The sequence below is a fragment of the Phodopus roborovskii genome, unplaced genomic scaffold (assembly GCF_943737965.1).
Source record: "Phodopus roborovskii unplaced genomic scaffold, PHOROB, whole genome shotgun sequence".
Lineage (NCBI taxonomy): Eukaryota > Metazoa > Chordata > Mammalia > Rodentia > Cricetidae > Phodopus > Phodopus roborovskii.
In genome coordinates this window covers 30,856,589-30,912,737 of record NW_026126480.1, presented here as the reverse complement: position 1 = coordinate 30,912,737, position 56,149 = coordinate 30,856,589, and the positions used below count along the sequence as shown (strand labels likewise).

Sequence of the window (56,149 nt, the reverse complement as noted above, 5' to 3'; positions counted from 1 at the left end):
AGATTGAACTCAGGAGGTCATTAGGATTGATGGCAAGCACCTTTATGTGCTGAGCCATCTCACCAGTCCATACGTTTTATTCCTTTAGCGTGTTTAATCAACATAGTATAAAATTCAAAGGGTCCAAACAAATACTCAATTAAAAGTCTCTTTGGGAGGGCTGGAGAGATGGCTCAGCAATCAAGAGCATTAGCTGTTTTCCCAAAGGATCCAGATTCAATTCTCAAGACTGACATGGCAGCTCACAACTGTCTTACTCCACTTCCAGGGTACCTGACACCCACATACAAACATTCATGCAGGCAAATACATCAATACACATAAATAATAAAATAAAACCTTCCCAGCCTTCAGCCAACCATTCCTCTACTAGGATATTAGCATTGTCCTTGTATAGATTTAGCTTCTTGTGTATCTTTCCGAAGAGAAATAATAGATATGTCAGGCAGTAGAGACACATATGTATAACATATCTATTTGTCGTAGTTACTTTTCTATTGCTGTGATAAAATATGACCAAGGCAGTTTACAGAAGGGAAGGTGGATTTAGGGTATAGATCCATCATGGCAGAGAGCAGGCAAGCATGGCACTGGAGAAGTAGCTGAGAGCTCACACCTTGAACCACAACAGGAAGCAGAGTACACTAGGAATGGAAGAGGCTTTCAATACCTTGAAGCCTGCTCCTGGGACACACCTTGTCCGACAAGGCTACACGTCCTAATCCTTCCCAAATAGCCACCAACCAGGAACCAAATATTCACATGTCCAAGACTTATCAGGGATTTCTCATTCAAACCACCACAGTGTTTACGCATATCTCCCATTCTTCTGAAAACACAAGTACTCTGGGAATGTAGTTCAGGGGAAACACATCTGTACCCCATGCCAGGGCCTCATCACAATCCTTAGTACAAGAAAAGTCTGCAAAAAACACAGGTGTTCCATATTCCAGAACTGCTTCTGCCTCTTGCTTTTTTGTTTTAAAACATGGAGTCTTTTCTGTGTAGCCCAGGTTGGCCCAAAACTTAACACTCTTTGCCTCCTCCTGAATGCTGGGATTATAGAGGTACTACCACAGGAGGCTTGCTTCTTTCTTTTTTAACTTAACTCTTGCAATTTTTCCATGTTGGTTTGTAAACAGTTCTTTTTCTTTAGTAATGGAATCTGTTGTGTAGTTTAACATATTTTAATAAAAAAAGATGTGGTATGTGTGTGTACTAAGGACAGAAGAGGTCACTGGATGTCCTCTATCACTCTCCCATCTTTTATGAGGTAAGCTATCTCTGAACCTGGGGCTCCCACTTTTTCAGTAAGGCTGAAAACCAGCAAGTCCAGTGATCCTCCTGTCTCTGCCCACTCTGGAGCTGGTATAGACATGTACCAGACATGCAACTTATTAAATGGATACTGCATCTAAAATCTGGTCCTCAGGATTGTATAGGGAATGCTTTTAACTGCTGGGCTATCTCTTCTGGCCCTTAACATGGATTTTAAAGAACATTTCCTGGAGATCTTGAAGTGAATACAGCATTTTTTCATCTGACAGATACCTACAATTTATAATAATCTTAGAAATTTTAGCTGTTGAGTGTGTATATGTTGCTGGGATGAAACAGCTGGCCTCAGGCATAGTAGGCAAACATTCACTGTATAGTGCTGACTGTACTATGTAAACCAGGCTGGCCTCCAACTCAGTGTCTGTCTCCTGAGTGCTAGGATAATAGCCTACAATTAGGCTTGGGGGAGAAGAGGTTTTATTTGTAAGTAAAATAGCAAGAAAACAAATTCTCTCAGATGTCCTTTAGAATAGTGATCAGATATCCTAATAAAATATGTACCATGAAATCCTTTAAATTTATTTCTAACGTTAACCACCTTAAAATGAAATTGAACAAGCTAAAAAAAATATACTGTGACCATGCCAGCATATGTTAAATATACCATGTTATTTAAAGCCTTGATGTTTCTATATGATAATGAAGTTGTCTTGAAACACAAACACTTTCATGGATTAAATTTTATTTGGTATTTCTTTCTTGCAGCTTTCAGTAAATTCTCATTTTATGAAGGACCTGGGCTTAGACAGTTTGGACCAAGTGGAGATTATTATGGCCATGGAGGACGAATTTGGTAACATATATATCTTAGTTTTTGATCTGCGTATTATTCATTTTATTGTCTTTAAGAAAAGATCTCTCCAGCCCAGACTACATGCCAGATGACTCTTAGGTGGTTTAAACTGAAGGAAATGCTAGAGTCTGATTCAGATACTAGTAGAAACAATAACAGCCCAGTATTCTTACTGTGAGGTAGGAACATCACAGGCCTGGCAGAATGTATACTAGAATTAAGGGCTGGCTGGCCCAAAAAAGTGTGGGAGAGCATGGGCTCAAGGGCAAAGTCTCACTTGTAGAGATGCTGATGACACTTGAGGCCTTCATGAGCTATGATGAGATCAGCTAGACAGCAGTAGAAAGCTGTGCTGAGGACACACAGCAGAGGTCTGAGTCTCTTGTGATGTTTGTCAGAGCTGGACAGAATTCAGACACATGTGAGCACGATGAGCAACAGCACCTCTCAAAGTTGTTTTCTATAGTTTAAAATAGGTGCCACATAGAAAGCCTCAAGATTGGGACTGCTAAGAGATCAAAAAGAAGGTGCTCAATACAGTATTTGAGCCCAAGTAAATGCTATTATACTATCACAGCTCAACTGTGTAACAAGGAACAAAGGAATACACACTGCAGCATGAATGGCCCTGGAGGACAAAATAGAAAGTACCCCATCACGTGCCGCACACTTGCTTCACTGGCACGAAGTATCAAGAGGAAAACAGATGGAGACAAAGTAGATCTAAGTCTGCCAACTATTGGGATAGTTGGGAGTGAACTCTAATGGCATTTGTTCTGTTTTGTTTTTTAGGGGTGATAAAAATGTTCTAGGGCAGTGGTTCTCAACCTTTCTAATGTGACCCTTTAATACAGTTTCTCATGTTGTGGTGACTTCCAACCATAAAATTATTTCATTGCTAACTTCATGACTGTAGTTTTGCTACTGTTGTGGATCATAGTATAAATGTCTGATGAAGGATATCTGATATGTGACCCCAAATGGGTACCCACAGGTTTAGAGCCACTGTTCTAGGGGACTTTGATTAATTAGATTAATTCTTGGGGAATTAAATAATAGCAATAGTTGTACAACCTTGTAGGCATACTATAAACAAGTAAATTGTGTACTTAAAAGAAATTTTCTATTATTTCTTAAACATGATATACATATTTTCTAAAACCTACCCAGTTTAAAAACAAAATGGATTCAAGATTGCTGGAGATGTTTAACACAGCTGTAGGTACTTGAAATTTCAAGGCCTGCCTGAGTAACATAGTGAGGCCCTTACCAAAAATTAAAAGGGGGAAGTGGAGTCATATGCTTTCGGTTCTGAAGGGTTTGCTTTTTTCATAATCATGGTTAACTTTTTCTTTTTTTTTTTTTTTTTAGGGTTTGAAATTCCTGATATAGATGCAGAGAAGTTAATGTGTCCACAAGAAATCGTAGATTACATTGCAGATAAGAAGGACGTATATGAATAAAGTATAAGGTAAATAACCTGACATAAAACTATGCCCTCTCATAGGACTAATCTGTCTGTAGTTCAATACAGCAAGAACAAAAATTGGCAGTGCTTGACAGAAACTGTCATTAGTCAGAGAACACAGGCCATTTCAGGTTATCTGCCATCCAAACCCTAACCCTTGCAGTGGTCTTTATTTTTAAGAGAGGCTTGAAAGCATCATTCCTGAACAGGACTCAGTTCTCTTCTTAAAATTAGTTTTACATAGCCTCACCTGCTTCAAGAAGCAGAGATGGCCTAGGGTTGCTCCCAACTAAGAAGAAGGGCTCCACAGACAGAGACCCAAATTAGCTTCAATGCACCTTTATTGATGGCCATGCAGTGAGCCTCGTGGTCTTGAACAAGCTGCTGAGCTATGGATTTGATCCCAATTACAGTGGCAATGATGACTGATACTATCAGGGTTTGTGGAGGTCAAATTGGGTCCTAGATGGGCACTGGCCTGCCATTAAGCCTTAGCTGACCGTCGCTGTTGTTACAGCTCTGTTTCAGTGCTTAGAGTATTTAGTTTCAATGCACTGGGCACCTTAAAGGTGGCATTTAAGAGTCAGTGTCTACAAACCAAAAAGAAACCCAACTTATCTTGTCATTGCCAGAGCCTTCTTCCTCACCAGAAGGACTCCAGGAACACCCGATGGCATCATGGCTGACTGACAGCGGCTCTGTTGGACTTGTATTTAAATTGTCTGAGTGTTTTACCCTTTAAAAATAAATCTATTATAAAACTAATATCTTTCTCAGTCTTCAGTTTCTTTTCTGAGACAATCTCATTCTGGCCTGAACTCATTAGCACAGGCTAACCTCAAAGTGATCCTCCTGCCTCAGCCTCCTAAGTGCTAAGATTATAGGTCTGAACACACTGCTCCACCTGATTTTTAATTTTTACTGATGTCGCTTAATACTTTTAAAGATGCCATTGATAACCATGCATACCAAAATATAGTCTAGGGTACTGTGATGGGCAACTGGGGTGAATAATAATAGTGATGTGTTTCATATAAAAATATCACAATAAAACCCATTTTGTATACTGACCTAAAAATGAAAACTGTAATACCTACCCAGGCATGATGGTACATTCCCATAACCCTAGCATGTAAGAGTTAAAGCACAGCAAGACCCTGTGCTCAAAAAAAAAAGTTCTGCAGTGTACCTGAAGCAAGTTTCCCTTTCCCACTCTCCTCAGTACATGTACTCATGGTGAAAGAACACTTGCTTCACTTGTTTTTCCCTCCTTACTGATGAATTAGATGTTAGGCTGATAGCACGTGGGACTGGTTCCTCCCTAAAAATCCCTTTCCAAAACCGGAATTGAATTTTGGGGGGCAAGAGGCAGCTTGGTTTAAACAGTGCTCTCAGTCACACATCCATTATCAATTCTGCCCCCACCTCATGAGACATGCTCTCTATGCAGCTCAGGCTGGCCTCAGACCTATAATGCTACCTCCGTCTTCTGAGATTATTATATGCCTCCACAGCAGCTACCCTTTTATTCTCATCATTGGCTCTTGGGTTGACGTAGGTAACATGCACATAGCTTACCTACTGAGGTTGACAGTCATGCCAGAATTACTTTTTTTTTTTTTTTTTTTTTTTTTTTAACTGTGGTTTATTTTTGTAGAAGGGAATGGAAACAAGAGCTTGTAGAAGGCGAGGGACCTAGGTGAGCGGTCCTCAGCCAGCAGAGAAGCTTCTGGGTGGGATGAGGTGGTGAAAGGGGAGGAACCAACTCTACGCCTGAGCCTACCCTTAACACCCACTTCTTTCTCGAGTGCCCGGTCTCTTCTTTGTCTCCCTAGAGTTATTCTAGTTACGTTGCTCACACACACTCCTTTCTTTTTGGTAATAGAAACCATTTATTTATTTATTGTTAGTGTGTTTTGGGGGTTTCCTCCCTGTAGTGTTGAAGGGTTCACATCTTAAGACAAGTGCTCTGCCACTATGCTACATCCTCAGCTACCCTTCCCCCTTTATTTTTTTGAAATTACAATATAATTCTAGCATTTCTCGTTTTTTCCTCCCTTCAAACTTTCCCATATACGCCTCCCTACTATCCTTCAAACTCATGGTCTCTTCTTTGTGTGACAAATATTCCTAAATATAACCTGCTTAATTCATGTAATGGTACTTGTATTCATGTTTTCAGGGCTGACAATTCGGCATTGAACGAGTAATTAGTGTGCTTTTTTCTGGAGAAGACCACTTAAAAGTGCTTCCAGCTTTCTCAGTTGCCTATAGCTCTTCATGTAGGGCTGAGTTCTTGTGTCTTGTTCATTGGTGTCATCTTTGTTCAGCTCATGTTTGAGCAGTCATGTTGGTGAGGCTTTGTGGGTAAACATTTTAAGAAAATAGTTAAAAAGGAAAAAAAAAAACTGCCATTGCACAGCAGTAAGGAGCCTAGTTTTTACAGATGCCTTTATTCCATGGAGAACTTGAATACTTATTACACACTGACAACCAACAGTGAACCATATAGGCTGCATGTGACTACTCTGACTAGAACTTACTCTAGGATATTATGGTAATATTCTTCCAAGTTGTTCTACCTACTTTAAATCCTAGGATAGCTAAAGATTTGACAAAGAATGCATCTGCATTGTTTTTGCCAAAGATCACTAAGTTTAGCAGTACTGCCATAAGGGCAACTTCTCACCGACATCTCACCACACACTTGGCCTATTCACATCATTTTGGATTGTAACTAAAGGTCACTAGCTCACACATTTCAAGCACCTTTCTGCTCTAAGAACTCATCAGATTGGTTTCAGTAAGGACTCTGTGTTCTGATAGGTAGACAGCAAACTGACCACATCCAGCATTGCAAATTGTATACAAATCGGAGGACAGAAGCCATGCATTTATGTGTTCATGGCACACATGTAGTTTGGTGTGCATTTTCACGTCTGTTGTGTCAAGACCAAGGTTGACAATAGGTGATAGGTATCTTCCTACATTACATAATGAGGCTTGTTGTTTTGTTTCAGCTCATCTAGCTAGCAAGCTTGCTTGGGTAATTTCCTGTTTTTTGTGTCCTGGTGACTCATGAGCCCTTGTGGCTGGGGATGACACTCAGTGGTAGAACACTTGTCCAGAATGCACAAGACCCTGCTGGGTTCTATGCCCAGCACTGTAAAAACAAGACCTGGAACCTGCACTTGTCTCCAGCCATTGTCTCCTAGCCACTTCATCCTCCTCACTGTATTCCTCCAGACAGTCCCAACAGTGAACCCACCAGGAGGTGCAGGGAGACCTTTAAAGTTTATATGACAATATCCCCAATAACACAAACTAACCTGTGCTGATGTAACAACAAAATGTCACCTTGTAGGTGTTCTTGTTAATATCCTGTAAGCAGACTGATGATGAATGAGTGAGTCTAGAAGGTGGCACTGTCTGTCAAACCTGAGCTAACTGTCATGGGAAAAGGCAATGCATGACTGTTCTAATTCAAGGATCAAAGAGATGGTAACTTTGGGAAACATGGAGCTGCAAAGCACTAAGAAGACACTTGGGGATGATTGTACTATATGTGATGTTAGATTTCTTAGTTACAGCAGTTAGAATAACCACATTACCTGGAAATGCAAAATATTTGGGAATGAAGCATGTCAGCTGACTTTGAAATGATTCAGGAAAAAACAAAAGTCAAAATGCTAATTGGTGACTAGCCAGGGTGACCCTTATTTACAGTACTATTCTTTCAACTGTCGAATTGTCAAAAGTTGGGAAAATGTCTTAATATAAATATATAAATAAAATAAAAACAATATACTGAGGACTTGTAATTGGATGTCCAGACCAGCCTAAAACAGAAACTGTCTCAAAAGTTAACAAACGCTGGGTGGGGTTGGCTGAATAGAAACAAATCTGTAGAATATGGAAAAATTGTTTTTAAGTGAAAATAAACACTCATGCCTGTAATTCCAGCAATTGATAGGAGGAGGTGAAAGGACTGGGAGTTCAGGGTTACCCTTGGCTTGCTACACAGCATCCTGTCTCAAAACAACAAAGTGAAAACAAGCAGCATGATCCCACTTCTCTAAATCATACCACAATAAAAAAATAAAAGGTATCAAAGTGTTAACAGTGGTCATTACCAAGACTCTTTATAGATGTATGGGTTAACAAGTGAATTTCTAAGTGTTACTAATAAATAAAGAATGAAAGTAATATCATAAAGGGTAAGATCAAAGCTAACCAGAGCCACATGAGACCCTGTCCCAGAAATAAAATACAGTAATAACAACAGGTGAGACATTAGCCTCTGGTTTACGAAACCTGTATTGTATGGACTACTACTAGATGGTCACCTGCAGTTAAAGAACTGGCCAGGGTTAGTCCACCAAAGGGCCTTAAAAGTCTGACTATGGGACTTGTTGGCCACTATGGGATTTTCTGTAGGGTGTACTGAAGAGGATGAACCTGATGGTTCCTGTAAGAGCTCATAAGGGAAAAAGAGATTTGGAGACTGAGATAAATAGATGGAGAAGGTTCTCTGAGAAACTTGATTTCAGCTGTTCACACAGGTGAGCTGCTACTGAAACCAAAAATAAAATGAGGGTCAGATTTTAAGGGGTGTCATAATTTCCATTTGGGACATGGTGAATTTGAGGGGCATGTGGGATACCCCAGCAGGCAACAGATAAACAAGATGAGCAAAAACATAAGAAAAATGCCATGCTGGAGCCAGGTGCCTCCTCACTCTACCAAGTGAGTTAAGGCTGACTTAATGTTCCTGGATGGGTCCTCATAAGCTTATGTCTATATGAATTCTGTTCCTCCTGGGGTTGAGTAGACAGGAAAACAGACATACACCTATCACTTGAAATATCAAATGCAGCATATATGACTTTGAGTTTTTAAAATGACAATAAAGCCACATGAGCAAATTTCAGACTTTTATTAACAATAAATCCAATGAATAAAATGCCAACGTCAAAGTTTAAGCAAGCAATTCCCAACTTGTATCAGTGAAATCAGGGAGGGGACAATCAAGCAAAATAGGTTCCTTAAGTCCTGAATATTAGGTGAATGGGTGCAGACATCACATTGGGCAAATCTGGGTTCTGAATCAGCTGGTTACAGACAGACATGTGATTGTTCTCTGGGCCTAAGTCCTTTAATGGCTGAAATGAGGGTACCAGGAGAGATGTGACAGATCAATGAGAGTGCTGACATGACAGAACCTGAATGCAGTGTTTAGACTTAAGTCCTGTGAGAGAACCCCCAGAGGCTCCCCTCCCTAGCTGCCATTTTTCCCTTGAAGGCTGGAGCCCTAGAAAAAGTGTATTCAAGCAGCATTTGTCACAAAGCAAGAGGTCAAACCCCTGTGAGATGGCCGGTCAAAGTGCTGTCATCTCTATATAGAAAGAATAACTACTGAGCAGAGTCTCACAATGAATGGGACATCTTAGAAACTGAAGTGACAATGTCTGGTTGAAGGCAAGAGTAACAGAATAATGTATCAACTGGTACTCTTGTCAGAACTCTTGGGGACAAAAATACCTTCCTGCGGGATTGCTAAAGAACAGGTTCCAGCTCCACAGAGAACAGCAGAACCAACCATTACATAGTCAGATGCCTGACAACCTTATTGGAGTATTTACATTGGACTGGGTCTGACACTCTGGGTTTCTGTTATTAGTAAAAGAGCCCAGCACCTTTGCCTAACTCATATGAGCAGAGTTTGATATCAAAAGCTACATCAGGCTGGGCAGTGGTGGCACACATCTTTAATCCCAGCACTAGGGAGGCAGAGGCAGGCAAATCTCTGAGTTTGAGGCTAGCCTGGTCTACAAAGAAGAGTTAGTTCCAGGACAGGCTCCAAAAACTACAGAGAAACCCTGTCTGCATCGGTCTGTTTTGGGATATTTGTTCACTGACATTCTGAGACTTCCAATAAAGTTTAACCTTGAATCTGGAGGAGGAGTTAGCGACTAGCTGACCAGAATTAGCCATAGAGGCTTTGAAGGACCCAGGATACATATAGAAACAGGAAGTGGTTTTGACCTTTTTGGATCGGGAATCATGGAGACAGAGTGGGCTATTGTTACTCCATCACTGTTTGAATCATCTACCATGTTTTACCCCAATATCTGACTTTTGGGTTTTAGTTAATAGAACAATAAGTAAAGGCTTCACCAGTCCTCAGTAATGGACCAGTGGAATCTAAAGTCTTAGACTTAGATGTGAAAGTACAGCCATACTGGCCAGTAGACAGGAGGACTTGGCCCTGAGGTGGTAGGAATCCCTTGCTAAGGCTACCCAGGATCAGAGGATCCCTAGCCATGGACACCCATAACATGAAGTAGAACAGGACTCATAACCAAGCAGGACAGAGCATGGTGGCACACATCTACAGTCTTAGCACTTGGAAGATAAAAGTAGAAGTAGAATTAAGAAGCAAGGCTACCCTCAATTTCATAGTGAGTCCAAGGCCAGCCTGAGCTTAAGAATGAGGCCTTGTCTTGGGGGAGAGGGGCACACGAATATTAATGGGAAAAAATTTTTAGAAATTAAGTATTCTTGATATATTTTTAGATGAGCTAGTAGCATGTGTGCTCTTTATTCTTAGATACGCTTATATAACCATACGCAAGTGTCTTGATTTGCATGTCTGTCATCAGCACAGGAAAGTGGTCTGATTAGAGACCACTTGTGGACAATACCATAGCTACTGGCTAACAAAGTGAAAGGTATGAGGATGCTGAACAGATGAGAATATTTCATTTTCTGTAAATTGACAACTTTCCAAACAAAAAAGGGAGGGGCTGAAAGATGGCTCAACAGGTAAAGGCTTTTCCTGAACACACCTGGTAACCTGAGTTGAATTCTAGAATCCAGTCAATGTGGAAGGAGAAAACCAGGTCCACTAACTTGTCCTCTGACCTTCTCACATGAGCAATTTGGCAAATGTGTGCATATATGTGCAATTTTAAAAAAGTTTTAAGGGCAGAAAAACAGCAAAGGAGTTAGATAAGAGCAGAAGGCATAAAAGTGAGGAATTTAAAAATTAGTTGAAAGATGGGGTGAACAAGGAAAAGTTATAGAAAAAGCAAAATTAACAACTGTTTCCACGGTAGAGACCTTATAAGCAGACAGTCCTTAGAGATAGAGACATGGTCTCTCCCACTCTTATTTGAGCCAAAGCCAGCTGAGAAGTAGGCATGCTTCCTGCCATGAGATCTCTGCCACACAACTGCCAAGGCTGCTTTTCTAACCCTGATTACCCTAGCCATGTCTCCTTGATGTAGTTGACCAGGACCCCTTTTACTTTCAAGCTGTTAGTTTTTGCTTTTAGATCTTTAAGAATCTAGTGGTGGGCTGGCAAGATGGCTCTGTGGCTTTCCCTGTTGCCAAGCCTTTCCATCCCAGAACCTGTATGGTAGTAAGAAAGAACCGACTTCCAAAAGCAGTCCTCTGATGTCCACATACATCATGACATTAGTGTGCACACACGATATCTGTACAGTTTTATTACAAAATTATAATAAAATTTTTCATAAAAATCTAAGCCTGTGAAGCTGGACATCACAGCACATGTCTGTAGTCCTTCACAAGGGTAAAGTGGGAGGATCCTGAGTTCCAGGCTGGCCTAAACTAGCTAGTAAGACTCTATCTAAAAGAAAGAAAAATACTTTTCAGTGTTGCTTCAGAAGTATGAGGTATTAGCAAAATAGAAAAATGGGAGATCAGAACCTTCAGAAATACTTCACAGTGAAGGGATAGGGAAAATGTCTTAACATGTGATTGACTGGGTAGACTATGCCACATTGTGACCAACTGTTACCCTTGATGCCAAGAATTCCAGTCTTGTCCTATTACAAGAAAATTCTGGTAGTAATTTTCTTCCTCCTCCTTTCCTTCTTGGGTCTTTATAAATAGCATGTGGTCCCAGCTGTGACTGTTTCCACTGTTTCTTAAAGCATGTCTTTGAAGGCTATATGGCTGGCAAGGGTACAGGATTTCCAGTTAGAACAGAGACAACTTCCTCTAACTAGAGGCATGCAAGAGGGTAGCTGACTGGCATGTTCATTAGTCTGATATTTCAGACTCAATCACATCTCAGGTATTTCAGAAAATAAACTTGTATATATTGCTCAAAGCCATACAAGTCAGACCACAGCTGACAAAGATGGCTCTGGGCCCTGTTCTAAGTGTTGTTAAGTCCCAAGAATAGATTAGGCGCATGAAGAACTGGAAGGAAAGAGAGACGCAATTAATTATCAAACTTTAATTGATAGACTAATCTTACAGGATAAACAATAAGACAGCTAGTCAAGATTACACATTAAAAAAAAATCCAGCAGCGCAAATCTAATAGACTAAATACGTTCATCTCCTCCCAAACAGGCATTTTGATTAAAAAACAAACAAGAACAGATTATACACCACAAGGAAACAGTACTTACATAATGTCAAATACCTCTGCAGAACTCTGTAGGGAAGGTAAAGAAGGTTCTCAGACACCAAGAAAGCAGAACCACCCAGCCTGGCAGCTAAATCCACCAGCTGTCCTGTACACTAGAGGGCTCCTAGCCACTGTGACTTCAAGAAGGCTTCTAGGCCTATGATGAAGGAAATGGGCCTAATCCTGACTGGAGGTGACTTTATTACAAAACTTCAAAATAAAGGGACCATCCTTTTCCAAGGGAATGGGGCTGAACAGTAAGGAGCAAGAAAGTTGGCTCCCTCAGCAGATGGGTGGAAAGCCTGACCTTGGCATTTATATATCTATCCCTTCCCTTCTTAGCTGCTGACAACGAAAAGGGCAGGCCAACTCCAAGAACTCACAATGCTCCTCCAGGCACATTAAAGAGGAAAAAAATCCCTTCTGGGTGAGATATGGCAACTTTTCTGAGACATGGCAACGTAGCAAAGTTAATCTCTTTGGCCCTCATAAGGGTAAGCAGCAATTAAGGAGCTACTTAGGACTTTACCAGGCCCCAACTGTGTCCACAAGATGCTATGAAAGTGCATCCTTGCCCAATCAAATCTAATTGAAGGGCCAAAGCTATCTGCAAAGCCCACATGAATTAAAATTCTTCTCACCAAAGTCCTACAACTCTTGAGTCTGAGTGCTCTGAGCTGAGGGACCCAGGCTCAGCAGCAGTTTTGTGATCACATTTTTCTGCCCAGTCGCCTAAGGGAGGAAAAGGAAGGCATGATGTCTGTGAGGGCAGCCCTACAGAAGGGCCACCAGTACCACCTGTAGATGGGAGAACAGCCCTTTCAGTGGCTACATGATGACAAGCCCAGGAGATGACTAGTCATGAGTAGGACTCCTCCACCTAGCTTCATGTAATGCCACCAGAGCCTTCTCAAGAAGAGCTAGCTAGCTACCTGCATGCCCTCTGATCTGACAGTGAAGGAATTGTACAGACATAATCCTGAGGAAAAACACTGTGATGCTACCTAATGGGAAGAGAATTTCAATTTGCTCACACAGATTTAGTCAGTATACTCCACATGGTAAGAAATATATAAAGACTGCTCAAGGGACTGAGTGACAAAATAGCAAATACTGCTGTGACCCAGACAGATCTGAACACTTATTCCCAGGGCTTCTGGCACTGCCTGCCCCTGCCCTTCTGAGAGCTTCTGGCAAGGCCTTCTGTGCTGACAGGGTCAGGAGCCAGAGCTCAAGCAGATTCAGCAAGCTCTGGAAAGCAATACTCAAAACAGCTCCATATGAAAAGGTGTCATTTACATTATTTATAGAGAATATCTCCAAGTAAGGAAAAAGCACCATTTTACTGAAAATAAAAAGGCTCACAGAGGCTTTGGTCCTCTTGAAATGACACCAGCCTACGTGAGAAGCAGTTTGGCCCTTGGGCAGCAGGGGGGATAATGGCAGGGCACGTGTACTAGGAAGGGGGAAGGCAGAGAGCACTGGACCTTCACAGAAAAAGGGGGGGGTAGCAGAAGGGGCCTCAGCTAAGATGGGAACACAGAGGCCTGGGTGTTTGGCACTGTCAGACAAGTCTCAAGGACAGGGACATTTGCAAACAAATGACAGTATTCAAGCCAAGAAGATGCTCTACCTGCCACTTGGTTACTTCCTTGGAAGACCTGCCAAGTGCAGGAGGAGGCTTGGACAAGGAGCATAATGTACTTTCTCCAGGAACTGCAGGCCAACAAGAACAGAAAATCCACAATTACCACTGAGGTGCTAAAACACAGGCAGTTTCTTGGACGCTGAATTTTGCATACATTACTTACACGCCCAAAAAGCAGAGTAAGTTTGCCTGTCCAGATGCATAACTTGGCACTGAGTACACCACAAAAAGCAAGAGTCTGTCTATGTGGGTTGGATTCCCAAACTACAGTTTAGAAGGGAAGGGCATAAATATCGTCATTAACTGGCTCACAAGGAATAGTCATCTTAGGTGAAAACATGCGAATACATTTCACAGGATGAGGGCGGGTAACAGCTTAGATTCCAAAGTGTGACGCTGGGAAGATTTCTCACCAAGCCTTACTATGAGAGCCTGCAATCAGTGAGAGGAGAATTGCAAAGACGGCAGCAGAGAAACAGCAAACAGCACAAAGGGGATCCACCAAGAGACTGTCCCTCATTTCAGTCAATCAAGGCTTACGGAGAAGACAGCAGTTCACGTGTACAAAGAACATCAGGGCTAACACCAGGAGACCAAGCTGGTCCTAAAAGCAACTTATCCCATCTCTGTTGTTGGAATACCACTGGCCAACCCACTGGGTCAGAGGTCTTCCATGAGAAAGGCAGCATCTCTGAACCTGGGATAAAGGACACTTCAACTGAACACATGAGAAGGATCAAATGGAGAAGCATAATTCAAACAACCACTGGACTGCTTAAGGAGTTCTGGGAAGCTTCCCAAGAAAAGAAAGCATGTGATCTGAGGCCATATGGCAATCCGGCTCCTCAGAGCAGGGGGCCTTGGAGCAGCAAGTCCCAAGTTGTGGTGATAGGCAGAGCTTCAAAGCCCAGCTCAAAGAAGGCTGTCAACAACCAAATCAGCAGTGGAACTCCCCCCAGAACAGGAATCCAAAGGGTAAGACATGTACACAGGAGTCAAGCGAGATATACTCTGCTGCTCAGCGGACACCCCAGCAAGGTGGGGGCCCCTACACCAAGACCACCAGCTGTGCTTTTCCCATGTGTATTCCCAAGCAGCAGCAGCAGCACATGGGAAAGAGCCTGGCAAGGAGGTGAAGATGAGGTACCAAAAGAGAAACTGCATCTTTGGGTTTAAAACAAAATCATACGAAAGTGAGAAAACATTAAAAAAATCTGAATCAATGAGCACACACACAAAAAAAAATATGGCTTACTAACCACCCCCATTTTGCATACAATTTTAATACCAAGGGAAAAAACAAAACAACAACAAAAAACCCAACTCATCACAATGCAGTCCAAATGTTTGCAACCAAAGACATCTGAAGATTTCACTTGAAATCACTTCTAAAAACAAACAAACAAACAAACAAAAAGGAAAAAAGAAAAAAGAAAAAGAAAAGGAAGACACAGAAAAGAAAGAGAAAAGGAAATAACCAGAGTGCTTTTGATTATTCCTTCTCAGCATTGCTGGCAGATCTACTCTCAAACAGACTTAAGAGTATTCCACACATGTTCAAAACTTGGATTTATTAATTTCCACCATACTGACTTTAAAAATGGTAAGCTGACTGCAAGAAAGGGAACCGGTGATTTTAAGTTCAAATTAAGCTAATGGTGAAAGTACATCACCTCTGGCTTCAGTCACCACATCACCTCAGATTGAATAGAGATTTTTTGTGTGTGTGAACAAAGTCCCAGAACTCTGCAATCCAGGGATGCTGCAGACCTCTCCCGGCAATGTCCTTCACTTTGGGTCAGTCTCCTGGGCCAGAGGTGAAAGTGCTTTCAAAAATACTGCCACTTGCCCAGCACAGTGTCTTTGATTGCATCCACATATTGAGTTGGAACCCAGTACACCCAGTAGTAAGAGGCTTCCGTGGGGCCCAACTGAAACGCCTGCAAGGGAAAAGGAAAAACCAAGCGATGCTTCAGAGGAGGGTGACCAAGCAGGCAGAACAACAGACGCAGGAGGGAGGGGAGCAAACTGATTAACAAGGGAAGAAAAACAAAACCAAACTGTGTAAATGTTTCTCCTACACTTAAAAGGGGGGTGGGGGTGAAAGGGCAAGTGGGGAGGGGAAAGTTCAGTTCAGCATTGCCAACTCTAAGGCAGTGGTTTGCAAAATCCAGTGCACATCAGAACCATCTGAAAGACTCACAAAAATAGATTGCAGGCTCCAGCCCCTGGATTTTAGTCTGGGAGGCCTGAGGCAAAGCCCAAGAAACATTTAGCAACCTCCCAGGTAATTTCAAAATTACTGGTCCAGAAGCCACAGTTTGAAGACCACTGCCCTAGAAAACTGCCACTCATACACAGGAAGCAGGTATGAATGTCTAAATCACACCGTGTGAAATGTTGAAATCCTGACAAATAACCTACATACCCTCCAGTAAGGAATAATGACAACAGTTCACAGTGGTGTGGCCTATTCATACAAACACTGTAGTCTTTTATTAAGATATGAACAGATTCTTTAGATCTAGAGTTATGACAGATTACAACCTCAAACCCAAACCATCAAGTTGCAGAAGGGTAGATACCATGAAAGCTATTTATGAAAACTGAAAAAAACACGACACAGTATGCCATCTTGTTCATGGACATATGTACAAACAAAAGCAATGATAGATGAAGAGCATACATTACAATAATGGGGAACGAGGGACGGGAAGACAATGGGTACAACATCACTGTTGGTAAAAAAATTTTTTATTTAAAAGATTTAAAACAAGTTACAAAATATTTACAACTATCATATTTGGCAATGGATATATGGCTTATGATGGTATAAAATGTAAGGTATAGTCCTTTCCTGTATCTTTGAAACATAACCCTAAAGATCAAAGAGCACTTATGAACTGTGACACACTACTCTAGAAGATAAATGGCATCTGGAAGAAGAGGGAAGTAAATCTTTCATTAGGACAAGCGTAATGGTGCTATTTAATGGCAAATTCAAAAAAAGACAGAAGGGAACTGCTGAATCCACTTTTTGCCAAAAAAAAATGACTTCAGGACATTTTAATGGAATTTAAACTAAATTCTAAACCATTATTCATGGACACAAATTCGTTAGGAAATGTCTAATGTGGTCCATTCACCCTATCTACTTTCCCATCACCAGGCTGCCTGAAAAACCAGATCTGTAAGCCCCACAGGGTTAAACTCTTCAAACAAATGTTTCAAAAAGAGTTAAAGGGCCAGGCTAAAAATATCATTATCAACTGTTAAAGCAGAAAAATAACTGAGCAGGCAAAACCAATCTGTTTGCTATCTTGTTTTATACATTACAGGTATACATTAAGGGTGTAGATGCTGCCTAATGGCCCCGAAGGAAACCCCAGTATGTTCTTGTCACTGCCAGGAAAAAATTCCAAAAGTCTGTGTTCAGTGACTGCAGTCCCATAGTCTTGGCTTTGATACCACCCAGCTGATCCTGAGCAGGCAGGAAAGGACACACCAGCTCTGCAGCCTACTGTATCCTAAGTTCCTTTCACTTATTGCCCTAGATCAAGTAGGTTGTCCAACATATCTCTGTGCCATGGACTTGGCAATCCCACCTACAGTTCAAACAACTAGCTAGCTGTTTATGGAGATGGAGGGAAATATGACAGTATCACTATAGCTAGATTCTAAAAGAATTGCCCCCTGGAAGACAACAGCAGGCAAACCCAACCTCAAACTGTCACTAACCCAGGTTAAATGCCTCTTGTAGCAACTTTGGAGTCTACACGGGTGCTTGTTTTATCAGATCACTAAACTGCCTGCTTTGTTCTGCACAAACTGATGAGCTCCATGCAGAAAAAGCATGCCCTGGGCCCCATCTTCCCAAAGGGCTCCTGGTCATGTGGACACATGCTGAGAATGGTAGACCACTATAGGAGAAAGAATTCTTGGTATCTTCATAGCCCCATGGCTAAGGTGATGTTTTATTTTATAAGTAAAACCAAACTTAAAAATGAAAGTTCACAAGCCATTCCAAATTCATTGTCCTGGACTAAAAACAAAGTATTACAAATAAGAGGGAGACAGAAGAGCTTTCTAAATAGGAGAAAACATACCCTCCTTTGGACTGCTTGGAGATTGGGGGAAAACAAAACAAAACAAAACAAACAAACAAAAAACCAAACCCCAAAACCACAACTGAGAATAAGGTCACGAATACAACTCTAAGTAAACAAGAAAACATCAGGAACTCCACAGTCTTCTGAAGACTGCTTTCGTTTCAGTTAGCAATGCCCCATTAAAAATCCACTTCCTTCAAAATGAAGCAGAAGCAGGTGGCCAGGCAGGCTGAGTCTACTCACCATCATGTGGTAATCTTCATGTCCTTCTATAGGTTCACTGACCACGTTTTTAATAGAGCCCATGGGCAGTTTCTCAGTCCGCTCTAGAGTGAAAGAATGACAGCAGTTACTCAAAGACCCAACTCCTCCTTGACCACAGCAATTCCTCCCACACCAGGTCTGGTTGGATGTATAATAACTCAAGTGGCAGGTACCATGCCCTCTGGGGACGAAGGACAGCATCTTCTGACCAACGTACCTACAGCCTGGTAGGGAGCTAAGAAATCTGGAGCACCAAGTGAAGAACAGGTTTTGGTGATGGTAGAGTAAAAGTCTCAGGGCACATTTACCCATCATATTATTAGTTTTAAAGTCTGATGATTAAAAGACACCACGAAACTCCTCTGTGTTTTCATAATCCAAACCCAGAATAGGCTAAGGTTTTGAACCCCTAAAAAAGGAAAAGTCAAGAGGCCCACAACAAAGAAACAACAGGAGAGAGTATGCCAAGCTTCCAAGGCTACTTACTGCCTGTGCCAAAACTTACCAAACCTTCTATAAACATAACTGTTTGTGATGGTCACTCAAAACATTTATGCCCTCACCTGATTAACAATGGAGACACCAATAATCACACAGGGCAGAGAATATTTTACAAGTATAAGTATGGCAGGAACAAGGAGGCAGTCATGAAGCAGGCCCTCAGTGAGATAAGCCACCTGAAGCAGACAAGTGTAATGGTGGGGAGGCATGGGGATCTGTGCCACAGGAAATAACCCAGGAAGCACCAGGCAAAGACACCTTATAACCTTTGCAGAACGAAAGATCTAGAAAGGCAGATAAGTAAAAAACTAAGTTACCAAATGGAACTAGAAATTTAAGAGTCCTGGGCTCGCCAGGCATTGGTAGTGCACACCTTTAATCCCAGCACTCAGGAGGCAGAGGCAGGTGGATCTCTGTGAGTTCGAGGCCAGCCTGGTCTACAGAGCTAGTTGCAGGACAGGCTCCAAAAGCTATACAGAGAAACCCTATCTCGAAAAACAAAAAAGAAAGAAGAAAAGAGTCCTGGGTTCTGATCTTATCAGTGACACAAAGTATTGTACTTTTAAAGGCCTTGACTTCAGAAAACTGTGAAAGGAGGGCCTGAATATGTCTACTTTATGGCTCTAAAACAGCAGCCACAAACAGACAAAATCAGCAGCATCCTTTAGATTGAGAGTTTTAAAATACTTTTCACCTTGAAATGTCTGGAGATTTCATACAATCATATTTCTGACTTTTCCTCAAATTTGAAGGACTAGACAATCCAAACACCACACCACACAATAGATAATGTCAATCAATTAAGCTTTGAATGTCCTACAAGCAGGGTAAGGCAGCTGACTACAAGCATAGCATAGTCTCCTGGGCAGCTCCATGGTCTCAAACTGCTTCCTACACAGGCAACAGGATGTTGTGTGTGGCAGTCTGGAGAGTCCCTTACATAGCAAAGTACCCATAGAGAGGCCAATTATCTGCTTGGACAGTCACTTCACAGCAGCTTCTTGCTGAAGTGAAGATAAGCCAATGGCTTTTAGCCAATTCCCAGAACAAGCTGTGCTTCTTCTCCAAGTCCCTTTGATGCTAGATGGCAGGCCTCCTGGGCACACAAGAACAACACTTACCCACCCCCTGGGCTACTAGAGACACTGATAAGGAATGGTTTAGCTCAGAATAAAGAGCTCAGTCTTATCAACCATGAAAGGTATGAAGAGTTCATGGACATACTTTTAATACAATAATGGAAAGAGTTCTCAAACAGTTCAAATCTCAGTGCATAAGGACATGTCTAGAGTTCTGCCCTCAGCAGGAAGCTAGTTGCTCACAGAAGCTTAAATAAAATCTCTAAGCCAGGCGTGATAGTTCATGCCTAAATTCAGTACTCATGAGGCTGAAGCAGGAGAATCAACAAAAGTCAGATGCCAAGCTCTGATAGTTTCCTCAAAAACATCAAACATGCACAACTTCTTGGATGCATTAAGCTCTACACTTGAGCCCTTGCCTTCACCTACCCTCCTGGACATGGTGGGGACCCTTCCTAGACCAGCCTGGGCAACTGCTCTCAATCTGGGTTGCCAGCAAGCAGAGAGGCCCAGCTATAGAGAGCCATGTGCATCAGCAAGGAAACGCAGTAATAGAAGATGAAGCAAGATCACCAAGAAAACCCACAGGCAGGGCAGGTAATCACTAGCAAAGGAGATGATATGACAGGCTCTCTACAACAGAATGTTCTAGCAAATCCTTCAAAAGCCATTGAAACACAGGAGAAACCTTTTAAAACAGAAAATTTGGTCTGATCATGAAGTTAAGGGTTGACTGTAAAATGAACAACATAGCCAGTTATCACAAAATGAGAAAACTCAAGCACTGTCAACACTTCAATCTGTTCATTTTTAAGAATCTCTAGGGTTAAAACAGTGACCTGTGTTCTAGATTCATGTTTTAGATAAAAAAAAAAAAAAAAAAAAAAAAAAAACACACACACTCCCTACCACCCTGTCCAAGTTTTATTTTTGTGAAACTTGGTTCCATTTTCTGCAACCTGCCCTTGCAAACAAGTCTCTGATGATGGGACCTCTATTCTCCTCTTTGGCATTTACCTCGAACACTGAACACCTACAGTGCTGCCTAAACAGATAAATTGGGCATGTTCAGGTCCCTCCAGGAATCTAACAAGGACAGACAAGTAGGAAAGTAATGAGTGCTATGGGGACATAAATATAGAGTGCTTGAGGAGCAAAAGCAACTCAAAGAAACAGAAGTTCAAGTGGAGGGTTAGGGAGATGCAAGGAAAAAGCATCTTGGGGGCAGGAGAGAGTGGAAGACTATTAATCCCAAGAACCGAGGAGAAGACATTACAGGATAGGGCCCAGCAAAGACAAGAGCTTCGTAAAATACAAGCTGGGAAATTCAAGAATGTGCCTCAAGTACATGAGGGTTGACAGAGCAGGCCATGGATTTAAAATGGGGTATAATTAAACATCCAAACCTAGCCTAGAAGGGTTACAGGCCTAGAAATCAGACAAAAAAGCAGTCCAGCAACGAGGACCAAAGATGATAGGATACCAGTACTGGAAATGGCAGAGAAAGGGACAAAGGGCAATTCTGGAGAGTTACCAACAAGATTTGACAACTAGCCAGGAATGATGGTGCATGCATTTAATCCCAGTACTCAGGAGGCAGAAGCAGGTAGATCTGAATTTGAGTCTGACCTAATTTACAGAGCAAGTTCCAAGACAGCCAGCATTACACAAAAAAGCCCTACATCAAAGACAGACAGACAGACAGATAAATGAAATCAGGTAGCTACCAGGTTGGGGATGGTCTGGGATAATTCCCAGAAATAGCAAGGCTGAACCAGAGACTGTGCACAGATGGGGCATTGTTGACAAGAGATGAGGATGTATATAAAAGGCAATCAACAGGCAAAGGAGAAATTGTAGGTGGCAAATAGACAAATTTCACTCTTAAGGTCAAACTGACCAATACGGAGGGCCTACACAGGCACCATGAGCAAAGCTAACTAAACATTAGATGGGGCCATAAGGGATTGTGGTAAATACTCTGCTTAGTTTGCAGGTGCCATTGCCAGATCCTCTGATAGTTTCCAAGAGAAGCTCCCCATTAGTTTCAGAGAAAGTCTGATTTGTACAAACTATGTATATACCATAAAACCCTTGCCTAAGGACCAGATTTAGGTCACATGCTTGGAACATCTTGGTTTGTATGTTAACATAAAGGCCAAAATTTGAAAGACGGTCTCTGAGATCAGATTGAAAAGAAAAAGAGGGATGGGACCAACCAATAGGCAAGCATGTAAAGACACAGTCAAAAGCTATGAAGACAAAGCACGGAGAGGAGAGGGGCTCCAAATGAAAAGCAGAATCGCAGTCAAGAACCAGTGCTGTTGGGAGCTAGAGGCAGGTAGGGTGCTGGGATGCCAAGCAGACCGAGAGAACTAGAGTACCTTTAGTGCCGATCCACAGCTGGTCTTGCTCTAGCTTAAAGGTGAGTCTCACTTTCCCTCCAGATTTATTATACATGCCAGACAGGGGTACCGTTGGCAGGCGCTCCTAGAGGCACAAGAGCACAGTGAGAAAGGGAGGAACAGTAGGACAGTGAGAGGGAAATAAGACAGAACTTGAAGCCATGAGTATAGAAATTTTAGACTGTGGAACTGATTCCTTTTAGGGGCTCAAAAATCAGGCCAGCTTACCTGGGCACCCTTAACAGATGGCATCACATCTTCAGGTTTTCCTTTGTCCAAAACTTTCCTGTGTTGCTACAATATAAGCCAAAACAAAGAGGAAAACGAGACAGCTTACTACATTTGAGTCAAATTTCAACCTCTTGGATAGACAGGATGAAGCAGCCTTGACGTTTGTTTGTTTGTTTGTTTGTTTGTTCAGTATCAATAAACTATGCAGCCTTTGACACTGCAGAGCAAATGTGTTCAAGGGAGTTTGTGTTGATAATGAAATGTTCCTTTACCTGTGCTAGTCCCTGGCCTCTGACTAATATGGCTACCAACATAAAGAACTGACTTCTCAATTTTATTTATCCATACACAGCCACCATATTAAACATAAAAATTCCACAGACTAAGCAGGAGTTTGTTACTAATTCAAATGTTTTACTCCCATCTCTCGAGTGAAAAAAAACTAACCATTAAGTTAACAGACAGGAAAAGAGAGCAACATCTGCTGTTTTTCAACTCCAAAGAAAACACAAGCTGCCTGTACATGTATAAATGCCAAGCAGGGTCATTTCTCCATTATTACAGAGAGATAGACCATGACAGAAGTCTTCCTCTTCCACAACCTCAACTCAGCCACAAAGAATACCCAAAGAGCCACATTTTAAAAGCAGAAATGCTGACACCCCCCCCCCAACCCCACCATGCCCTACCACTAAGAAGCCATCAAGTCCACTCCTCCTGCCCTCTACCCTGAGACTCAAGAATTCCAAACTCACAGTCCCTAAATGCCTTCATCTCCTCTCCTTTAGATCTATAGCTTTACAGGTACAGCAGCTGCTTGGTAAGGCTGGAACTATAGGCCAATAAATGAGCCATGGATAAAAACTTAGTCAAATGTAAGCACTAGCTGGCAACGAGCTAATTCAACCCTTGAGTGGCATAGCAGAACGCTGTGGTAGGAATTGCTAGCAAAGGGCTGCTGCTGACATCAGCCTCAGATTCTGAACACAGTGATCAAAAGCCTAATGAGGGAGTAGAGCCTCGTAACCAGTGGCATCACCAAAGCAAAGCACCACAGAATGGAAGTATATTGAGTCATGACTTATAAGTACCTTTGGGAGAATTGTTCCTGTGCAGTGGTGAACAGTTCTAAGCCTGTTAAGCTACCATTAGTCATCCAAAATCTGTATTTACAAGGCAGGTTATACACTAAGATGTGACATGAGAAAATAATTTTCTTCATAAATGTGACTAGGGAAGACAGAAAATATGAATGACCTCAACAGGTTACCAGAAATTAGGACCCCCATATTTAGGGATAAAAATAGCTCATACAAATATTTACTTTTAAATGACAATTCAACTTTACAACACTTATCTAAAACTCTATAGAGGTGCTACCCTATGGGAGAGCATGTGTTATGTCTTGACAAGGTCCCAGGTTCAATCTGCAGCACCAAATACAACACAAAACAAATACTCTATGGAAAGATGTTTTGAACTTCAGAGTTTTGGGGATTTTGTAAAGATAACAGTTTTAAAACACTTTACACAAATTTCTCTATGGTATCTGGGATAGCAACCAAACAATATTTCTTTCAAATATATTAGTATTTCCATCAAAAAATGTTAAGAGGGGCTAGAGAGATGGCTCAGTGGTTAAGAGCACTCTGGCTACTTTTCCAGAGGTCCTGAGTTCAATTCCTGGCAACCACAGGATAGCTTACCACCATCTATAATGAGGTCCAATGCCCTCCTCTGATGAGCAGAGGAACACGCAGACAGGGAACTTATACATACATAAGTAAGTAAGTAAATAAATAAATAAATATTTTAAAAAAATTTATTTTACAAAAAGTATAACTGTCCCCACAATTCTGTTCAATTGCTGCCAAATTTTTAAAAATACTTCTCTGTGAATAGAAGTAAACATGGATTATGGATGTCTAACACAAAACCATCTTTCTCCCACAGTTGGAACTATGCCTTTAGTGTCTACTGGCCCTATAACTAAGTCAGATCTACTCTGGTCAGGACATAGATTAAATTAAAAACACATGGTAAGGGGCTGGGAGAAGGGTAGCTCAGTGTAGAGTTCTTCCTACTACCACAAATAAGACTCAAGGTTCAGTCCTCTGTATCTGCACACATCTATAAACATGCATGATGGCACATGTCCACAAACTCAGAACTAGGGAGACAGAGACAAGAGGACTGTACAAAGTCAAGGATAGCCTAGTATCCAGATCAACCTTCAGACCAGTCAGTGCTTAAGAGTGAATGAAACCCTATCTCATAAAACAAACACAAAGAGCAAGAGAGATAATACAAAAAAATTGAGGCTATACCATAGAGAAGGGCCACGATAAACACAACAAAAAGTGTTGATATCTTCTTATTCAATTTGGCTTAGGTTCCTGACCTGGTCAGTTTTAGGGGAACCTCTGAAGTCTGTTGACTTTCATACCTATCCAGAATTGTTTTTTGTTTTGTTTTGTTTTGTTTTAACCTTGAGAAGACACATAAGAACACACCAAATGTGAGCAGTTGTAAGAAATAAGGGCTTAATTCTAACATTAGTCATATTCTCTGACACTAAATAAAAGAAACCCATGTCTGGTTCCATTTGCTAACTAGCTCAAGTCTCCTCTTACAGAGGCCTTATCCTAAAGCAGGAAGACTAAGGCACACTGACCCGCCAGATGACAAAGTTGCATATTTCAGGTAGCTGTCAACTCCACTCTGCTGCACCCAACTGCTCCATAAATTTCCATCATGGGCCCTGTCCAAAAAGGAGCTTATTCTAGGGAGAACATAACCAGCTTCCAATTTCCCAGGACCAGCAAGCAAGCACACAAAGGACTCACCTTCTGCCTGCACAGGGGCTCCTTCTTGTTTTCTTCAGCCTTTGCATCCTGCTGGGCAGCATCTTTGGGGGTGTTTACTGCTAAAACATCATTTATAGTAGAGCCAACCACCATGATCTTGGCCCCACTGGTCACTTTTATTTCTCTCAACGTTTTATCTTCAGGAACAAGTCCCTTATACATGACCTTCTGCATGGCAGGTGGGAGACCTTGATAAAAAGTGGAAGATAGTGAAAGGAATAAGCAGAAAATGAATGAACTATGGCCCTTCTGTAATAAAACAGGAAGTGAATATAGGTTCCCATCAGCTATCTGATCTGTGAACTTGGGGGAATTCGGACCATCAGGATTATTTGATTGGTAAGACTTGGTCCTTCTAATAGACTTAGGGTATTTAGAATTGTTCAATGTGTTTTAGCTATCATTCTTTCCAAGTTGTTCCTCAACCTTGTTCTCACTTAAATACTTAGAATGCACAAGGGCCAGGGATTCAGAAGCTTCAGTAAGTTACTTTTCTATGGCACTTACAGGCTACATGGGAAAAGCTTAAGAAAGAAATAATTTTAAACACCAAACCAGTACAAAAAAAAAAAGACCAAATATGAATAATTGTGAAGGGCCACCATGACTGTCAATAGTAATGCTTCATGAACTTCCCTTATGAAACTTACCTATCTGCTAAAAATAAACGCGTGGCTACATCCTAGACCCACTCAGAATCTCCACAGTTACTGCCCAGTATCTGTAAATTTAGTAAAAGCCGTGGGAGATTTTCACTAGCAATAGTACTTCATTATTAGTTAGAAGGCTGAGTCTATTATTCAGTTTCAGGCTTGCATCTCAAGAGTCCAATTTTCCCTTTCTGACTAACAATGGCCATGCAAATACTGAATTCAGAAAACTGCAGTGAGGATATGGGGAGTCCATGCAAGAAAAACACAAGCATTCTAGTACAACGTAAGCAATACGAACTGGGGGGGGGGGGGGGGTGGCTGGAGATAGCTGGGTGTCAGCTCCTAGAATACCTGTAATGGAGTGAATCTTCTGCTTTAACTCGGAACCCGTGCTGTCCAAAGGGATCCTCACGTCGTGCTTAGTCTTGTTCCAAATTATCTTCAGATCCACCAGCTCCCTGCCCGCACCGCCACCCGCGTCCTCGCCGTTGCTGACCGAGGCCTGAGCCACAGGGTCCCCAGGGGGCTGGGCCGGGGCCGGCTGCAGGCTGCCTCGCGCGTCGCAGGAGTCCTCGGCCGCCGCCCCCGCCGCTGCTTCGTCCTCCACGCAATTGAGGGGCCGTGCGGGCGCCTCGGTGGTCACAGCCTCGGCCTCGGTGTCCATGCCTGCAAAAGGTTAAGTTAAGGGGTGGGTGCTCGCAGCGGGCCCGGCCTGCCACCGCACCGCCGCTGCTGCATCACCTCCTCCCTCTAGGACCAGTCCCCGTCCCCCGAGCCCCGCAGCGCCTGCAGCTCTTCAGCCGACGACCTACCGCCTTCCCCTCCGCACTCACCATCCGGGGCTCCGGCCGCCGCCATGATGATTGTGTACAACACCCACCGCGCCCGCAGGGGCCGCCGGGAAGAAGCGAGCTGGCTGAGATTGGCCCCCGCAACAGCCCCTAATTTCACACAGCCTGGCCGGAAACAGGTGGAGGTTTCTATGGAGACCCGCCCCCTCCGCTTCCCGGGCCGGCCCCTGCCACGCTTTAGCATTCCCGCAGCCGAGGGGGGCGGGCCCGGGGAATCACCCCTCCCTGCACCCTGTCCCCTAGCGGCGGTACACTGTCCCAGTTGTCCGCAGGAGAGCGAGCGGCTCAGGTAAGCGGCCTGTGCCTTTAAGTGGCGGGGCCCGCTCTCGCTGTGGCAGAAGATGATTGGTTAGGATGAGTTTCCCCCGCCGCGCGGAAGTGACGTGCGGAGGAGCCCACGTGTGTGTTTCTATTTCACATGGCGGCGCTCCTCAAGACATTCGTGCGGGCCGAGCCTCGCGCGGTGGCCCTAGGCCACAGCGTGGGACGCAGGGAGGCCAGCCTTGGGCCAGACCCCGGGGCCACGGTGCGAGTGCGCTTCGCCCCCAGCCCCACAGGTAATCCTGGCGGACGTGACGCGCGCGCCGCAGACCACCGTCCGGTCCCCGCCCCCGAACGTTCCTGAAATAGTGCCTTCCGGTGTCTGCACGACCCCATTTTCCAGAGTCGGAAATGGAGGAGTAAGACCTGAAGTGAATCCGGTTCCTGGAAGTGTCTCTGTTGTATTCTCTCTGTTCTTCGCTGTACTCATCGTTTAGTGCGTATACATTGTGCCAATTCTTATGCACTACAATGCAGTGGTCACTGAAAAGTCAGGGCCCCTGCTTTGAAGAAACCGGCATTCTAGTGACCACGACAAGCATTTACAAGAGTAATTTTAGAGTTATAGTTGTCATTTTGGAAATGGAGCGGGATAGGGTGCCTTAGGAAGCATTACTGAAGAGTAAACGTTTGAGTTGAGAACAAAATATCAAGGAGACCTGCTTGAAACTTAGAGGAAATAGCACAGTGGCCCGGATTTATTATTGCTTAAAGCTTAGCAAGCCACAGGTCCAGTGTATACCCTGTTAGAAATATTGTCATCTTGCAGGGTGTTGGGGCAAACTCCCTTAATACCAGCACTCAGAAAGAGACAGGCAATCTCTAGGCCAACCTGTTCTACAGACAGTTTGACACAGCCAGAGCTACACATAGAAACTCTTATCTCAGAAAACTAAAAAGAAAGAAACATTGTCATCACCTGCCCTCCTCACCGAAAGATCCCAACCTTCCTTTAGCTCAAGTCACCTTCTGCCCTCTTGACACTGAGCAACCTTTCATACCAGGCCCAAGGTCAGGTGAAAAAGATCTTTGTGACAGAGACCCAGCTGCACAAGAATGACACATTACTTCTGGGCAGGCAATATAAATCATGGAACTTTTAAAACTATATGTAGTGAAGCCCTGATTCTTAATTACCAGTTGTGAGTCTGGAAAACATACAAAATAAAAGCTACTTTTTTTTTTTTTTTTTTTTTTTTTTTTTATGTCTCAGTGGACATAGAATGGTTTATTAAATGGCTGTAAGTTTCTAAACCTCAACTCTCCGTTTGTGTGTGAACTGTACTGGGATGCTCACCTTGTTTGAAGAAATAGGGCACCAAGACCTGGCATTTTCTCCATCTGTATTTCTGCATTTGCCCATTCCTAGATGTGTCATTTTGGCAACTGTTATCTGTTCTGTTTATGTCCTACTTTTGCTATTTGTCAAGTAGGGCTAATAATAGTACTTGTCTGATGATTTTGAGCCAGTTCATCTGAACCACTCAGCAAGGTTGGCTATGTGCAGTAGCCTTTTCTGCAATTATATTAATTTCTTTACTGACTATCAGGAAAAGCCTAAATGGCTAGGAGTTGTCAACCGTGTAGATCACTGTGATAGCTAAAATTAATTGAAGGTTTAAATTTTTTGTTTGTTTGTTTTGATTTGGAAACAGTTTTTAATGGGTCACCATGATTGACCTGGAACTCAAACTTGTAGCAATACTCTTGTTTCTGCCTTACAGATACTAGAGTTACAGTTGTGAGTCACCAGACCTGGCTTAAAGTTGGTCAACATTTAGGTATCACAGTAACCTCATGATAAACCTCATGCTTTATTAAGACAGGACCTTACTATATCCCTGACTGGCCTGGAATTTGCTGTGTAGACCAGGCTGTTGCCTCAAACTCATACAGATTTACCTGTTTCTACCTCCAGAGTGGTAAAGGTTCATGCCACCAGATCCAGCCTGATTTTTTTTTTCTTAAGCCTACTAACATTGGTAAATTGAAACTTGTGAAAGCTAAATGGATTCCCAAAGGTTAGAAATTTCTTAATGATGGACTGAATTCTTTTTTAGATTTCATATATGGCTCTTTTTTAAATTTCATTCAGTTATGAGAAAGAGTCGCCAAACCTGGAGCTCATTGATTCACCTACAGGGATCTGCCTGTCTCCCACTGCCAGTGCTGGATTTAACAGCTAGATGTTTGGATTTTATGTGGGACCTGGGGATCCAAACTCCAGTTGTTATGCTCCTGCAGCAGGTGCTTTATTCACTTGAGCCATTTACCTGGCTCCTGAATGTAGAATTTGAATCTAGCTGTATATAAGGTGAGGGGTATTATTTATCAATTCTGGTCTCCTCTGTCTTGAAGTTCCTGAGACTCAGTTCCACTGAGAACTATTTGTTTTGTGGGATTGCAATAATTTGCTGAAGGTCTCGTAGAATCAGTGATGAGCCAGGTCTGCCAGGTACCCAGAAGAACATTTCCTGGTACCTGGAAATGCAGTTAAGGTCATTATAATGTAAATGACATGATTGTGGAGATCCAAGGCCCTGGGCTACACCAAAGAAAGTAGAGGAAAGGAAATGACAGACCTGGGAAATTTTGAAGCTTTTAGTCAGTAGTAGTACTTGCAGAGTTTAAACCCCAGTGAAGGGTAATATAGTGAAATTGAATGTTGCTTTCAACTATAATCACTTATTACTAGGGATTATAGTGAAAATCTCAAGTAGGAAAAATTGAAATTGCATGATGTGGCCTAGTACCATATGTAGAGTACGATGAAAAATGTGTTGTTTAAAATAGGATTTAGATGTGTTATTAACATGTAGTTAGCCACCCTCTCCTCCTGGAATATATCAGTAGATAAGCAGTGTGATCTGATTTCTGTCAGTTTTCAGATGGAAATTTTCAAACAGATAATGAATGCTGTTTCTCCTTCTGGTGAAACTTGGCCTTGAGGCAAATGTCAAAGTTGAGTGCTGAGGGTGCTCAGTAAGAGTTGGATCATTTTTATGTGATGACAAGCTCTTAGACCTGACTCCTAGATGTTCTTTCATTCCCAAGATGAAGGACTAAATGGAGTCAGCTACTCTGCTTTACTTTTTCTTTTTGTTGTTATTAGGATTTATTTTACGAGTATTTTGTCTGCATTTGTACATGTGTACCACATTAGTGTGTGCTACTTGATGAGGTCAGAGGATGGTGTTCCCTGGAACTGGAGTTATAGATAGTTAATCAGCCACCATGTAGATGCTGGGTACTGAACCTGGGTCCTCTGCAAGAGCATTCAGTGCTTGTAACCATTGGGCCATTTCTCCATCCCCACTGTGTCCTTTTCAGTGATAGTCTGTCTGCTTGTCAACCAAAGAAATAGGACAGTCACAGCCATTTATTGGTCTTAAAATTCATTGGGACATTCTTATTTGCACCTCAACTGAGGCCCATGCTCCAGTGACTTCCCTGTCCTGTCTGACTTGTCATCTTCTACCAGGATTCTTGCACCTGGGTGGCCTCCGGACTGCCCTCTACAACTACATCTTTGCCAAGAAACACCAAGGGAGTTTCATTCTAAGGCTGGAGGACACTGATCAGAGCCGACTGGTACCAAGGGCAGCAGAGAACATTGAGGACATGCTGGAGTGGGCAGGTGAGGGTCGCAAGGAAAGAGTCTGAGGAAGCAGAGAACCGGAAGCAGAGAAGGAGGCTGTGGATCTTCTCTGTGGGTTCAAGGTGGAAAATGAGAATTCCTGGGAAAATAGATAAACCTGCCCAGTCTGGGGTGGCAGTTGCTCCCTGTAAAAATGACAAAGTTCTCTGAAGCCAAGCTCTAAGACCATTGTGGAATACCTGCTTTTATCTCACTCACCTAAGTCCATTCCCTGAGAGGCCAGGGCAGGAAACAGACTCATGGGAAATGTAATGTTCATGCTGTTCTTGCACCACTGGGACACATCTTGCCTGTGGGCCAGTATTGTAGTGTGCAGGGTAGCTACAGGGATGCCACTGATGTGTTTTCTTCCCCAGCAGCCTGCTTTACTCCTTCTATACTATGAAAGCCTACTTAGCAAGGAGGAAGTTTTCAGGTCAGTTCCTGTTTGATATATGAATGCCCTGCAGCAAAATTGTGTTTTCTTGCTTCATTTACGTGTGTGTGTGTGTGTGTGTGTGTGTGTGTGTGTGTGTGTGTGTGTGTGTGTATGCATGAGTTGGTGTGTACCACATGAGTGCAAGAACCTATGGAGGCCAGATGAGGGTATCAGATTCCCTTAAGTGGTGTTACAGGTAGTTGTGAGCCTCTATGTGGAGCTGGGAACCAAACCTATGTCCTCTGCAAGAGCAGTATATACTCTTAACTACTGAGCCATCACTCTGAGCCATATATGTATGTGATTTTCCTTCTTGTTTTGATACTTGATTTTGCTGTGTAGCACAGTCTAGCCTTCAACTTTGGCAGTCTTCTTATTTCGACCTCCCAAGTAATGGAATTACTAGTATAAGATACCATGCCTACCACCTCACCTCCTTTTTATGAAATAAAAAAATGAAGGTGCTATGAGGATGGTATCTAAACTATGCAATAATAATTGTAACCAGAATGTAATGTACATCTAGCAAATGCCAGGTGATATGCCTTTAATCTCATTTTAGCCTCTTATGACCTTTATGAGACACTAACTATTTGCATCTTGTTTTACAAATGAAGAGTTGGAAGCATTCAGAGTGGACTTGCCCAAGATCATAGAGCTGTCCACAGGGTTTGAACCCAGGCAGGTCCATCTGCCTAGAGTGTGTGTGCTAGCATGTTTTTATCCTACTTTACTAGAATCTTCTAGAGGGCAGAAGCCCCCTTTTGCAGGCCTTGTGTCTCCACTGCCCTCTACTGGAAGTGTTGATATTTTTCTCTCCCATATATTTGGAGTCTAGCCTGTATGTGTTTAGGTTTAATATGCAGCTTTAGTGAGACTGTCAGACTCAATACTCTGTAAGCATTTAAGTACCAATGTGTTTGTTGCCATAGTCATTCTGCACAAAAGGCTGTTAGCTTCATTTTCCAGAGGAGAAATCTAAGGCTTAGGAAGGATGAGTTATGCAAAGTTAAGAATGTGGGGTTTGAACCTCTGACCTGGATTTAGAACTGGTAACATCCATATGCCTTGGTTTTTTCCCTTCTCAATTGTAATGGTATCAACCATTACTTGGAAGAAAGACTTAAAGGTTTTGGGGAGGTTGCAGAACAAACATCAAAGCAGACTGCAGAACGATTGGCACCCAAGTATTTATACATTGTCATCCTTTGTGATTCCTGTCTTGTCCAACTCAGTAGCAATAGCCAAGAATCATGCCAGGACAAGCTGGAGCCTAGCCTTACTGCCTTCTCTTGAGTCTATGGCTGCAGGCCTCGGTTGATTTCTTTCACCTGGGAAAAGGTGGATAGAAAGAATACACAGTAGAGACCACACACATCCTGTGCCTCCCTCTCCCTTCTCTAGACTATGTGACCTTTAGCCCTAGTCTCTTGGAAATTGTGGTAGTACTGGCTTCATGGATTATCATAAAGTTTAAAAGTTCAAAGTAGGATGGGTGGCGGTGGCGCATGACTTTAATCCCAGCACGTATGAGGCAGAGGCAGGTGGATCTCTGTGAGTTTGAGACCAGCTTGGTCTACAGAACAAGTTCCAGGACAGCCAGGGCTACGCACAGAGAAACCCTGTCTTGGAAAAAAAGAAAACAAAACAAAAAATCCAATGTGTATGTAAAGCACTCAGATGAATACTCAGGGTTGGAGAGGAGTACTGTGTGCATTTCTGGTGTTACTGTGTGATGACAATTCTCCACCTTTGCTCCAGGCATCCCACCTGACGAAAGTCCCCGTAGGGGTGGTCCTGCAGGGCCCTACATCCAATCACAGCGGCTGGCACTGTATGCCCAGGCCACAGAAGCATTGCTGAAGTCTGGAGCTGCCTATCCTTGTTTCTGTTCACCACAACGGCTGGAGCTCCTGAAGAAGGAAGCCCTGAGGATCAGGCAGACACCCCGGTGAGAGCCTCAGCCCACTTTGGATGCTGCCTGAAGCTGGTTTTGTAGCTTCTCTGTTCCCGTAGGTCAGGCATCTTGGTAGGGCTTAGCTAGGTTCTTTGTGTGTCTATCAAAGCTGCTGTTGGACTGAAGTCAAGTCTGCAGTTCTCTGGAGTTTTGTTTGAGGAGGATTCATATCCATCTTCTCCCCAGAGACTGTTGGCAGGCCTAGAGTCTTACTAGTTGTCTGTTGCTTGTCAGGTGTGTTTCCTCTAACTAAACTGATAAAATACACACAAGGTCTGTCTTTTTCTTTTCTTTTTTTTTACAGAGCTGAGGACTGAACCTAGGGCTTTGTACTTGCTAGGCAAATGCTCTACAAGTGAGCTAATTTCCAACCTCCCTTTCTTTTTTATCTTTTTGGTAGTGCTTGAAGTTAAATGAATAGCCTAGCAAACATTCTTCCAACTCTATCTCCAAACCACACAGGTCTGCATAGGGCAGCTCATAACCTGGCAACTAAACACACTTAACTGTGGAAGTGACATCTTACCACTTGTATTAAAAAGGAATCAGTGTAAGTTAGGAGGAGGACATTGTAGAGTATGGATGCCAGGAGGCAGGATCATAGTCATGATGGCTGTAGGAGAAGCTGCTGACTACACTGCACCTCAGGCAATATTATTTGTAATCATAATAGTAACTTATTATAATGCATGTCATTTTTTCTGGGCTGTAAAGAGTGCTCAGTATTTAAGAATACTTACTTGCTGTGTATGATAACACACACCTTTAATCCTTGTACTTGGGAGGCAGACCAGTTAAATCTCTGTGAGTTTGAAGCTAGCAAGTTCTACATAGTGAGTTCCAGGACAGCCAGGGCTGTGTAAAGAGAACCTGTCTCAAAAAACAAAATTAAAAAAAAAAAATCCTTACTGATTTTGTAGAGGACACAAATTCAGTTCTTAGCACCCACATGAAACAGTTTATAACTAATTCCAAAGGAATCGGATACTTCTGGCTTTATTTATTTTTCTTTTGGCTTCTATAAACGACTGTACTCACATGAACATACCAATCCCCTCCCCAAGCCCCCCCATGAACATTCTCTCTCTCTCTCTCTCTCTCTCTCTCTCTCTCTCTCTCTCTCTCAAGATTAAAAATAGTGAAAATAGCTGGTGAGGTGGCACATGCCTTTTAATCCAGGAGGCAAGAGGTCAACAGATAATCTTGAACTCAGGGTTAGCCTGATCTACAAAACAAGTTCCAGGACAGTGAAGACTTCACAGTGTGACCCTATTCAAAAAACAAACAAAACAAAAAAGCATAAAAAATTAAAAAAACTTGTCATGTTTAATACTTACGTTTCTTTTTACATTTTTAAACTTATTTTATGAAGGAGCAGCATGTGCTGTAGTATATATGTAGAAGTCAAAGGACAGCTTTCATGAGTTGGTGCTCTCCTATCATATGGAGATTGAACTCAGGTCATTAGTCTTGGCAGGAGGCACCCTTACCCAATAAGCTATCTTGCTAGCTTCATGTTTGATACTTAACCCCCCAGAATATACAGAAGCATCTCTCCTAACCATCCCTTTGGCCATTAATTTCCCCTCTCAAGAGGCAGTTGGTACTAGCTGGTGTTCAGTGCCTATGCTGACAAATGGGAACTAGTGCCTTTTCTAGTCAATGGTAGTATACAGTATACTACACACCCATCTTGAGGGAGCTTCTATATCAGCCCATAATTTTTTCCTTATCCTACTTTAATATTCCATTTATGACATTTGCCTATAATTCCAGCTTTCAGGAGGCAGAGGCAGGAGGATCAGGAGTTTAGGGTCATCCTTAGTTACATTGGAACTTTGAAGTGTGACCTTGTTGGAGGAGGTGTGTCACTAGGGGTGGGCTTTGAGGTTTCAAAAAACTCTAGCCATTCTTAATATATTCTCTCTGCTTCCTGCTTGCTAAGATGTGAACTCCGAGCTGTTCCTGCTATCATGCCTTTGCTCCACCATGATGGATTCTAACCCTCTGAAACCATAATCCCAATTTAATGCTTTCTTTTATAAGTTGCCTTGGCCATGATGTTTTGTCACATCAATAGAAAAGCAACCAATATAGTGAGGGAGCATTGAACACATCGTTTGCATCTGATGTGTATGTAAGATAGTGTCTTAGTTTATTTGCTGTGATAAAATACCCTGACAAAAGAAATGTAAGAAAGGAAGGGTTTCTTCTGGCTCACAGTTTGAGGGTACAGTCCATCAGGGCAAGGAAGTCAAGACAGCAGGGGCTTGATGCATCTGCTTGCATTATGTCCATAGTCAGCATGAAGAAATGATGCTCAGCTCCTTTTCTTCATTTTTTAATTTCTATTTTTGTTTGTGTGTTTGTGATTTTGTTTTTGTTTGTTGTTTTTCAAGACAGGCTTTCTCTGTCCCTGGCTGTCCTAGAACTCACTTTGAAGTCCAGGCTGGCCTCAAACTCACAGAGATTTGCCTGCCTCTGCCTCTAAGTGCTCCACCATGACCAGCTGTTTGTTTTTAATTTTAAACGGATTATAGTCCATTGGTACAAAGAATTGTTTTAAGTTATGGTAACATGGGATCTATGAGACATTGATTAAAGAGTTAGATGTATCAGAAATTGAGTTTTCAAGCTTCACATTTGTGTTTATTAGGACACTATTAGATATACTTATTTTTTTTTTTTTTTTTAAAGTTAAAAGTGACAGAGACCAGTGAATTGGCTCAGTGGGTAAAGGTGCTTACTGCATTGGTCTGAGACCTGAGTTCTAGCCTCAGAAGCCATGTGAAAGGTGGAAGGAGAGAACTGACTCCATAGTGCTGTCCTCTGACTTCCACACATGCACCATGGCATGTGTACTTCATGTACATACATAATAAATAATAATGCATTTTTAAAACCCGATTTGTTTTGTTTTGGTTTTCAAGACGGGTTTTTTCCCCATGTAACTCTGGCTGTCCTGGAACAAGCTCTATAGATCAGGCTATCCTTGAACTCAGAGACCCACCTGCTTCTGCCTCCTGAGTGCTGGTATCTAAAGGTGTGTGTCACCATATTCAGCTAAAACTCTTTCTTTTAGGTGGCAAACTAAGGAGCTGAGGAGCTGTAGTTAGGAACTCATACTGCTTTGCACAGGACCAGAGTTTAATTCTCAACACCCACACATTAGGCAGCTCACATTTACCTGTCAATCCAGCTCCAGGGGCATCCACCTGTTCTGGCTTCCACAGTCACCATGCTCATGTGCTCATATATACACACATAATTTTTAAAACAATTTTTGAAGATGTGATCAACCAAAAATAGAAAGAATGAATTAAAAGATAAAATAAAAATTTAAAGTGACAGCAACAACAGCTCCCTGTATTTTCTCTTGTAGATGTAGCATCTGAACTTATAGTTATCCTGTAGATTTTTGCTTAGCAGGTCTAAAGTTGAGGTCTGAGTGTCTCAGGAGTTCCTGAGTGAAGCTGATGCTGGTAGTCTACACCCCTACTTTGAGTAAGGAGGATGTGAAGCAGACCTTACTTTTACATCTTGTGGAAATATGGTGGTAGATGACCCCACTCTAAGAGGAACAGCCTTGAGATAACATGGCTCTGTGGTAACCTCTCTGACTATTACCCTGCCTGCTGACAGCCTTACCATCTCTCTCTTAATTGTATGTGGGGTTAACAGTTCCAACATGGCTTCTCAGAGGATGGCATCCACAGAGTATGCCTAGGAGGTATAAAAAGGAGGATTTTCCCCCATTTCGGATATGTCTTAACTTTGTTGGAGAAAAATATCTTTCCCAGGACCCTAGTCCTTCTAGTCCTTCTTACCTAGCAAGTGTTGTTTTCTTTGATTCTCAATAGAATGGATTTATTTTTCTCCCGGGGTTGATCACTGGCACCAGGTCATGAGATTACAACATGGTCTGTACTCATTGTAAGCCTGCTCTTTGCTTATGCATTTTTTAATGTCCTTCTTAGCAAAGAAAATGGACAGTGACTAATAAGTCAGCAAACATTACTGTCTGCCTCTCTCTGTATTATCCCACACAGTTTTTTTTTTTTTTTTTTTTTTTCCTTTTCTGAGGCAGTGTCTTCATATTGCTTTGGAGCCTGTCCTGAACTGGCTCTGTAGACCAGGCTGGCCTTGAACTTACAGAGATCCGCCTGCCTCTGCCTCCCAAGTGCTGGGATTAAAGGCATGTACCACCAACACCTGGCTCACAATTTTATTTTTAAATCCATTCTAGATAGAAGAGACCCCTTCAAGCGGTTAATGAAATGCCCAAGGTCATAAACTATTATAAACCAAAGGTGAGGAGGTTTGGGGTTATAGTTCATTTGATAAGAGTGCTTACTAGCATGCTCAGGGCCTTGAGTATATCCCCAGCATTACAAGTAAAAACCAGAACTTGAGAGCCAGGTGGTGGTGGTAGTACACACCTTTAGTCCCAGCACTTCGAAGGCAGCTGCAGGCATATCTCTATGAGTTCGAGGACAGCCCAGTTCCAGGACAGGCTCCAAAGCTACACAGAGAAACCTTGTCTCAAACAACAAACAACAAAAAACAGAATTTGAGCGACAAATAGGATATTGTTTATTGATGTTCCTTAGCTACTCTGCCGCTCTGTCTCCCAATAGGTATGACAATCGTTGTCGGAACCTGAGCCAGGCACAGGTGGCCCAGAAGCTGGCCATGGACCCCAAGCCTGCTATCCGCTTCCGCCTGGAGGAAGCAGCACCAGCCTTCCAGGACCTTGTATATGGCTGGACTCATCATGAAGTGGCCAGTGTGGAGGGGGATCCAGTTATCCTGAAGAGTGATGGCTTCCCCACCTACCACCTAGCCTGTGTGGTGGATGACCACCACATGAGCATCAGCCATGTGTTGCGGGGCTCTGAGTGGCTCATCTCCACCTCTAAGCACCTGCTCCTCTACCAGGCCTTAGGCTGGCAGCCACCTCAGTTTGCTCATCTGCCCCTGCTCCTCAACAAGGATGGTAGCAAGCTGTCTAAGAGGCAAGGGGACATTTTCCTGGAACATTTTGCTGCCGCTGGTTTTCTGCCTGAAGCCTTGCTTGACATCATCACCAACTGTGGCTCGGGGTTTGCAGGTACAGATGCACCAGAGGGGTCATGTGGCTGAGCTTGAGCTTTAATATAGGCCAACTGCTTGTCATTCCCAGCATTGCCACCTGTCTGTCACATGATCTTGGACAAATTCATTATTCTAGTCAGTAGTATTTATTGAGTCACACTACTGTGTTCCCTCACTTGGTTTTCCCATATAGCTTTGTCGTTGATAGAGTGGAACTCACAGTAGACAGTGTCCCTGCCCCAAAGACCTAAAGGGTCTCATTAATTTTGTCCATATGGTAGGGTTAAGGATATGCCCCATACATAGGGTTAATTAGGAGCCAGTGAGCTTATAAATATAAGGAACCAGCTCAATGTCTAACCACACCATAAGCCCAAAAGCCACAGATCTTATGATTACTGTAATTATACAAGTATGAGTTCTAACAGTATTATTGGTGTTGCTGTGAATCTAGCTTATTCAAGGTTTAGAACACAAACGTTGAAGTACCAATAGGATGACTTCTTGTGGCAGTAATTTGATAATTCTAGTTTCTAAGGTGATTTTGAGGCTCAAGGAGGTTGTAACTTGCTGGAATCACACCTTTAGTAAAGGATAAAGTTCTTGAAGCCGGTGTCTGACCATGGTGCTTTCTGACTGCACCAAAGGGAGCTGCTGCTCATAAAGAAGCTGCTTCCAAGGGGCTGAAGAGATGGCACAGCAGTTAAAAGCTCTTCCTAGTGTGAATTTGTTTCCAGCACCCATACCAGATGGCTCACAACTGTCTGCAACTCCAGTGTCAAGGGATCTAACACCCTCTTCTGGCCTCTGGGCAGGCTCAACTAGTGTGTGCTCATACACAAATTAAAAATAAGGGGAGAATGTTCAAAAAAGAAACAGCTTTCCATTTGGGTGTGGTGTTAGACACTTGGAAGTGAAGCTGAAGCAGGAGGATTGCTAGTTTGATGTCTGTCTGGACTATATGTTATCAAAGTGCTTTCTCAAATGAAACAAAAAAGTGGCAGCTTCCAGCACTGAGGTCCCACTGTAGCTTTAAGTATGACATTTGTAGGGAATGCTGGTGCCAAACTTGACTCAAAGCCAAGCACTCCAGAAGCTCTGGAGTAGCTAGGCAGTGGATACACTGTTCTTTTGGCTTTGATTCAAATGTGGGGAGCCTACAGCTTGCTCACTTACACTCCTTTGTGTGTGAAAGTGGGAGGAAAGCAGGGCGGTGTAACCAACACCTATATTCCAGCTATGTGGGAAACTGAGGCAGAGGATCAAAATCTGTAGGCCATCCTGGGCAATGCAGAAAGAAAGATAAAAGGAAGGACAGAAATAAGATGAGGGAGAACCTGAGTACTTGAGTGGGCCTGACTTGCAGAGAACCAAATGGGCAGGACTCTGCCGGAGCTGATAACACAGTTTGACCTGACCCGGATCACCTGCCACTCAGCCCTGCTGGACCTGGAGAAGCTCCCAGAATTCAATAGGTAAGTGGGAGAGCCAAGCACTATGATGCATACCTATAATCTCAGCACTTGGAAAGTTGACACAGGAGAATTGATTACGTGGTGTCCTTAAATTTACTGTGTAGTCAATTGATGACCCTGAAACTTGATCCTCCTGCCTTCACTTCCCAAGTGCTAAAATTATATGAGTGTGCCAGTACACTGACTCTGCTGTACTTGTTTTAAATATATGACTTTTTATCAGTTCTGTAATTGTGCTATGTGTTAGCTATATGGGGTCCAAGACAGAGTTTCAGTGACGAGCACATTTACGCAGTGGGCAGTGGGGCATCACTGGCATGGAGCCTGCAAGAGTGAATACAAGCTAGCATGTCAGATGCAGTACAACTACCTTTTGTTTATTCCACAGAAGAGCTATTTCAGAGTAAATGGAGTCTGGTCAGAGATACTCAGTGATGTTTTCCAAGCCTCCTTGAAATCCAGGAGTCAGCAAAAAGATGGGGAGGGGGAAGGGTCTGCCTAGGGAAGGAAGTACTTTAGGACTGATGCCCACAGATTTAACCTAGCCAAGCTGAATTATCCCTAGATGTTTTTGTCATGCCACAGTAAATATATTAGAAGGTATATTAGTGTCCCAGCAGCAGTAGCAGTAAATACTGATAGTGTATGAACATGAGGGTAGTAAGTAAGATTCATTGAGCCTGACTATGTCCCAGGGTTGGACTTGTGGTGTATCGATTCAGCATGGCCAGGAGAGACTTCTGGGTTTTTCCTTCTTTCTGTCTGGCCTTGATGGTAAAGAGATTCTATCATTTCTGTATTACATTCATACATTTTCTGTAATACTCTTGTTTTGTTTGTGCTTTTCAAGACAGGGTTTCACTTTGTAGCTCTGACTGTCCTGGAACTCACTTTGTAGACCAGGCTAGGCTGGCCTCGAACTCAAAGAGATCCACCTCTTAAGTATTTTTCAATCAGACTACATTTGGTGAGTTCTAGCCCATCCCGACTACATAGAACTTGTCTCAAACACCAAAAACAAAGCAAAACGTTTTTAATTGTCTTATGCCAGTCTGCATTCCAGATAGCTTACCTTAATGTCTTATCTTCTACCCTGTGACATACCAGGAGCCTCAGGCTCTTGCAGGTCTGCAGCCCATGAATTGGTGGCTTCCAGGCCTTGGCATCAGTACTTGGAATGTAGATGCATCTTTAATCTTCACTACCCCCCCTGTCTGTGCCAAGGCTCCCTAGCTTTCCAATGGCTGTGTGAGTTACTGCAAGTACTTGGCTGGTGGGCTTTAGACTCAAGACTTTCCCAGTCCCAACCCCATGAGCTATTTGCCACTATACTCCTTGGCTTTCCTTTGTAACATAGACAAGGGGCCACAGGACTTAGAATGCTCCCTGTTTCTGCTCTGCTCTGCTCTGAGTCTCCTTGGCTCTCCAGTCCTGTCAAGGACTCCTTGGCTCTCCAGTCTTGTCAAAGAGACAAAGGACAGCCTGGGAACTGAAGATGCTTGCTATGAGGGTTGCACTTTTGGAGGCTTTACTGTTTAGAAGGAGGAAATTAGGAAGTTGGGATTACAGAAAACAGGGAAATTTGAACTGACAAAGAAAGCCCCAGCTTTGAAGCTGAGTGCTTCATTAAAACAGCCCTTGTTCCAGATGTTTGAGATACGTTTTCTACCTTTCCTTTTATATCAGTGCTCCATAAGCCAAGTGAGGCTAGAAAGCACATTCCTGAATCCTTCTGTGTAAACTTAGGTGCCTATAGTGGTCAGGTGATAGTGTGGGGAGAGAGAGGCTGGCAAGAGGCCAAGGAGGAGAGCACCAGGGCAGCTGGAGGACTGTGGAGTCTGAGCCAACAGCATTGATCCAGCCTATTCCAGCCAATTAAGGCTGTGACCAGGGCGTTGTGCACCCAGAGCTGCTCATTCCACAGGGAGTGCCAAAATGTTCCTTACTGTGATCTAGCTTAAAATAGTTTCTTTGCTGGCTGTAGCTCAGTTTTAGAGTACTTACTTGGCATGCATGAGGCCTGGAGTTTGTTTCCTACTACCTCAAAAGTAGCAGGAGAAAGTCAACTACTATTTTTAAAACAATGAAAATGCCTGGTGTGGTGTTGCACACCTTTATTCTGTACTTGGGGTACAGAGGCAAGTGGCTTTCTGTAATTTTGAGGCCAGCCTGGGATACATAGGGAGACCTTGTCAAAAAAATATATATATATATCTTTTCAATAAAATAAGTAAAAATAAAAACACTAAAAACATCATGTCTGCCTAGATTTAGGCTGGCTGTGACCTCCGTTAAATTCTGCTACTTTTATGCATACAAAAAAAATTATGTTTCACCTAAGAGTTTTGAAGATATGACAGTCTTCAAATCCCTACTGTTGTCCTGAGGGGAGAGGTTTGGCATAGTCCTGGGGTATGGATATCAGCACATCCCCTTTTTCTTCCCCCAGGCTACACCTGCAACGGCTGGTAAGCAGTGAGACCCAGAGGCCTCAGTTGGTGGAGAAGCTGCAGACACTAGTAAAGGAGTCATTTGGGAATCAACTGCAAGACAAGGATGTTCTGGATCCAGCATATATGGAGAGGATCATTCTGCTGCGACAGGTATGATTTCAGGGCCTTCTTTTCCCTTCCAGTATTTCCCAAACTTTCCCATTGCATGTGCTGACTACCTCTTTCCCCAGGGCCACATCAGCCGCCTCCAAGATCTGCTCTCCCCAGTGTACTCCTACTTATGGACTCGCCCTGCTGTCCATAGATCACAGCTGGACATTGACTCGGAAAAGGTGGATGTGATTGTCAAACGATTGCTGGGGTAAGTGTTCACACACCTGGCTAAGGGTTAAACACACCCTTCCCACACTTTGCCCTAGCTTCTCTACACCAAATCTTTGACTCTTGGACCCCATCACAAAACTATGACAAAATAAAAACATGCTTTATGGCTGGCTTCTCAGGTAAGGACAGCAACCCTGAAGGCCTAGGCCTCTTCCTTTTCCTCCACTTTGTGTAGGGGAGAGAGGACCTGGCTTACTGTAGCAATAAAAGGATTTTTGTCTAATTAAATTTTTAAATATTTATTTAGTTAGTTTTTGGTTCTTCAAGACCAGGTTTTTCAGTAGTTTTGGAACCTGTCTTGGAACTCACTCTGTAGACCAGGCTGGCCTGGAACTCACAGAGATCCATCTGTCTCTGCCTTCTGAGTGCTGGGATTAAAGTCATGCGCCAGCACCACCCAGCTTTACTTAGTTTTATTTTATGCATCTAAGTGTTTTGCCTGCATGTATGCCTGTGTACCATTTTTTGCATCTGGTGTATTATTAATACAGCAAAAAAAAAATTGAAATCTAGGCTTTAAACCTGGATATTGGAAGCCAACCATGGTGGTGTACAGTTATGCCTTGGTGCATTCTTCCAACTGCCTAGTTCTTCTCATAATTATAATTCTTATTTTCCACTTTTACCCAAAAGGTGTAGTACAGTGGTAATGTTTGGGTGTTTTAGATATATTTTTTTCACTTTTTTAAAGATGTATTTATTGGCCAGGCATTGGTGGCACATGCCTTGGATCTCTGTGAGTTCGAGTCCAGCCTGGTCTACAGAGCTAGTTCCAGGACAGGCTTCAAAGCAATACAGAGAAACCTGTCTCGAAAAACCAAAAATAAAAAAGGATGTATTTATTTATTTTATGTCTATGAGTGCTCTGTCTTCATGTACACCAGAAGAGGCAGTCAGATCCCATTACAGAAAGCTATGAGCCACCATATGGATGCTGGGAATTGAACTTGGGTCTCCCGGAAGAGCAGCCAATGTTCTTAACTACTGAGCCATCTCTCCAGCCCCTCTTTCTTTCTTCCTTTTTTTTTTTTTTTTTTAAGAGATGGGTACTATATATTGCCCAGGCTAATCCCAAACTGATCAAAAATGAGTTCCCTTCCCTCCAGGAAGCTGAGCTTGTAGGCATGAAGTACTGTACCCAGCAGTAGTATGCCTAGATTTATCCAATTCTTGAAAGTTTACTTATTCTTGTCTATGGCTAACTTGTAAGACCACTTCGACAAGAATTTAGTTCATTGGGGTTGCTTCCAAGTTTTGCTTTTAGAAATAACTGTACAATGACTAACCTGATGGATATTACTAAGCATATTTGCAAGTCCACCCCAAATCAGTACCCAAGAACTGATATTGTCAGTAATTTGGTACATTCAATAGTAGGGTCTTTAGTTCTTTTTTCTTTTGTTTTGTCTATTTGTTGTTAGTTTCTGTTGTTGAGACAGGGTCTCACTGTATAGCCTTGGCTGATCTGGAACTCATGTATAGACCAGGTTGACCTCAAACTTGTAGAGATCCACCTATTCGTGCCATCATCCAAGTGCTGGGATTAAAGTACTGAATCCAGCATTTTTAAAATTTTACTTATTTTTAGTTTATGTGGATAGTAGTGCATGTGAATGCAATGCCTGTGGAGTCTGGAGATAAATTGAGCCACCCTTTGTGAACCAAGCTTAGGTCTACTGAAAGAGCAGTTTATGCTTTTAACTGCTAAATCATCTCTAGCTCTCAATTCCAATTCACCAAGACTGTGTCTCAACTTCTCATCCTTGTTGTGAGTTAGGTTTTAGAGACACTGGAATTCCCGCTCAAGTCAGGAATGCTGACACCCTAGTGTCCAGGAGCCACCAGACCATTTTTGTGCTAGTGCCAAGCTCTCGGCCAGCTCTAACATGTCCTGGGGTGCCATTAGCAGTTTCCTGGGGCCTGTCCTTCTGTTCCTTGGCAGCCTCCTTCTTTGAATGCAGTGACATTGGGGAGTGTCTGTTTTCTTCCTGTATGGCATTTTATATTTTTAGTATTTTAATTCCTTGATTTTATAAATAGCAGTGAACCTGTGCCCAGTTAATGATTGGCTTTTGTTCAGTAAGACTGCTTGATAAAAATACCGTAGACTTCTATAAACAACAGATTCTTTTCTTTCAATAATGGAAGTTGGGGGGTCTACAGATGAGTGCCAGCTGGCTCAATGGCAGGCAATTTTCTCCTTGTTTTTTCCATGTGATCAGCTACTGAAGTCTGGCAGTTGTTAAGGAAGCTGTGTACACTGAGAGGCTATTTCTTCAAATCACTTGTAAGACTACTTCCTGAGTCAATACTATTCCACACTGAGCTGGCACTCAGAGCAGAGCAGAGGTTCTGTTCATGCAGCATTAGTGTATCGTGTTTGTGTGTGTGTGTGTGTGTCTGTGTGTGTGTGTGTCTGTGTCCATGCAGACTACAAAAGGGCACTGATTCCTTGGAAGTGAAGTTAAGGGTAATTGTAAGCCACTTGACATGGGTTCTGGGAACTGAGCTTGGATTTTCTAGAAGCAGTAAGTGCTTATGTCTGCTCAGCCATCTCTCCAGGGACCAGAGACCAATTCTAAGGGACAGGGAAACTGCAGTGGAATGTACCCACCTACTGCCTCAATCAGAGCTGGGATGGATGGTTTACAAGTCCAGCTCTTACTAGTTGAGGACCACTTGGCAAAACTCAAACATGCTTTTTTTGGGAAAAAGGGTCTTAGCTTGACTGCCAGGACGTGGTTGCTGCCTGGTGGAGTTTAGATCCTTCATGTTTCTGTTTGTGGGGAAAGAGGCTCTACCTAGCATGTTAACAGCAAAGCTGTTCCTGGAGCTGCTGTTTCCTGATGTTTTCTTTCTCTTCCTCTGTGCTATATTCCCTTTGACAAATCTTGAAGCTGTTTCAAGTAATTCCTCAGAAATTATCCATTCTTGCATCCTGTGTCAAACTCATTCCTAAGTTTTCTTTTTAGGTTCTCCTACAATGTCTCTGAGCTGTAAATACAAGCTAAGTTCTTTTGTTTGTAGGTTTTAGTTTTGGTTTTTGTGTGTTTGTTTTTGTTTTTGTGGCAGGGTTTCTTTGTGTAGCCTTGACTGTCCTGGCACTGTAGATCAGGCTGGCCTCAAACTCATAGAGATCTGCCTGTCTCTGCCTCCCAAATACTGGGAGTTAAGGCCTGGGCCACTGTTGCCGGGCAAGTTTTAAGCTTTTATTGAAACATAGTATCCAATATTTTTGAGTGTTTGCCATGAGTTCAGGGCTTTACTTAGTGCTGCTCATATTTTAGCTCTCTGTTACTTCCCTGGGTAGTACATGTGCTATTATTGTCCCTGCCTTATGGGTAAAAAAAATAGAGGCATAGTAACTACATGGCAGTTAGTAAATTCTCTTATTGTTACTTCTTAATGTTATACACACACACACACACACACACGCACGCGCACGCACGCACGCACGCACGCACGCATGTCTTTCTTTTAACATTGACTTTGTGTGCATGAGGAAGTTATGTGCCATGGCACATGTGAGAATCAGGGGACCACTTGCAGAGAGTTAGTTCTCCTTCCACTATGTAGGATCTGGGGATTGAGCTCACTTCATCATGTTTGGTAGCAGGCTTTCTTACCCACTGAGCCATCTCACTGGCTTTGTGGTATCCTATTAGTTACTGATATTTTACTACTTTCATGGACTCTCTATATATGTGGTTCCATCATTTTTTACCTGTAATAGATTGTGTAGTAAACTTCCTAACCCTCATTAAACTATGTTCTGTAGGTGAATAACAGTCTCCTAACCCTTCCTTTCCTACCCTGGATGCCCATTATAGTCAGTCACTCTCTTTCTCTCTTCTCTGCCCCTCCCTCTTTCCCTCTCTCTGTCTCTCCCTCCCTCTCTTTGTCTTCTCTGCTCCCTCTCTCTTCCTTTACCCCTCTTCATCTCTCTCCCTCTCCCCCAGCCCCTCTCTCTATATATATATATATCTCTCTCCCACTCTTCCTCCCAATTCAGGGTTTCTCTTTGAAGCCCTGACTGTCCTGGGACTTGCTCTGCAGATCAGGCTAGCTTGGCTCCACCCCGCCTCCCCCCAGCTCTGGAATTATAATCATGACCATCATACCCAGCTTAGTTTGGCTCTCTTTTAGGTTTTTAGAAAGATCTGGTTTGAGCCTAACTCAGGATGTGGTGAACAGAGAACTTAAGAAGCTATCTGAAGGTCTGGAAGACACCAAGTATAGCAGTGTGATGAAGCTCCTCCGAATGACCCTCAGTGGACAGCTGGTGAGATAGGACCCAAACTGAACTGTTGTCTACAACCTTTCCTTGACTCCTTGACCCTTCCAGCCAGTGTTCACAGTCTGGTACTAAAGCCAGTCCAGGGCTTGAGAAACTGATGAAACACAAGCACTTCCATCATTTATCCACTGAGTATCTTCTGTGTGCAGGCATTGTGATAGTTACAGTAGAGATGACATGAACAGAATACGACTGATCCCTGCCTCTTCAGAGATCATAAGATTACTAATTTGCCAAGGGCAGAAACAGGCTCCTAGGAGCCAATTGAATGGGGAAAACATCCACACAAGGACAAATAGGACTGCTTAGTGCTGAAGCATCTGCTAGCATTCATGAAGCTCTTTTAGCTCTGCAAAAATAAAACAATAACAACAGAATCACCCTAGATAAAAGAAAATACAATAAATACAGGTTCCTCTCCTGGGGTTGCAGGCTGTGGGGTATTGTTGGCCTGGCTTTACTTCTACAAATTGAGACATTGAGACATTAATTCTTTCTGCAGTTCAAGGCAGAAAAACAGTGTTTTTGTTTTCTCTCTCTCTTTTTTTTAAGCAAGGACCCCCTGTGGCTGAGATGATGGTGTCCTTGGGCCCAAAGGAAGTGCAGGAACGAATCCAGAAGGTGCTTTCTAGCTAAAGAGAAGATACATAGGACCGTTACGGTGTCTCTGAGGGCATCTACCCCATGGAAACTACATTCTGAGAAAATCAGGAGGCTTGGAACCTATTTGGACCCTTTTAGGATGAACAGTAGTACAAACAGACTCTCTGACTACCTTCATCAGCTGGCCTTTGGGGAAGCCTAGCCTGTTTGACCTCGCTGACTCTGGAAAGGATGAACTTGAACTTGATTTTCTTTTCGTTTTCTTTTAATTAGTTTTTGTTTTTCAAGACAGAGTTTCTCTGTATAACAGTCCTAGCTTTCCTGGAACTGGTTTTGTAGACCAGGCTAGCCTCATACTCACTGAAATCTGCCTGCCTTTGCCTCCCAAGTGCTGGGATTAAAGGCATGTGCCAACATCACCCAACTGTCCTTTCTATTTTTTAATATGTTTTTTTTTTTTTTTTTTTTTTTTTTTTTTTCTCCCTTTGGTTTTTCCAGACAGGGTTTCTTTGTTTTGCATTGGAGCCTGTCCTGGAACTATCTCTGTAGACCAGGCTGGCCTCGAACTCACAGAGATCCAACCTGCCTCTGCGTCCTGACTGCTGAGACTAAAAGTATGCGCCACCAACACTATTTTTTTTAAGACTTTTTTGTTTTTAATACGTATGAATGTTTTGCCTCCATGTATGCCTGTGCATCGCATCATGCATTGATTCTTGCAAAGTCAAGAACACAAGAACAGAGCATTGGATCACCTGGAAATAGTTGTGAGCTACTATTTGGGTACTTGGAATTAAACCTAGGTCTTCTAGAAGAGCAGCTAGTGTTTAATCACTGAGCCATCTCTCCAGCCCCTTGTGTTGATTTTCATGCCACGTTCTACAGCAGATTATTAGGAGCTGATTTACAAAAAAACATTAACATTCTAAAACAGTCCAGAGGGCAGAGATATTGGTTCACTAGGCTGCATAACAAAATAGCACAGAATATGGTGACTTATACAAAAACAATTGATTTGCTTAGTGTCCTAGAGACTTGAAGTCTAATGTGTAAGTGTCATAGGGTCAGTTTCTTGGGGGATCCTCTCTTGGCTTGCAGACAGTATCCTCCCAGGATCTTTCCTTTGTGCACATTTGTCCCTAGTTCCTTTCAGTGTATCCTAGCCTTTCTCATGGGCACCAGTTAGGCTAAATGCTACCCACTCTAACAGCCTTATTTGAACATACATAACACCCCTTTAAAGGTCTGACATCCAAATGCAGCCTAACATTGTATAATACTGGGGCTTAGGGTTTGTATATTTGGAATAGTAGATGGGGCACAGTTTAGCCCACATCAGTTCAGTGCTAGTCTGGACTCATGAATCCCAATTTCTAGGATGCATTTTGAGTTAGAACCATAGTGAACACAAGTAGGACTGAACTAGACATCAGACTTTCCTTTTGATAGTAAAGAGAGAATTGCTCTTCCAGCAAGGTAAATACTTGTGTTTGGTATTGCTCTTTGTCCTTGGACTTAGGGTAGCCTGTGTCTCCTTTCCTTGGAGGTCATCTGCTCTCTTCCAGTTCCCAAGACATGATGCTTAGACTAGAGACCTTCACTCTCCTCGTATTGATGCCTTTCATCATATCCAGCATTGCTTGTAAGTCATTGTATTCAGATTCCTGAAATCAGGTTTCTGTTCTTGAGATTCTAACTAACTCAGAGTAGCTTAAGGAACATGCCACCTCTCTGTACCAGCACACACTCTCCTGAGGAGGGCAGACATGTAACCAGTTGGCTGCTGAAGAAGTGAGAGAGGTTTGATCATAAAGGACTTTGCCATCTTCTATAACCAGGAAGACTCCCAGTCTATAACCAGGGATACCAACCCAGCCTCAAAACCTTTGACCTACAAATTGTCCTGCCTACAAGATGTGCTGGGGTAGAGGTAACACAGAAATTGGGAGAGTGGTCAACCAATGTCTGCTCCAGGTTAAGACCCATGCCACAAAAGGAAGCCTACCCCTGATACTACCTAGAAAGCCAGGAATCAGAAGATAAGTAACCAGAAGCTAGGAACCAAACATTACTGGCCAATAAATAAATAAAATTATTTCTAATGATGCTTTGCTATACTCATAGACAGTAGTCTAGCATAATCATTGTCAGAGAGGTTTCTACCAATAACTGGTGGAAATAGGTGCAGAGATCCACAGCCAAACATAAGGCAGAGTTCAGGGATTCCTATGGAAGAGCGGATAGAAGGACTGTAGGAGCCAGAAGGGACAAGGACACCCCAAGAAAACACAGAATCAACTAACTTGGGCCCATAGGGACTCACAGAAACTGAACTGTCCACCAGGGACCCTGCATATGTCTGACCTAGGCTCTCTGCATAATATGCTTGGTGTTCTTGTAGACTCCTAACAGTGGGAACAGAGGCTGTCTCTGACTCTTACCTGCATTTGGAACTCTGCCTTCCACTGGGTCACCTTGCCTAGCCTTAGTACTAGGGAAGTACCTTGTCTTATTGCAACTTGATATGCCATATTTGGTTGATACCCTGGGAGGCCTACTGTTTCCTGAAGGGAAATAAAGGGGGGTTGGCAGAGGTGCTGGGAGGAAAGGAGAGGGGAAAACAGCAGTTGGGATGTAATATATGAGAGAAAAATATAATAACCTGGAAAATATGTTAAAGTGGACATGGACATTTTGTTTTGGTTTGTTTTTGAAACAGGGTTTCTCTACTAACTTTGGAGACTGTCCTGGAACTCGTTCTGTAGGCCACACTGGCCTTGAACTCACAGAGATCCTGCTGCCTCTGACTCCTGAGTGTTGGAATTAAAGGTGTGATACACCATGGCCTGACTGCTATAGCATTTTTTAAGAACACTTAACTTTAAAGCTAATCAAAAAGCTAAACAAAGAGCTGACCCAACAACTCTATCCCTTGGTGTAAACCCAAGAAACCTAAAAGCAAAAACAACAACAAAAAAACTTGTACATGATTATTCATAGTACATGGCTCATAATAGAAAAAACAAAAGAAAAAAAAATAAAGGGCCTTGCAGCTTTGAAAACTCTAGGACTCAGACACCCAAAGGTCAGTACTGCCAACCTGAAACCCCATGGGACCTGAGGCTTTTTGTTCCTCTGAAACTGCCAGTTTCTTGAATTGATCTCTTTGTGTTCGTCTTCCCTCTGTGAGTTAGCTTTCTCTGCATCTCCACCACTAAATGTCAGTGCCCCAGCTAAGTCATCTCTCTTCTGCACTGCCTATTAATACCAGAAGTTCTGTGTCCAAACTCCCAGGAGAGCATCTTACTGGCCTAGTCTACTGTCTGCCCTTGGTCCTGTCAGCTGTGGTCAGTGGGACAGATAGGTAATGGCACTATCTGCACCCCCATTGTAGGAAACCTTCCTCTTAGGGATTCTCTGTTCAGTGGATTTAGAGTCAGTTTGTTTCAGAAAAGTATGTTTTGGTAACCAAATTTGCAATCTCATTCATGCTGCCTGTGATAGTTTAAATGTAATCAGCCCCCATAATCTTACAGGGAGTGGTACTATTAGGACGTGTGGCTTTGTTGGAGTGGATATGACCTTATTGGAAGTGTGTCACTGGGGGTGAGCTTTGAGTTTTCCTATGCTCAGAATACTGTCCAATGTTTCAGTTGACTTCCTGTTGTCTGCAAGATGTAGCACTCAGCTCCAGCGTCATGTCTGCCTGCACCCCAAAATGCTTCCCATCATGATCATAATGGCCAGAACTTCTGAAGCTGTGAGCCACCCCCATTAAATGTTTTCTGTGGTAGAATATTATTTTAAGGTGTGTGACTTTTGTATGTGTTGAATTTGTTTAACTTTGAAGCTGTGATTCTTTGCCTGTCTAAAACACCTGATGATCTGTCTAATAAAGAGTTGAATGCCCAATACTGAGTCAGGAGCAAAGATAGGGGCTGGCAGGCAGAGAGAATAAATAAAAGAAATGAGGAAGAGGAGCAGCAAGAGAACAAAGAGAGGAGGACACCAGGGGCCAGCCACCCAGCCAGATCCAGAATAAGAAGGAAAGAAAGGTATACAGGAATAGAAGAAGAAAAGCCCAGAGGCAAAAGATAGATGGGTTAATTTAAGAAAAGCTGGCAAGAAACAAGCCAAGCTAAGGCTGGACATTCATAACTAAGAATAAGCCTCTGTGTGTGATTTATGTGGGAGCTGGATGGTGGGCCCCTGAAAAAGCCAAAAGAGTAAAACATTACTCAACAGTTTTCTTTATAAGAGTTGCCATGTTCATGGTGTCTCTTCACAGCAATAGTAAACCTTAACTAAGACACTGCCTTTATTTAACTTAACTTTTGTCTTAGAACTAGGAATGTGTCTGGATAGCAGAGCAGTTATTGCCTAGAATTCACAGAGCCCTGGATTCAGTTTCCAGCACTGAAAAAACAAAACATTCTCTTCATAGTACTTACTCTTGTGTGAAATTTACTTTTACTATTTTAAAAATTTGAGATTGAGGCAGACAGGAAGTCTGTTATTCTTGGTTATAAACCCAGTACTTAGTACATTGCTTTATACACAGTAGGGAATTGAGTTAAAAATAAAATAAATTTTTAAAAATGCTTGAAACCTTCAGACCAGTCTTTTTCAGAAGAAGCTACCATCAGCTGGCTTAAATCTGCTCGATCCCAACAGTCTCCACATATTACTTCCTCCACTCCAGCAAAAAAATCCTCACTTATAAGATCAGCTGTTGTAGTTAGCTGTCTGGTTCATTGTCCATGATTTGTATTTCATCCTGAAAGACCAGAGAGGCCAGGTTGGGATGGTTCAGTCTGTAGGGAGAGCTGAGTTACAACTTCTAACTTCAGGGCCCATTATATTGGGGAACTTATATCTGGATGCTAGTTTTCAGATACTCAAGTCCCACTTAAGCAAGATTTCTTTTTCCCACATAGCTGAAAGTTCAGTGGTAAACTAGGCTGTGGGAAGTGTTGGCTTGGTGACATCAGCAGGGGCTCAAGGTCATTCCACTGCTGCTCTCCTGGCCTTAGGTCTATAGCAGCCTCCACTCACAGTCAGCTGCCACTTCCTTCTCTTGTGTGGTCGGAGAGTGGTTTTCTGTGACTCTGTCCTGAAAGTAAAGCCACTTCTACAGGCACCCTCCCCCAGCTCAACTTCCCACTTTTGCACCCATCACTGTTAGAGAAGACAGGATTTCCGTACATCAGTCAGACTCAGAGATGGAATGAGGTCTGCTTGGCTGGCCCTACACCTGAACCAAATTAAGGTTGGTTTAGTGAAGACAAGGATTGGGTGTTTGTGAGGTAGGGGAGGGGCCTTGAACTGTTTAAAGCAGAGAAGTGACATCAGATTTGTTTTGGGAAGGTTATTCTTGGCCACATGCTGAAAAGAGGTTAGAGCAGGACCAGACTATAGGCAAAGTGCCCTGGAGCCACAATGGGACATGAATGAGGTGGCTTGTTGATGTGACAAAACTGAATTAGTTCAGCATGGCCTAGAGGACCTGTAGTAGAGTTCTCAGAGAAACAATCACATGGACCTGTGTCTGAAAAAAAAAAAAAAAAAACTTGGTAGTAATTCATGTGATTAAGATCTCACCATCTACTACCACAAGCTGATGTAGTTTTCACAGACCTGAGAACTGGAAGCATCCATGGTAGAAGACAACTAGTGTCCCTGCTCAAGCTACCTGAAAGTATTTAAGTCCACGTTCTCTTTACTGTCCCGCAACAGATTGAATGAGCCCACCCACATAGGACACAGCCATCTGACTTTCTGGGTCTCCCAATTCAAGTTCTGATTCCTTCCAGAAACACTCTCACAGACACACCTAGAAATGTCTTAACTAGATACTGTGGCCCAGTCAAGTTAACACATAAATTTAACCATCAGAGTATTTGGTGATAGTTGAATAAACTGCACACTTTAAACTGAAAACAATAACACAGCCATTGAAGGGCCTGATAGATCTGCCTGTTGCTTTTCCTGACCTCTTCATTCATGCCTGTTGACACAGCCTCTTATTCTCTAGTCTTTGACTGCATCTCCTTCCTTAGATTCTTGGGCATCCCTGCTTCCTTCCTGCATTTGCTCATGCTGTCCACCCCCACCTTGTCTCCTCACTCTTACCCTTTGGATCTTAGCTACAATGTCAATAGGAAGCCCCTGACTTCTAGAGCCTCTGCCTTTATAAATCCTCACCTGGTTCTTTGTAGTACACAGTTGGAATTGATTATTGAAATGACTAATTAGTTCTGTAGTCACTTGTAAGAGTCAGACTGAGGTCCACAAGTGCAGGAGGCTCATGGGCCTTGTCCAACACTGTATCTCCAGTGTTGCTAATGGCACCTGTTCACACGATAGGTGATCAGTAAGCACCCACTCAGCATGTCATCAGCAGGTATCTGAGTGAAGGCCCAGACACAAAGCTGGGGGTGCTTGTCTAGTGTGCAAGAAAGCATCTGTTTGATCCCCACCTTGCCCACATTTGGCAGTAAGCACACATACTCACTAAGCTTTGGTGACACATACCTGGGAGGTGAAGAAAAGATAAAAAGGGGTCTGGAGAAAAAAAGAAAGAGATTGGAGGTAGTGAGATATTTATCCTTACACCAAATGAGCGTGGTCACAGGTGCGAACCTGACCGGTTGAAAGGATTGAATTGGGGCTCAAAAGCATCAGGGTGGCAGGATCTGCATCCTTCCTGCTGGAGTGACGCCGTAGTCACTTGTTTCCTGTGTAACTTACGTTCTCCTAATAAACTCCACTTCATTTTACTGGTCAAGCATCCTGATTTCCATGCCCAATAGCTGGAGAGATGGCTCAGCAGTTAGGAACATTGACTGCTCTTAACAGAGGACCTAGGTTTGATTTCCAGTACCTATATGGCAGCTCACAACCATCTGTAACTCTAGTTCTAGAGGATTCTATGCTCTCTTCTGTCCTCTGTGGGCACCACACATATGGTGAACAGACACAGACACACAAGCAGGCAAAACACTCATACACATAAAGTAAAAATTAAAAAAGGAAAGAAAAAAACCCAGATACGTCATCTAATTGGATCAGGTGCCAAGAGTGGCGATCAAGGGCAGCCATTATGTTCAATGAGAATATGGCACGCAGTGTCTGGGAGCGTCGTATCATTTATAGTTACCCCTTTTGTTATTAAGGCATGTGACAACATGACTGCCAGGTTTTTAAATTTAGAAAGCAGAACAAATTAAGCCTTTAATGATGATTTTGGGATTTCCAACTTTACCTTCAGATCTGGGCAAATTGTTGGGGTTCTAGCCATTCATTCTAAACCTGGAAAATCAGCTCCAACCCATACCTCTGCTCTCCCAAGATGACTGCTGTAGCATAGCCCTGACAAAGGATCTTTACTGTCTGGAGAACACCTCACTTCTTGGCTGGGTCAGTCTAATCTTGTCCTTATTCATTTATGAAGCAAACATTGGGTGCCAGGTTCTGTTAGGCCTGAGGGTGCTGAGGAAAAATAAGACAGGACTTAACTATGTGTGTGCCACCCACATGAGTTTGTTACCTTTATTCATTTCTGAGACAGGGCCTCTGTGTAGCTCAGGGTGGCATGGAACTTCCCAGCCCCCCCTCCCCCACACACCCTGGTTTTTTGAGAAAGGGTTTCTCTGTGTTACAGATCTGGCTGTCCTGGAATTCGACTTGAAGACCAGGCTGCCAGGCTGGACTTGAACTCACAAAGATCCTCCTGCCTCTGCCTCCTAATGAGTGCTAGGGTTAGAGGCAGGCACCAACACACCCAGCTATTCAGCTTTTAAAAATGAAAAAGCTGGGGCTGGAGAGGTGACTCAGCAGTTGAGAGTCTTGCTGTTCTTGCAGAGGACCTAGGTTTGTTTCTTTTATATATGCACACACATACAATAATAACAAAGATTTAAAAAGAAATATAGGTCTGAGCTGTGCATACTGGGACAAGCCTGCAACCCCAGCAACTGAGAAGGGTCTCCATGAAGTTGGGCCAAGCATGGGTTACAGATTTAAGAGAGGAAAAAGGAAAAGGTCAATCTAGTAACACCTGCCTACAATTCCAGAAAGCTGAGGGAGGAGCTCACAAAAAAAAAAAAAAAATAATAATAATAATAATTGAAAAGGTAATACAGAATTTCTATATTTCCATCATCAGTTTCCCCTCTTGTTATTTTGAGACAGGATTCTATGCAGCTCAGGCTGCCCTTGAATGATTCTCCTGCCTCAGCTTCCAGAGTGCTAGAATAACCTCTGTGCCACACATCTGGTTTCCCTATTGTATTTTCCCATTATATCATTAATGTTTGTGTTGGGAATAAAATGGAGGGCCTCACACATGACAAGTAGTCACTTTCAGACACACCCAGCCCTGTTTCTCTTATTATTTACATGATACTGTGGCTCACATGTGGTGCTTGAGAATATAATCTAGTTTTTATCCAGATAGAGCTCCAGAGCTAATTGGTACACTCTTATCTTGAAGCTTACAAAGAATGCAGTCTGTGGCAGTGATGCTTGTGGATGTTTTCTAAGAAATTCCAAGAGTCATAGGACATGGTGGCACATGTCTTTAGTCCCAATGCTCAGAAGGCAGAGCCAGGCAGATCTCTGAGCTTGAGGTTAGTCTGGGTTATAGAGTCAGCTCCAGGAGAGCCAGGGCTGATGCTAATCATGATGTAAAAGATTTCCTCAAGTATCTTTGTCTCTTAGTGCCCACCGGAGTTGCAGTTATTTCCTCTGAGTTAATGCTGTGGCTCTTTGCCCCTTGAATAGAGCCTTTACTGAGACACTCTGACTGTTGCTCCTCTCATTGTCCTGTCAGTCT

General features: G+C 42.8%; 3 protein-coding genes across 5 annotated transcripts in view; 2 read left to right on the top strand and 1 right to left on the bottom strand.

Annotated features, from left to right (window-relative positions):
• The window catches only part of Ndufab1 (NADH:ubiquinone oxidoreductase subunit AB1), a 9,831-nt gene extending 5,467 nt beyond the window's left edge, over positions 1–4,364 (top strand). Inside the window, exons 3-5 of one of the 2 annotated variants that reach the window (XM_051192867.1) lie at positions 2,044–2,131; positions 3,503–3,602; positions 4,250–4,364. In XM_051192867.1, coding sequence (XP_051048824.1) covers positions 2,044–2,131; positions 3,503–3,594 — 180 coding nt within the window. In that variant the 3' untranslated portion in view covers positions 3,595–3,602; positions 4,250–4,364. Of the gene's footprint in view, positions 1–2,043; positions 2,132–3,502; positions 3,603–4,231 lie in introns of both variants that reach the window. The other variant, XM_051192866.1, reaches the window with a different exon arrangement.
• A 7,489-nt stretch (positions 4,365–11,853) lies between these two features.
• Positions 11,854–26,886, bottom strand: Ubfd1 (ubiquitin family domain containing 1). 2 transcript variants are annotated; one of them, XM_051192862.1, is made up of 7 exons: positions 26,636–26,883; positions 26,154–26,468; positions 25,129–25,337; positions 22,280–22,345; positions 22,031–22,136; positions 18,046–18,128; positions 11,854–15,633 (listed from the first exon to the last, which is right to left on the bottom strand). In XM_051192862.1, the coding sequence occupies exons 1-7, from the start codon at positions 26,835–26,837 to the stop codon at positions 15,523–15,525; spliced, it is 1,092 nt and encodes a 363-aa protein (XP_051048819.1). In that variant the 5' UTR covers positions 26,838–26,883; the 3' UTR covers positions 11,854–15,522. The 2 variants fall into 2 exon arrangements, with proteins under 2 accessions (XP_051048819.1, XP_051048820.1); XM_051192863.1 differs by lacking the exon at positions 11,854–15,633 and adding an exon at positions 16,158–16,629 and having other exon boundaries at positions 26,636–26,886.
• A 185-nt stretch (positions 26,887–27,071) lies between these two features.
• Positions 27,072–47,576, top strand: Ears2 (glutamyl-tRNA synthetase 2, mitochondrial). Its single transcript, XM_051192870.1, has 9 exons — positions 27,072–27,210; positions 30,456–30,611; positions 32,812–33,001; positions 37,645–38,117; positions 39,468–39,576; positions 42,026–42,179; positions 42,260–42,390; positions 46,560–46,695; positions 47,263–47,576. Exons 1-9 carry the CDS (start codon positions 27,072–27,074, stop codon positions 47,344–47,346), a joined length of 1,572 nt encoding a protein of 523 aa, XP_051048827.1. The 3' UTR covers positions 47,347–47,576.
• Positions 47,577–56,149: the final 8,573 nt, after the last annotated feature.

Bases quoted from the DNA above. Each gene is read 5' to 3' on its own strand.
- Ubfd1 (XM_051192862.1), bottom strand. From the start codon at position 26,837: ATGCTAAAGCGTGGCAGGGGCCGGCCCGGGAAGCGGAGGGGGCGGGTC. The intron at 22,346-25,128 runs GTGAGTCCTTTG...CTTATATTGTAG, and splicing joins AGCCCCTGTGCAGGCAGAAG to CAACACAGGAAAGTTTTGGA. The intron at 18,129-22,030 runs GTACTCTAGTTC...CTTTCACTCTAG, and splicing joins GCTGTGGATCGGCACTAAAG to AGCGGACTGAGAAACTGCCC.
- Ears2 (XM_051192870.1), top strand. From the start codon at position 27,072: ATGGCGGCGCTCCTCAAGACATTCGTGCGGGCCGAGCCTCGCGCGGTG. The intron at 42,391-46,559 runs GTAAGTGTTCAC...GCTCTCTTTTAG, and splicing joins ATTGTCAAACGATTGCTGGG to GTTTTTAGAAAGATCTGGTT. The intron at 46,696-47,262 runs GTGAGATAGGAC...CTTTTTTTTAAG, and splicing joins TGACCCTCAGTGGACAGCTG to CAAGGACCCCCTGTGGCTGA.